The sequence below is a fragment of the Mytilus trossulus genome, chromosome 6 (genome assembly GCF_036588685.1).
Source record: "Mytilus trossulus isolate FHL-02 chromosome 6, PNRI_Mtr1.1.1.hap1, whole genome shotgun sequence".
Classification (NCBI taxonomy): domain Eukaryota; kingdom Metazoa; phylum Mollusca; class Bivalvia; order Mytilida; family Mytilidae; genus Mytilus; species Mytilus trossulus.
In genome coordinates, this window is record NC_086378.1 from 14,257,526 (window position 1) to 14,329,614 (window position 72,089).

At 32.1% G+C, this 72,089-nt stretch overlaps 3 protein-coding genes across 3 annotated transcripts in view; 1 reads left to right on the forward strand and 2 right to left on the reverse strand.

The window, feature by feature from the left end:
* Nucleotides 1-3,177: 3,177 nt before the first annotated feature.
* Nucleotides 3,178-4,389, forward strand: LOC134723210 (uncharacterized). The gene has a single exon (XM_063586837.1). It carries the CDS (start codon nucleotides 3,401-3,403, stop codon nucleotides 4,364-4,366), a length of 966 nt encoding a protein of 321 aa, XP_063442907.1. The 5' UTR covers nucleotides 3,178-3,400; the 3' UTR covers nucleotides 4,367-4,389.
* Nucleotides 4,390-12,960: 8,571 nt separating this feature from the next.
* LOC134722331 (uncharacterized) lies at nucleotides 12,961-35,881 on the reverse strand. Its single transcript, XM_063585944.1, has 5 exons — nucleotides 35,784-35,881; nucleotides 32,997-33,038; nucleotides 31,692-31,836; nucleotides 29,310-29,473; nucleotides 12,961-13,140 (listed from the first exon to the last, which is right to left on the reverse strand). Exons 2-5 carry the CDS (start codon nucleotides 33,036-33,038, stop codon nucleotides 12,961-12,963), a joined length of 531 nt encoding a protein of 176 aa, XP_063442014.1. The 5' UTR covers nucleotides 35,784-35,881.
* Nucleotides 35,882-46,181: 10,300 nt separating this feature from the next.
* Nucleotides 46,182-72,089, reverse strand: part of LOC134722333 (uncharacterized) — a 29,733-nt gene continuing 3,825 nt past the window's right edge. Inside the window, exons 3-9 of the mRNA XM_063585945.1 lie at nucleotides 64,702-64,865; nucleotides 61,534-61,712; nucleotides 55,300-55,466; nucleotides 53,980-54,076; nucleotides 51,615-51,792; nucleotides 50,721-50,838; nucleotides 46,182-46,253 (exon numbers count right to left, since the gene is read on the reverse strand). Coding sequence (XP_063442015.1) covers nucleotides 46,192-46,253; nucleotides 50,721-50,838; nucleotides 51,615-51,792; nucleotides 53,980-54,076; nucleotides 55,300-55,466; nucleotides 61,534-61,712; nucleotides 64,702-64,865 — 965 coding nt within the window. The 3' untranslated portion in view covers nucleotides 46,182-46,191. The remainder of the gene's footprint in view (nucleotides 46,254-50,720; nucleotides 50,839-51,614; nucleotides 51,793-53,979; nucleotides 54,077-55,299; nucleotides 55,467-61,533; nucleotides 61,713-64,701; nucleotides 64,866-72,089) is intronic.

The following is a 72,089-nucleotide window of genomic DNA, read 5'->3' on the forward strand; positions in this document are numbered from 1 at the left end:
CAAGAAACATGTTTTAAACTAAGAAAAAATGCTTTTCACTAGTTCCCGTTAGTTGAAAAAAAAACCCGAAAAGTTCCTAAATTTCAGTTTTGAAAAATAAATAAAAAATTGTTCTATTGCGAAAATTCAATTAACTTTCTTTTAATAAATGTTTAAGTGAAAGAAAAATTGCAGTTGATAAAATTTATAGTTCCACTTGCGTTAGTTATATCATTCAAACATTTTAGGCGCATTGAAATGTCACGACAATTTGCGGATGTTTCAGTGTTGACTGATTCCAGTTTTGTACACCTGAAAGGTGACTCCTTAACTTCCAAATCATTATGGGTAACATAAACTGTGTCAAAACTTGGTGGATTTAACGATCCATTATTGTTTGTTTATATAATCCTGCTTTGTACAAGGCTGTTGCGCACGTCCTCTTCTTAGAATGATTTGTGTAATTTCCAGTTAAACCAACTTTTTGACACAAATCTTTCATTTAACCTTCTAGTTTATTTACAACAAGCGGCTGCTTTCCATACCGGATTGTATTTCCGACCAAAGCCAAAGGTTTTCGATAAAAGCATCCATCATTACCAAGCATGTTAAGATGCTGTAGGTCTCAAAAATGTTGTACATACACCTAGGTCCTAAAAATGTAATTATAAAACTAGAAACAATACAAATATTGTGTATATGGCGACTTTTTAAGAAATAATCATATATGTAGATAAACTTAGTACATGTATAACGGAAGGGTACCACGATTTGCACATTTTCGAAAAGTGATAAAAATATATATCTTCATTAAAAGCAGTTACATGGTCTTTTATTTATGAGTATATTGCAATTTGAGAGTTTAACTATAAAACCACGTTTAATCCACAATTTTCTACATACAAAAAATCCTGTACCAAGTCTTGAAGATGACAGAAGTTTTCGATTTGGTTGATTTTGTCACTTTCTATACGTTAAGGGGCTTTACGCTTTGAATTTCATTTTCACTTAACTTATGGTGGATGGGAGATAACTCTTGTAAAGAATACAGTTTTTCGTCAGTCGTGATAAACTGAGAGTAAACACAAACAAGAGGCTGTCACAACGACAGCAAACTGGATCTATTAACATTTATGTGTGTCCTGGCAATATCACAAGAACCATTACTGATATTTGGTGAAAGTGAAAATCGTCAATATCAAATTTGAACTCTATTTTGTCATTAGTATCTACATATTAAAATATGAAAAGCTTAGATTGAATGGTTCGTTAGTAAATGCAACAACGTGAATGGAAACACCATTTTACGATCTTTCAAGAACCATAACTCCTGAACGGTAATCTTCATTATTGAACTTGACCTCTATTTTGTCATCAGTAACAACATATTAAAATTTAAAAATCTTTGGTTGAATGGTTCATGAGAAAATACACGGACACGACTGGAAACACCATTTTTCAATCTTTCAAGAACCATAACTCCTGAACGGTAAAAGTCAAAATCGTCATTATTAAACTTGACCTCCATTTTGTCACCAGTAACAACATATTAAAATTTGGGAAGCTTTGGTAGAAAAGTTCATGCGTAAATGCACGGACACGACTGAAAACTCCATTTTTCAATCTTTCAAGAACCATAACTCCTGAACAGTAAAAGTCAAAATCGCCATTATTGAACTTGACCTTCATTTAGGTGTCAGTAACAACATATTAAAATTTTAAAAGCTTTGGTTGAACGGTTCATGAGTTAATGCACGGAAAACATTTGATTGCCGTCCGCCCGCCCGCCCGACCACCCGACCGCCCGCCCGCCCGCCGAGCATCTCCAAATCAATAACCGACATTTTTGTCACAAAAATCCGGTTAAAAATCGTAAAAAACATGACTCAGTTAAAGTCCAAATAATAATGATTTCTTAGAAGGCTATTTTAAATTCATCCCTACCCCTCAAGCCAAACATTTTACAGGCATAATAAAAATTGAAGTGTTATTGAATTTGATTGTCCAAACAACCAGATGACCACCAAATTTCCTCATCTTCCTCCGATATTTCGTCGGCCTTTTGTTATTTAGTCCCCAGTCCTTTTGCCAGCAAATATTTCATTGTGGCATCAAGCACTTTGCGAAATTGTGCAAATGTGCCGCCTTTTTCATCAAAGAACTTAACATGAAAAAAATTGTTGTCCTTGCGATTTTAAACCAAAAAAACGATGTAAAACAACGACTTCAGAGGATATTCGTCTCCCGTTTTTTTTCTCTCGCGCCTCCAAAACAAATCTCTGTAGCGAATAATCCACAGTTTTAACATCCATTGTCAACAAATCTGTAATTTCAACGTTTTGTTTTCTAGCTGCCCGCCATTCGTTAAACACTTTTATAGTCCACGTTGTGTTCTTTTGTGTTTTCGGGTTGGTTTGTGAAGTTATTAGTTTATCGATGTCGTCATCAGAAACACATAGAAAAACGATTAATCTCTGGGTTCATGGGGTTTTTCTACTCTGCTGGTATTTGGTTCCCGGACCAAATAACCAAGTTCAAAGCTCCCCAAGTCAAAATTCTATTCGCCCTCAACATCTTATATACGTTCATTGCTTGCAAAAGTGTTAAAATAACTACCATTATATTTGCTGCCTGCAAAATAGTCAGATCGTCAAAATAGTCAGCCTCAATCTCTTGAGATCAGACTGCCAACTTGATATCATCTTCGATTACGGTCGCGACTTGAGATAATTGAATATCTTCCTCTATTTCGGCCGCAATTTGTGATAAATGAACATCGTCTTCCATTTCAGCTGCCATTATAATTAGTTCGCTTTCCTCAAAATGTAATGAATCGGGAAGTTCTGTCATTTTCTTCTCTTTCTGCAAATTATGCGGCAGGCTTTCTTATAGAAATACGCAGATTATACACGAGGCGCAAAAGTGACTTGCGCGAGCTTAAATTTCATTGGATAAAACTATAACGTGATCAATTTCCAATAATAGTTCAAGATCTTCAATTCTTTAAAGTCATAAGAAACCTCAATTAAAAAAAAATAATGCATATGTTTTATATAACTCAATGGATAGTTTTAATTATAAAACTAATGTACATATACTTTTTTCTGAAGAAAATTCTTTAATTTATTCATATTTAGAAGAAGTTTACTTAAGCTTTATTTGAATTGCTTCCTTCCAGCAAGCAATTCCCACAAAAGATGGCGGCAATAGGAGAAGGTTAGTCAAGTCAGAGGCGATCTTTTTCGAAAATATTATGGTGTGTGTTATATCATTCAAAGATCTTTTGTATACAAATGCCGCATAAAAGTGTCTCAATGCAGAAATAAGTGAAATTTGAACATTTGGTGGTCAAATAATTATACATTTAAACATAATGACTATCGTTACTATTAAATGTACTCACAACAAGTAAACATTTATAATGGCGGACCAAAGTAATATCTGTACATTAGAGTCTGAGAAAGTCACACCAGAACCAAAACGATTCTGCAAATATACATCTGACTCTGAATTCGATCAATTACAAAATAACATTGTCATGGAAGAAGTTTTGTCTCATCATGATGACCCACAGTCTGTCACTGACTCAGTAGTACAAAGTAACACATCACCGAGTACTTCACATACTTTGCCATCTCAACCTCCTATTATTTTCACAACAACTGAGGGCCAGTCAGTCAATCTATCAGAAGTTATTAAACATACCATTGCTAGTCCAGATTTTGTTGAATGTATCGGTCCATTAATTGCTAATGTTGTTAAAGCTAGTGTAGACAGTGCTTTGTCAAATTATGTTTCCAATCTCGAAGCCAAAATAGAGAAACAAGAGCAAACAATTTCCGATTTAATGGTTCAAAATTCAGAACTTAAAGAAAGCAATAAGCAAATGAATGGTAGAGTCGACTCAATTGAAATTGATCTAGAGGAACTACAGCAATATGGTAGGCGAAATTCTCTGCGTTTTCATAATGTTCCCTTGAAGAAAACCGAGCTTGGTTCAACAGATGATAAGATAGTTGGTTTATGCAAATCTCTTCTTGATGTTGATATAACAGTTGATGATATTGACAGGTCACACATAATAGGATCTATAAACAAATATGGCAATGCCCAGTTAATCTGTCGATTTAGGAATTGGAAAATTAAGAACTCTATATTTCAAAAGAAGAGAAAGCTTAAGAATAATCCGGATAAAACAGTTATTACTGAAGATCTCACACAATATCGCCAGTACTTGATGAAAAAGTTAAATGATGCTAGGAAAAGACATGAAATCGACTCGTTCTGGACGATGGATGGACGTATATTTGCTAAAAAGACACCCGAAGCTACCAAAAAGTTTATTGGAGGAATGGAGGACTTAAGTGAATTATTTTTTTCTAACTAATAAAGACATAGTATACATTTTCAAAAAACTTATTTTTTGTATTGACTATGTTATAAAATGAATCCAGAATATTAATTATATGCATATGTTAACTTATTTCAGATTATAACATATTAAATACTTGTAACGAACATATAAGAATACTATCAAGTAATAAATATAGACTTACCTTAAATGAGATATTAATATAATACTTAATCCAGTTTAAATAACATATAATACACAGTTTATGTGTTGACCAATAACTAGGTCATTGGGTTAGTGTGCTAGGGTCTACTCGATTGGTGTGATAATTTAATTGTTTTGGTTTCTGGAGTACCACCAATGTTTTCAATTATTTTTATTTTTTGTTTTTGTTTTTTTAAACGACACTACTCTTATGCGATAAGATCAATTTACAATTATTATTTTTTTTTCTTTATTTTTTCGAAAAAGGTACGCCTAATACCAATTTACTCATACATTTCCGCAATGTCTTTATGTAAATACAGTTTTTGCTTATGTTTGTTTGTTTTGTTCATTTTTCTTTCATTGTCGAGTACAAATTTGATTAATTATAGAATCGTGTATTTATGGTGTGTTATTACACATACTTGTTCATCTACATGTCATCATGTGTGGCTATTACCTATTAGAGATCCTACATATAAATCAATAACAGATGTGTGTATCATAGACAATGGGTAATGATTTAATTCAATACAGGATCTCAACAGGCACATTTTATTACAAGTGTTATTCAGTTCTGAAAAAGAAAATGTTGTATTATGTGAAAACATTTTCGCTGTTTTCACAGTTTGTTCAATTTGTTTTATATAGTGTTAAAATAAGCTTAGATTATATCTACAAGTTTGCTTTTTGTAACTTTTGTGTAGATATTAGTTTTACCTTTATCGTGTTACTTTTGATATTGCTTTGTAATGATGTAGCTGAAAACCCCGGCCCCTATGAAAACGAAATTTCGATATTTCATTTGAATGCCAGAAGTGTCCGAACAAAAGTTGAATACATTGAAACTCTAGCCTTAGGCTCTTCTATAGTTTGTATCACAGAAAGTCATCTTGATGAAAATGTTTCTAGTGAAGATATACATATGGATGGGTACCATAAGGAATTATATAGAAATGATCGAAACTGTTTTGGCGGGGGTGTTTTGGTTTATGTATCTGAAATACTAAAAACTAAGAGACGATTCGATTTAGAATTCGAAAACGGTGAACTTATATGGCTAGAGATTGATTTTCCTCAACACAAAATTTTACTTTGTGCTGTTTATCGATCACCAGGTTCAAGTCATCCCTTCTGGCCAAATTTTAAACATTCAATTGAACAAGCATATAATTAAACAACTAAGATTATAATTACAGGTGATTTAAATGTTGACTTATTTACTGAACACAATCATGTTTTAAATGATTTAATGAATATTTTTTGTTTACAAAATATTGTAAAAGAAGCGACCAGATTTGATCACAGATCTGGGAGAGCTACTTTATTAGATCCAATTTTAATTTCTGAAGATTGTTGTGCTACCTTTACTGAAGTTATTGATATAAATAGACAAATGAGTGACCATAATGCTACAAAAGTATATTTAAGAATTCCGAATTTTAGCGAAAAATTTTTTACACGAACTATTTGGTTGTATAAACATGCAGATTTTACTAGATTTAATCATGATATTCAGAATTTTGATTGGCAAACTACTTTGACTGCTTTTGGAGACGACATAGACGGAATGGCAGTTTTTTTCACAGATAAATATTTAGAAATTGCTAGAAATTCTATACCTACTAAAACTGTCACTATTCGATCATCAGATAAACCGTGGTTTAACTCGGAAATTCGAAAAGAGATTAGACTACGTGATAGATTTCATAAAAAATTACGGAAATTTAGAACTGTACAAAATACTAAAAAATTTAAAGTTCAACGTAACAAAGTAAATAACATGATTATTCATGCAAAAGAACAGTTTTACTTAAACGCTAATGGTCTTTTGGACGAAAAGTCAAACAAAAACCCGAAAGCATTCTGGTCTCTCGTTAAAAAAGTTATGGGTCGTTCTACGTCGATTCCTCCGTTGATAAATCCAAATACTAACGAAATTTCTGTTGGTGAAAAAGAAAAAGCAGATTTGCTTAACTCATATTTTTGTAATATTTCTACATCTTCGGATGATGGAGTTACACCTCCAGATTTACCACTTCGCACCCAACATAGCTTAGATATTGATGAAATAACGGAGGATGAGATTAAAGACATACTCAAATCTTTGGAAATTGGTAAAGCATCCGGTGAAGATTGTATTAGTCATCAAATGCTGAAATATACTGCTAATTGTGTGTGTGTACCTTTATCATTTATATTTAATTGTTCAATGAGAACCTCCAAATTTCCAAGTTGCTGGAAAGATGCTAATTTTTTCAAAAAGGGGGATAAATCGATGGTTTCAAACTATCGTCCTATTGCATTGTTAAGTTGTGTGGGTAAAGTTTTTGAAAGAATAGTTTATAAACATATTTTTAATTTCATTTTTGAACACAAGCTATTGTATAAATTCCAGTCAGGTTTCGTTCCTGGTCATTCAACATTTCATCAAATGATTGAGATTTATCACAGAATTTGTTTAGCTATGGAAGATAAAGAAATTATGTGTATGATTTTTTGTGATATATCAAAGGCTTTTGACCGACTTTGGCATAAAGGTCTATTAGAAAAAATCAAAACTTATGGCATAAAAGGCAACTTATTGGGTTGGATTGAAAATTATTTGAGTAATAGGAGACAGAAAGTACTTCTAAAAAATTCAGAATCTGCATTTGGAACATTAAAAGCAGGTGTGCCCCAAGGCTCAGTACTTGGGCCTTTATTATTTCTGATGTTTATAAATGACATAGCAGATGAAATTCAGTGTTTAGTTAGACTTTTTGCCGATGATAGTTCACTCATGTATTCTTCGAATAATGCTTTAGATATAGAAAGGAGATTAAATGAGGATCTACAAACATTAAATGATTGGTCAAAAGAATGGCTTGTAGATTTTAATCCTCAGAAAACAGAATATATGGTTTTTAATTTCCGTAAGGATTCACAGCCTATTTATTTGAAATTTAATGGAGAATTGATTAAAAAGGTCGATGACCATAAACATTTGGGTGTTACTTTTTCTGATAATTGTAAGTGGTCAGTACATATAGATAACATTTGCTGTAGTGCCACTAAACAAATTTTTGTTCTGAGAAAATTGAAATATATTCTTAACAGAAACAATCTTAATAAGATATATCTTGCATACATACTTCCACTTTTAGAATATGCATGTGAGCTATGGGATGGATGTTGTGTTAGAGATTCTGAAAAAATTGAGCGCTTGCAGTTTGAGGCAGCCAGAATTATTACTGGACTTCCGCAATTTGCAAGTATAGAATCCCTACTTTTTGAAACTGGATGGGAAACTTTGAGTTCTAGAAGAAATAGACGTAAATTATGTTTATTTCATAAAATACACAACAATAATGTTCCAGAATATCTTATGGATTGTATCTCGGATTATGCAGATGATAATTATTATAATACTAGAAACCGTTCTCACTATAGAGTACCAAGATGTAGATTGGACATATTTTCGAAATCTTTTTTCCCTTCTTCAATTCGAGCATGGAATTTATTACCATTAGATATTAGATCCATACAATCATTTCAAAATTTCAAAAACACCATCCGGAGAAATGATATTTCTTTTTTGGTACCTAAATATTATTTCTTTGGAAACAGGATAGAAAATATACTACATACAAAATTACGACACAGATGTAGTCCTTTAAAAGCTGATTTATACAGAGTTAATTTAGTAAATGACCCCAGTTGTGAATGTGGGTGTCCATTAGAAGATTCGATTCATTTTTTCTTAGAATGTCCACTCTACATAAACTTTAGAAATCAGCTCTTTAAAAACATTCAACACTTAGCTGGTATATCTATAGAACATATTTTATTTGGAACAGACGAAATTACTGTTGAACAAAACACAATCCTTTTCAGAAATGTACATAGTTATATACGCCATACAAAAAGATTCTTTGATTAATATTGCTGTATCTTAAAATGTACTCGTATCCAACTGTTATACTGTTTAAACATAATATAAAATTGTATATATTTTTCATATTGTACTGAAATATTTAATTGCTGTCATCTTGAAATTTTGTATATTGTACTTATATGGAGAGGATTATCTTAAGTTGTTATAACTTGTATCCAATCCTATTGTATATTTAGACAATAAAATATGTTTAAACTAAGCAATTCCCCCGACATATTTTCCGTATGCAAGGTGACCCATCTCGTAAAAATCCGGTGACCACAATACGCATGGATGTTCTTAAAATAAACTATTATCTGAATTTACATGTTAAACACGTGCTCAATTTCCATGCTTTTCTGTTTATTTTTCGTCAATTGTTGACAAACAGGTGACAATCGTTAAACTTCGGCTTTAAAACACGAACTTTAATTACCTGCCATATTTTCACAACAACACTGACCGATTGAAAACAAAATTGACGATTATACGAAATTTACACGAAAAAAATGATAAATTCGAGCACAGAAGACTAAGTTTATGATGTTTGTATGCATTGGTTCAAGAATTGGAAGAACATTATTTTTCACCGGTCACTCGTTTCTTATGACTTTAATATGGTTAAAAGCGTCCTTGTGGAACCGTGTATATTTTATATTAGATCAGTTTGGAGGCGAGGCTTATTTCATACACGGTTAGTAGTGGAGTTACGTTACCTTATATTTCATATATGGTAATAAAGAGGCGGGGCTTATTTCATACACGGTTAGAAGTGTTACGTCCTTTTAGAAAAGCAAAACAGTCCTGAAAAAAAATCTTAAAGGTTTCGAGAGACAGTGATGCTAAAGTGAAAGAAATTCATAGAACACATTTAAATCTAACAAGTTGTCATTGTTGGTCTCTGTTTTTGTAGGATTAAAGAAATAAGTTTCTAAATTAGGTTAATGCTAACTGTATTGAAGACTTGCTCATTTTGATAGGTTACTAGTCTAAATTTTACACGTTAAGATAGTTGGTAAGATAAATTCGTTACATAGTGTGCTAGTGACGTAATACGGTATATACGGGGTCACTAACACACTATGAAACTAATAATATCTTAATCTACAATGTTTACTTTTATAAATTGTGACTTGGATGGAGAGTTGTCTAATTGGCACTCACACCTCAATTTCTTAACATTTTTAACACAAGTTACATAATATATTAATAATTATATAGAGAATGAAATAAAATATAATACATAATACGAAATACAAAATACGAAATACGAGTGGTAAATGATATATCTAAATAAAGTAAGAAAAAAATACTATATACAGTAATACAATAGGGCCATATTGGTTAGGGGGCAGATTTTCATAATGGAGGTAAAAATGGTGAAAAAAATACAGAAAAACATCAATAAAACAGAGCAGTTGCATGGAAACACACATAGGATATCCCATACCTACATACTTTTCCACCTCTTTCTTAAAAATCTGCCCCTATCCAATATGGCCGAACTAACCGTGAAGAGCCCTATTAAGTTATGATTTGTTTTTGTTGATTTAAAAAATATACCTTATTTAATCAATACTTTAATATTTCTGAAATAAAAAAATTGGATAAGTTTGTTTGTAGATGGATTTCTGCAATATTTTGTTTGGTATATATTTTCTCGGATTTAACTAAATGTTTGACATTTTAATATAAAATGGTATTTAGCTAGTTAGTTTTGGAATTTGTATATAAATGATATAGTCTATTATTTTCTCTACAAAGATAACTTTTCTAGCTTGGAACAGACACACAACCGTTAGGTGGGTTAAATTAACCTTTTCACATCGCATATTTGTTTCAACGAATCAAATCATGGCAACCCTTCCCAGAGTGATCCTTTTAATTTTACAAACAATACGGATGTCACATCATTCATATCACCCACTATATACAAAAGTAAAACAACTAAAATATCGAACTCAGAAGAAAATTTTAAAAGGAAAGTCCCTTAGCAAAATTAATGTAAAATGGAAAATCTAAAGCTCAAGCAATTCAAACAAATGTATTATATCTGTCATTTTCCGGACTTGTTCTTATGTTGAAAAATGATGGATTTTATATCTATTAGTATTGAAGTGTAAAATCTCATATGAAAAGGGAAACTAACACATGAAATGCAGATTAAGAATAATTTGAATATTTTAAGTGTCATGTTCATTGTTCATCTAAATTTAAATTTATTAATATATTGATTAAACTTTTATTGAAAATGCGTTGACTGGGTAACGCTCCTTTAATCACTTATATACAATGCTACCAAACTTACTTACAAGAATTATCATGTGTATAATTAATTTCTCGCAACAGACTTTATAGCATTCTTGATAATATTTTTGTATTATTTGTGTGATAATCATGCTCAAAACTTTTAAACATTATTCAAATTTTACTGAATTGTGACGAACAAAACATCGTTTTGAAATAGGACACAAAACTCTTTATAATGCAAAGTATAACGTGCTTGTAACATGAATCTTCTTTTTTCCTTTGATCTTTTCATGGAATAACACAGAGACGACAAGCACGTACCAAAATGTATGCTCTAAATTGAAGCAACCAAATAATATTGCATGAAAGGTCACATGGGCCTATATAACTCAATGGGAAAACTGCCATGAAATAACCAACAACACTTTAACCAATATTGCACGAGTAAGCTCCGCCTCCTTAGGAAAAGATTACGCCTACAAAAAAAGCACACACAAAAATGTCAATTTTATTAGAATTCTTATAACAAAATACAAATCTTTAAATCTGTGTAGGTTTTCTCCGCCAGACAGACAACCAAAAAAATGAAACGACTACGCATTAATTTTTTCAAAATAGAACCGATTTTTTTTTACAAATTTTCTTTGTACTTTTGAAACATAAACCTAAAATTGATCATTACATATTGAAATGAAATTTTGTTCAAATGCAGAGCTTAGTTAGTGAAAGTTGAAGTTGCAATTTGAAAATTGAACAACCCCTTTAGTATTTGTAACGTCTTTAAGCATTTCTGGTGTGGTCCGTTGACGTTTCATCGGTGGTGTGGCTAACACACTCGTATTTTCAGTAGTCGGTTCATCACTAGAATTTTCCTCGAAAAAGGATACTTCTGCAGTTTCGGTGGCATCTCGAGGAGGATTAAGCACATTTGAAACCTTTTTCTGTATTGTTTCATTTGAAGTTTTGTAGGTTCGGACAGCATTTGATCTGTGTCCCGTTCTACCCATTATCTCCTAGCTCAAATGTTCCCAAGTGGTAGTAATCCACAGCCTGTGATACACTCAAGTTATAAAATGGTTCCATATTTGAATGAATTTGCGACAGTCTAATATTCTCCTCTATTGTTTCCGACGCATTGGCTAACGACATGTCTTCCTCGACTTCTTGAAGAACCTGCAAAATAGTAAAAATCGTTTCAAGAGAATGAAATAATTATATTTCCAAAAAAAAGGTCCAATCTGGGGCATATAAATGACATCACATCACAGTAAAAATTTACCGATTCACGATTAGAAGCACATGCATTTTGAACATTAACTTCCCTTTTTGGGGCCCCAAGGTAAAAACAAATATTTTCGCTTGGGGATCTTGTAGATAGTAGAAAAAGGCATGGTATCGACTGATTATTATTTTTTAGGACTTGGTATCAGTTTAATATTGTAGTAAATTGTACATATGGAAAAATAAAAACATTTTTTTTTAACATTTTGGCAAAAAAAGGGGGGTCCGTGTCTCAATATGACAATAATTAGCGTAAATCATTTTATTTCAATTTAAAAAATAATACACACCTGAGAGAGAACCAAATCATCCGTATCTACATTTTCAATTTCAAGCCAATCTGGTAGAGACTCTAAGGGTAGAGAGATTGTGTCTGCCATCATCGCTTCCTTCAGAATCATGCGCTTTGATAGATTTTCGCGCCAAACGTGTTATTTTTGCACGGACTGTCATGGGCGTGTCATTCATGTCACAAATCATTTATAGCAACGCCTTCCTCGTTAGCCAAATAAACTTCTCACGCTACGCGTTCGAAAGTTTATTTGTCTAACTCGGAATACTATGCTATAAATATAACTTAATTGCTTAATAATACGTTATTACAAAATAAAAATACAATGTTTGAAAAAATCAAACTCTCATTGACAATCGTAGAACCAATGTCGCAATCCAAATAATAAAGGTTATCATTATATTTGAAGAATTCTCTGTTTATTTATCCAGCTCTCTGGTATGGAATTTAAAAAAAAGGATCAATGTGTGATGTACCTCTATTTATCTTCAGTTTAATTATTGAACTGTTTACATGTATATTGTGTCAAATGAAGTCGATCACATTAGAATTTGATTGGATATTAATTTTCCGATTTTCTTAAGACGTGAAAATACATGTGCATGTACTTATCTATATGAATGATGAGAGCGATACTTGTTTTGTTCTATCTACTTATTCATGTTATTTTACTATTATAGAACATACTCACAAACCAACGCCATGTACGACATACACATTCATACCACTCGTGAGTAGAGGTTTACAATTCACCGTAATTCTGTGTAGATTTTGTCCTCCTTTTTTATCATCGACAGGATGTGGAGTTATGATGGATTTCCCATCAAAAGTTGAATCATGAATTGTAAAAGTAACACTTCGTATGTACTGAAAAACGAAATACTTATAAACGAATGTATGATACATCTTTCACAAAACTCTTCGATGCTCAATGGGGCCAAAAATGAGAAGTAGCAGTGTTCTCTAAAACATAACTTACTGGAGGTTATACTTCGACAAGAGTGTTGATAAAGGTTTATGACCAAATCACATTAGTACAAAGTTTTTATTTTTACCGAATTATATTTTTTCTTGAATAAATCAGATCTAAAAATAAGTCTCATCTGTTTTCATACTATATAGTATTGTGATTGATATGTGGCAAATCTTCCCAGAAAGCACATGCTTTTTACAGTGTTTTTTTCTCATCACAAAACGTAAAACATACTTGAATGCAACAGTCGTTGTGTGAAATTTCTGTTACATTTATTATCAGTATGTGGCCGTTTATGATGGTGAATATTCACACTCAGCTAACTCCCATCCTATGGCGAAATCGTTTTATAATCAAGTATAAATATAACATTGGCAAATAGGGATTCTTTCTACACAAAAGAACCAAATTACCCCAAACAATCACTCCACACTATATTTGCACTATGTTTTATTTCCTAATATTATATAGCGCAATTAAGCAAATGATATAAATAAAATGTTAAAGATATATAAAAATAAACCTTTTGTTGAATGTTATCAACTATAAAAGGAATGTTCGTTTGACCAAAACCTTATGTCGCTGAATTCATTTTTAAAGTAAATACAATGTGGAGCGGAATCTGCATACCCTGCCGGAGCACCTGAGATCTCAGCCGGCTTTAGGTTGGGTTCATGTTGCTCAGTACGTTTTTTACTATGCTGTTTCGTAAAAACATGTTTGTCTTTGATCGTTTTTTATTTTTTCACATTGACATTGTTAGTATGTTTTTCGACTGGTCAGTGTAAATGTCCCTTTGGTATTGTTTGACCCTTTTCAAGTATGTTTTTTATCTTTTATTTTTAGGTTTTAGTCAAAATGTATTAGAAAATCACTATATACAGTAGATACATATCGATTAGCAAGAGAACATGGGAACAAGTTACAGACCAAAGCGTAATACAATTCGTCCAGAATGTTAACAAAAAAATAAAAAAAATACTGCACAGCTCCACAATTTTACGTTTCGATATATTAACCAAACCAAGTAATGCATTCATGGAATAAGCATTAATTTTGATCGAGTATTGCAACACAGTCTACTGTTTCTATCTTATTATAGTGTTTTTGAATGAATGGTTTTGATCATAGACCATAGAGCCATTGTAAAATAAAAACACAGACAAAATGGTCAGTTAAATAAGATCTTTTTTTTATCATCATAAAATATTCTTCACTGTTGTCATTTTGTATGACGGGAATAAGATCGTGAAGATGACCAAGTTACATTTATTGAAGGAACACACATGCAACGTCAAAGGATTATGTGAAGGTTTATGGGACCATATTGAAATGATAAAATATTTTCGACAAAATGGTTTTAAACATTTTGATTAGGACTCCTAATTATCTATTTAAAAAAAACCTGTTGTTCAAAACTACAATATTGTAGATTGCTCATCAACATTGATTTGCATATGAGATTTAGACAATGTCGTTATATATCAATATTACAAATGTTAATAAAACTATTTGTTAGAATCTTAAGCTAAATAGCTACAACATCTATGTAAACCCTCATTCAAACCAATACAAACTACAAGCTATAATTTCGGATATTGCTAGTCACAGACTTTTCAAGCCAGTTCGCATTGGAAAAGATGAAAAAGAGAAAAGATCTTTTCTCAATCTTTCCTTTGCCAACAAAGGTCTCGATGGCGTCATATTAGGCAATATCCTTCATCATAAATTAGTTCAATCGAAAATACCGCCTTATTTCAAAGACCAGTCTGTACCAATAATTTCTTATACCTATACCAAACCTATTGCAACTAAAATTTTCAATTACAAACGCGTTTCGCAGGATCTCGATATTGACAACTTCAAGTCTAAACCTCCTGATTGCACTTGTGCTAGTTCCCAATTAACATATAATCCTGCTGGCCACGTTATTACCGGTGACCTTAACATTGTTAATAACACTTCTCCACGAAACGTGTTATCGAAAGGTCCGAAATATCGTGAGCCTAAATCCATCAATTGGAAATACAACTTTAAAATTTTGATGGATTCAGTAGAGGATTATGCCAGGCAATGGGCTAAGCGCGAGAAGGAAGACGTAGACACTCTATCCGAATGGATTAAGGCAGTGAGGTCGTTAATACAAATCAAAATTAAGAAACTGAATGGGTTCATCAATGCCCATGCTACGTCAATCTTCAAAGATCCAAATGTTGCTAAACACCTATCTGACCTCCATGATAAATATGTTGTTGTCCCCGCAGACAAAGCCCCAAATAACATCGTTTTTGTCTGTAAAAGTCATTACATTAATTGCTTGATAAACGAATTCGGTATAGACAATTCACTTGGAAACCCAACATATACCCTCACGCCACTTACCAAAGAGGAAATCCTGGATAATCATAGGTCTGTTCTTTGTTCCTTTGGTATTTCAACCAAAGATGAAGAACTGGATCTTCCATCACTGTATTGGATACCTAAACTACATAAGTGTCCTTACAAACAACGGTATATTGCTGGGTCTTCCAAGTGCTCCACGAAACCCCTTTCTAAATTATTAACATCTATTTTATCAGCAATCAAAGACGGGCTTCAAAGTAATGGTGAAACTGCCTATTCTAGAGGTGGCGTGAATCAGATGTGGATACTTAAAAATTCCAAAGATCTTTTAGAGTACATACAATCTAACTCTCTTTCATCTTGTAACAGTATTAAAACATTTGATTTTTCTACTCTTTACACAAGTATTCCACATTCCAAACTAAAAGACAAATTAAACGAGTTGGTATTACTTTGCTTTATAAAAAAGAATGGCCAACGTAGATACAAGTATCTTGTCTTAGGGAGGGATAAATTCTACTTTGTAAAGAATCATTCTGATTCAAACAAAAAATTCTCTGAAACCGATATTATCAAGATGCTTGATTTTTTGATTGACAACATATTTATTACGTTCGGAGGACGTGTTTTTCAACAGACTGTCGGCATCCCAATGGGAACAAACTGTGCCCCTCTACTTGCTGACTTGCTTCTATATTATTATGAGGCTGACATCATGCAGGAACTTCTTAGGAAGAAAGATAAGAAGTTAGCAATATCCTTTAACTCTACTTTCCGCTATATAGATGACGTTCTTTCACTAAACAATTCAAAATTTGGTGACTATGTGGATCGCACCTATCCCATCGAATTGGAGATAAAGGATACTACAGATACAGTTAAGTCGGCTTCATATCTTGACTTACATCTAGAAATTGACAATGAGGGTCGGTTGAAGACAAAACTTTACGACAAAAGAGATGATTTCAGCTTTCCAATTGTGAACTTTCCATTTCTAAGTAGCAACATTCCAGCAGCACCTGCATACGGGGTAAATATCTCCCAATTGATACGATATTCCCGTGCTTGCATTTCCTATCATGATTTTCTTGATAGAGGGTTACTGCTTACAAGGAAGCTATTAAACCAAGAGTTCCAAATGGTGAATTTGAAATCATCCCTTCGTAAATTTTACGGACGCCATCACGAGTTGGTTGACCGTTATGGAATAACCGTTTCACAAATGATATCGGATATGTTCCTTACGTCGTAACTACAATCCCCTTCCCTTTCATGAATTTAACCTACCGAATTAGACTATTTACAGGATTTGTAATCACATAAGCAACACGACGGGTGCCGCATGTGGAGCAGGAACTGCTTACCCTTCCGGAGCACCTGAGTTCACCCCTAGTTTTTGGTGGGGTTCGTGTTGTTTATTCTTTAGTTTTCTATGTTGTGTCATGTGTACTATTGTATTTCTGTTTGTCTTTTTCATTTTTAGCCATGGCGTTGTCAGTTTGTTTTAGATTTACGAGTTTGACTGTCCCTTTGGTATCTTTCGTCCCTCTTCTATGTAAGGGTTAAATATAAAAAAGAAGATGTGGTATGATTGCCAATGAGACAACTATACACAAAAGACCAAAATGACACAAACATTAACAACTATAGGTCACCGTACGGCCTTTAACAATGCACAAAGCCCATACCGCATAGTCAGCAAAAAAGGCCCCGATAAGGTAATGTTAAACAATTCAAAAAAATGAACGAAAAACAAATAAGTAACACATAAACAAACGACAACCACTGAATTACAGGCTCCTGACTAGGGACAGGCACATATATAAATCATGTGGTGGTTTAAACATGTTAGCGGTATCCCAACCCTCCCCTAACCTGGGACAGTGGTATAACAGTACGACATAAGAACGAACTATAAAAATCAGTTGAAAAAGACTTAACTAATCAGATAGACAAAAAATACAAGTGGAAGTGGTCTGGTAAGTATATATTATGTACTTTTATCGCGCTTGTTGCAACAAAGTAAAAGACGTTCATGACTTTTCTGGTTTATTTCTGTTGACAAATGAAAGTAGTGGGCAATGAATCTGCAATGTCATTTGACTTTGTTTGATTTTAAAGGTAATGCAGTACACATTTTGATTTCATGTAAAAATAACCAATTATGACTTTCAACTGTACGTGCTCGGATTTTAACAACAAAATAATTAGGTAATGTGGATTTCAATCTCAGTCTATGGAAGAAGCGTATCGATAAAAACTTTTCTGATATCACATAGCGATATTGTCTAATATTATTAATTTGTATATTTTAACAAATTTGATTCGTTTAGGGATAGTCACATGTTAAACTATATTTTCGAAGGTAGAGAGAAAACGGCGGATAGCAAAAAGCATATTGACCTGCAAAAAGCATATCGCACGGTTATTTTTAGAATTTCTAAAAACCGATATACTTTGTGACGTCATGTAATGAATTTCAGGATATTGTTTAACGTTTTGAAACACATGATATTTGTTATCGATTATTTGACGAAAAAAATCTTCGAATACATAAGATATAAAAAAAAAAGGAAATGAAATAACAACTAATATGTTGTTATTGTCAAGGAGACAATGTAATATCTATAAAATTCCAACAAACCTAAATGACGATTTTGATACAAATATGATCGAAAATTAATAATATAACAAATATAGCCTTTGTATCAGGTCAATACAGGATATATCGACCCAAAGAAGTATATCGACCTCGGACTTCGTCCTCAGTCAATATACTTCTTTCAGGTCAATATATCCTTGTATCGACCTCATACAAAGGCTATATTTGTATAATATTATTAATTCGTTTATTTTAACAAATTTGATTCGTTTAGGGATAGTCACATGTTAAACTGTATTTTCGAAGGTAAAGAAAAACGGCGGATAGCAAAAAGCATATTGCACAGAAAATATTGCACGGTCATTTTTAAAATATCTAAAACCCGATTTATTTGTGACGTCATGTAATGCATTTCAGGATATCGTTTATAAAACGTTTTGAAACAAATGATATCTGTGATCTATTATTTGACGAAAAAAATCTTCAAATACATAAGATGTCAAACAAACAAAAAAAAAGTAAATTAGATAACAACTAATATGTTGTTATTGTCAAGGAGACAATATGATATCTATAAAATTCAAACAAAATCAAATGACGATTTTGATTCAAATATGCATCATGGTCTGAAATTTATAATATAACAAATATAGCCTTTGTATGAGGTCAATACAGGATATATCGACCCAAAGAAGTATATCGACCTCGGACTTCGTCCTCAGTCAATATACTTCTTTCAGGTCAATATATCCTTGTATCGACCTCATACAAAGGCTGAATTTGTATAATATCAATTGTAAATATGCAGACATTTAATGCAGAAAATGTTGCTTTTGGCAGCGAAAAATTAAGAAAATACAAACGTTAAAACTTATTGTTCAAATATAAACAACAATTTAGTTTAAACATACATTCAGAAATTAGATAAGCTAAAAATTATGTCCGTATAAAATTTAAAGTGCTGTGTTTTTATTATATACATAATTAAACAAATGCTATTATTTCATATATCAGTGCGATACTTTTAATAATGATAGCGGTGTTTTTGTTATATCAATATTAGTACTTATAAGTATTTAAAATATTAGACTGCTGTACCAATATTTTGACAATTTCATCTATTATGTCTGTTTTGATCACTCATCGTTGTAAATATGACAGAATTTGATGAGACTGTCATACACGTGAGAGGTGAAGCGCTATAAAACCAGGTTTAATCCAACATTTTCAAAATTTGAAAATGCCAGTACCGAGTCAGAAATATATCAGTTGTTATCCATTCGTTTGATGTGTTTTATCGTTTGATTTTACCATTTGATAAGGGACTTTCTGCTTTGAATTTTCTTCGGAGTTCGGTATTTTTGTGATTTTACTTTTTAGTAGTATTGTATGTAAATAAGCAGTTTTAAGACCATTGCTCAAATTCAAAGTTTTTGGTAACATCCTACAAATTTCTCAATTGGTTTTGCGAGCAAAGCTAATCGAATAAGGGTTTAATAAATAATGCCGTAATCAAATAGCTAAGTTTCAGAATGATTGTTCACATTTATAACATTTGGCAAAGGAGTAGGTCCGGTAAGGACCGATTTTAAATTTCAGGTTCATCTGACGAAATATTTTTACCACTTTTTAAACACTTAAGTGTCTATTTCATTTGATTCAATTAATTTATGTGAAAGATTTTAACTAATTTAAAAATGATCCGATTCAAGCTCAAATATGAAAATTCTACCAAAATATGCCGAAAAATGTAACTTTTCAGATGGTTTTCGTCTTAAATTTTACTAAAATGCTAGAATTGTGAAGATTTCAGTAATTTAGCATGACGTAATGGTGCTAGTACCCGATATATGAGCATTGTGTTGTCAAAAACAGCACATATTTATGTAGCAGAAGCATTCTACTGTCCAATAAATAGCTAAAAGTTTACATTTTAACAATTTTGTTAAATTGCTATATTTTTAGTCGAGAAGGGGTCCTACTGGACCTTCTACATTTATAATGAACGCAACGAAATAATATATATCCGATATGCTCACAACGCCCGCATGAAAGACTTTCTTTATTGATAACAATGAAACTAACTTATGAAAAAGATGAATCATACTGTCCTCGTTCAGATTGATTCGACAAAATCTGACCTGTACTTTTGATTCTCCTTTTTTATACAAATTAGACTGTTGGTTTTCCTGTTTGAATAGTTTAACACTAGTAATATTTGTGTTACTATATAGCGTGGTGTTCGTTGTGAGCCAAGTCTCCATATTTAAGGCCCTACTTTGATCTATAATGATTTACTTTAAAAAAAAATATTACTTTGATGGAAAGTTGTTTCATTCGAACTCATGCATCATCTTCTTATATCTACAAATCTTTAAAATTTCCCTTAAAAATTATTGCTTTCCAGTCCTCCAACTAAACGATCTTAACTTATAAATAACAAAAAGATATATACACATTTCTAACGTCAAAAGACATTTACATCTCATATGTTTGTGTTCTTAACAATTTTTTTTTAGTACTCATTGAAGAAATGAATTTATAACAAGCGATACATATTGTTATTTTGCACCAAAAATGATCGCGTATTTATACGATCGATTACTAGTCAAAACTAAAGTATAATCTCTGAATCTCTGAGGCAACAATACATCGGATTCCCTCACGGTCATCGCGATGTAAGAGAGCGTCCACGCGGCGAGCTGATTATGTTTATCGAGATATCGATTAACCAACGGGAAAAGTCTTTGATATCCAAAAAGAACTATTTCCTTCTCAATATTTTTTTCTATGATGTTAATAATAAATACATTTTTCTCTTTGACAAGATTTTTGATTTTCGTTGTATCTGAATTTGTCCAAATTAACGTCTGAGGCTACCTCAGTTGGTATTTTCAAAGTTCGGGACATAAGCATTTGTACATTTTAGTGTGTTTGGATTAATTTTTTTACCATTTGAATATTCATTGTAATTTGGAGCTGTTTTGGATTGTTTGAATGAATGTTTCTTTTAAGTAATAGTATTTTTTGTCTCTTTCAATATTACCATGGTGGATAGGCTATAGCAGTGTGACCATTGTATTATAATCTAATAGGTCGGTAGACTATTTGCAACCGCATTTAAATTCCGCCATTGCATCATCAATTCAAATAGAATTAGTCGGTTAAACCATTTGATTGAAAACAATAGACTGAGCAGGTTGTTAACACTTTCAACTATCAATAGGGTCAAGCAACATTTTCGAAATGATAAGTTCATGTAAGCGTTTATTTTGTTACTTACAACTTACAACTCCCGTTAGCGCCATGTGTCTCATAGGTCGCAAATGGAAGCCTTCAATCTGAGTATGTCTGCTGCTGCTTGTTGTGCTTCTCCCCATGTTCTCCATCCAAATTCTGTTCTTTCCTTATCTACCATTCGTCTCCAAGTTTCTTTTGGTCTTCCTACATTTCTCTTTCCTGGTGGTGTCCATGTCAAGGCGATTCTACAATCATTCCAAGGGTCCATCCTTAGGATGTGACCTATCCAACTCCATCTCCTGATCTTAATGGTGTTGGTTATGCTGCACATGTTGGCTTTTTGTAGCAGTTCTGCGTTGGATATCATAGTTGGCCAAAATATCTTTAAGATTCTACGCAAGTTCCTAGTGTTGAAGGTGTTAAGTCTATCCCCTATCTCTTGCTTATCTTCCAACATTCTGCCCCATATAGCAACACTGATAGCACATTGCTTTTATAAATTATCATTTTGGTGTTTCTACTGTATTAGTTTGATGTCCATATTTTTCTTAGCTTATAGTATGCTGCTTTTGCTTTTTAAATTCTATTCCTTATGTCAGATATTGCATTGTCGTTGGTATTCATGACCGATCCAAGGTATGTGAAGCTGTCTACTATCTCTAGTTTTTCGTTGTTCAATGTAATCGGCTGGATGTTGGTTGCCTTTACACACATTATTTTACTCTTTTTCTTGTTTATTTCTAAGCCAGTTGTTTTAGCTATCTTTTGTATATCATCTGTTTTAGCTTGCAGCTGTGTTCTTGTTGCTGATAGGAGAGCAATATCATCTGCAAAATCAAGATCTTCTAATACCTCTAGTCTTCCCCAGTTGATACCTCGCTTTTTCTGTGTTATTTGCTTCATTTTCCAATCTATAACCAGTAAGAAAAGGAATCCAGACATTACACACCCTTGTCTGACTCCTGATTTAATGTGGAACCATTCCGAATGTTTACCCTCATGTTCGACTACACAACTGAAGTGATCATAAAATGCTTGTACCATCCTGATTATTTTACCTGGGATTCCATAGTTTGCCATGATCTTTTTTAAGGTTTGTCGATGGATAGTGTTAAATGCTCTTCTGAAGTCGATGAAGTTGATAAATAGGGGCTGTTCCATTCAATGCATTGTTCTATGATATTTCTAAGGATGAATATTTGGTTGATACAGCCTGGACCTCTTCGGAACCCAGCTTGTTCTTTACGCAGTATGTTGTCAATAGCATCTTTAATTCTGTTGATGATGATTCTGCAGAGGACCTTCCCAGGTACAGATAGTAAGGTTATTCCTCTCCAGTTTTCACACTCTTCTAAATTTCCTTTTTTTGAGATTTTGATTATTATTCCCTTTTGCCAGTCTGTTGGTATTTCTTCCTTGTTCCAAATTTTTGTAAATAAATGGCAAAAGACTTTTGCTATTGTGCCTACATCAGTTTTCAACAGTTCAACTTGTATGTTGTCAATACCTGGAGCCTTACCATTACTGCGTGCCTTTATACTCTTTATTATCTCTTTTATGGTTGGTGGTTCAATATTCATATTGACAGCATCTGAAGACTGAATATCGGCTAGTACTGGTGGATCTTTCGCATTTAAAATCTCTTCAAAGTGTTCTTTCCATCTCTCTAACTGTTCCTTCTCGTTGGTTATTATGTGTTCCTCTTTTGACTTTACAGGTCTGTACCCTCTCATGCTGCTGTTGGAAATTTTCTTACTCAGCATATATAGCTTGTTCTGCTCTCCTCTATTTGCTGCCTCTTCTGCACTTTTTGCAATATTATCAATATATTTTCTCTTATCATCTCTTGTACTAAATTTTACCTCCTTGTTCTTATCCTTATACTCTTTCTCAAGCATTTTTTTCTGTCTTTGTGATCTTGTAGCATTGATTTTTTGTTTTATCCGTCTACGTTCTTGGATTTTATGGATACTGTTGGTAGTAATCCATTCGGGTTGTTTCCTGTCTTTAAATACCAGTGTTTGTTCACCAACCTCACATATTGCTTGTTTGATATCTAGTCACTGTTCTTCTATGCCTTCTGTTTCTCCCAATATCTGAAATCTGTTCCTTAACTCCAGTTTGAACTCTTGTGCAACTTTTGGTATCTTTAGCTTATCTGTGTCATATCTTCTCTTCTGTCCCTGATTTACTCTCTGTCTACAAAGTTTAAGTTTAACTCTGGATATAAGTAGTTCGTGGTCACTACCAACATCAGCGCCTCTATATGACCGTTCATCTTCCATAGATCTTCTAAACCTTTTGTCAATCGTGATGTGATCAATCTGATTCTTGATGTTTCCGTCTGGTGACTTCCATGTATATTTATGAATATCTTTATGTTGTAATATGCTGGAGCAAATTACAATGTTGTTTGTCTGACAATTATCCCGAAATAATTCTCCGTTCTCATTGATAACACCATACCCGTTCTTCCCCATTACATCTTCATATCCAACATTATCTGATCCTATCTTTGCATTCATGTCACCCATTATGCCCGCGTCACACTGTCCCGATTTTTACGCCGATGGCAACACGATTATGGAAATTTTCAAAATCGGGACTGATCATATCCAGATCGGGCTATTCGTAGTACCATCTTTAACCATCTTTGACCATCGGCCACTTTTTCTAGCCTTCGGGGACAACTTCGGGAAGGGTTCTAAATTTTTTAACATGTTAAAAAATCCCCGAAGGTGCGTCCAATGTTGAGGGTTCGCATTTAGATCTTATCACCATTCTCATAATCGTAATGTCAACGGGAATGCATCTTTCAACATCGTATTGCATTCGTGTTTCCATCGTTTGCATCGGGCAGTTTTGACATTACGATGTCTACACGAATGAATCACGAAGCTACCCAAAGGTCTTACGACATCAACACGACTTCGTGAAGACCTCGTAATCCCGTCGTGTTGCCATCGAATAAAAGTACGAAGGCGACAAGATAGAACTACGATGGCAATAAATCCAGCTAAATGTAAGTTAATTTTCGCGCTAAGATACATTTATAGTGCCATGCGCGATATGCACTGGTCAGTCTAATACGACAGTTAAGAAAGACGTTCACCAATCGTTGAGCTCATATCATATGATTCTATGAGAACAAGAAAGGCGACAGCGTTGTTTCTATTAATTCAAATGGAGAAAGAAGAGCAGCTATTACAGGCTCAGGATTTACTTTTACATGTAAAGTATTATTTTTTGTCAATTTTTCATATCAAGTAACATATTGAAAATCATAAACGCGCCTCGTACACCAACACTGCAGGTACACGTATATAGGGAAACCAACTTTTTCTTCATTATTCTAATTTTTATGTATCGTCTGAGTTATTGTCACACGAATGTTTACTCCATAACCATTTTGTTTTCTATTTGTCATATTTTGCCGCATTTGTTGCTTTCCCCACATCCTTCCGTTTGTCTATATTATGATATTCTCCTGGAAAGAGCTCTTTTTAAATAAAAGGGATCAACGAACCCATTACCTTACCTTTAAGATAGATCAGTAAACATGGGCAAAATTATGGGTGATTATTCAGGCTAGTGCACACATTTTACAGTTCAAACAAGGCAATGCCGAACATGGCATCCCCTCGTATGGAACATATTGGGGACAAATGTGAACAATATATTTGTATATGACACATGCAGACAATGGTAAATTGAATATATAAAAAAGAAGATGTGGTATGATTGTCAATGAGACAACTATCCACAACAGACCAAAATGACACAAACATTAACAATTAAAGTTCACCGTACGTCCTTCAACAAATGCATGTTTGATACATAAACTATTTTTTTAGAAATCAACCAAAACATTCAGTAACTGGAAATACTTTTAATATTATCTTTAGAACCAGCAGGTACAAAAATGAGCAACCAATTTCCTGTGTATTATGCTATTTCAAGGAGAAAAAAAACCAAGTCCATCTGGATGACATTGACCTTTGGCTTTGAACGTAAAAAATGTCAGATCATTATAAGGAGGAACAATATACCAAATGTGGTTAAAATCTTTTGAAGCATATAAGTTTTAGAGTGTCCACAATATATTCAATATTGATCAAACAATTTAAAACACGTGATGCCTTCGGCATATAGTCAATGCACCGTTAGCTGTACACGACGTCTTTTAGACATCGTATGGCCATCGCGCCATCATCGTAATCCATCGTGTAGTCTTCGAGATCCATCGTGTAGGCTTCTGCTGAGATATGAAGCTTAAATACCCGTCTTCGGTTAACCTTCGTATGTCCATCTTTTGCTATCGTATATAATTTCGGCACCATCGAATAGACTTCGTTATTCCTCGTACTTGCTTCGGTCACTTTTTGGTATTTTAACGAGATCGGGACCAACTTCGTACGAACTTACAATTTTCGCATTCGGATGTCCATCGTATATAAAAATCGGGACAGTGTGACGCGGGCATTACAATTATCATATCATGTTTATGAACTTTTGCTGTTACATCGTTCAAGGTTTGGTAGAATTCCTCTTTTACTTCATCAGAAGCGTCATTCGTTGGTGCATAACACTGTATTATGGTCAACTTTATATGTCTAGAAAAAAATCGAGCTGTTATTATTCTTTCATTAATAGGTTGCCATTCCATGAGTGTTTTTATTTTTATTTTGTTACAGTTACGAAATTTTAGTGATATTGATTCTAAAACATTAAACCGGTCATGAACAATAATTTTGAATTATGTTTGCGGTTTTCTTGACATGCATTATGACGTGCAATCGTATTCATTATATATTACAAAACTATAGGAGTTATATTAGAAAAGTATAGCATTCATAAATTTTTGATATTAAAAAAACAACGCTATGATATAAGACAAATATCGCATTGATATAATAAAATATAGCAGTATCTTTGACTTATAGGTGATTTTGGCTTAGCAAACAATTTAATTAATCTCAATTGCATTACACTGAATTTGCTACATGATATTTAGAGAATGTGTATATCTACAAATGATAAATCGTTCATTCATGTTTCATCTACTCAACATTTCAATTTTCTTGTTTAAACACACCTTGCTTGTTATTACATAAAATAATTCAGGGAAATTATACACCAGACGTATGTCGTGTTACCTCTTAACCTGTTTAAGAAAAGAGTCATTACTTAATGCCGAGAAATCTGCCTTTCTTCGTACAAATGCTAACATTCGTCTGAAAAAAGTAAAATCACAAAAATACTGAACTTAGAGGAAAATCAATTCGGAAAGTCCATAATCAGATGGCAAAATCAAATAACAAAACGCATAAAAAACGAATGGACAAGAACTGTCATATTACTGACTTGGTACAGGCATTTTCAAATGTAGTTTTCCCACAATGCGCAACTGGTTGATATAAGACTATATCGCTCATTAAAACAAGACAATTTTTTATCGAATCGCTTCTTCCATAGACTGAATCTAGTTTCCAGTATTAAATTTTCAATTAAAGATATTTGATAAATTAATAGTTGTCCTTTTGTTCTAGGATGTTACCGAAATTAAATAAGGTTATTTTAGAATATTTTCAATTAATTCAGGTTTCAAATGAGGGATGCTTATATTCTCCGTATCGTTCCAATTTTAGTTAACGTACTGCCGAAACGAGGATAAACATTGAGCTTTCATATGCAGAACATGCCATGCCATAGATTAGCAGCGGCAGTGAATACAATGATTTGCTCGAAAAGAAAATTGTCTGTGAATATAAGATGGATACGTTAATTATTTTTAATGATTTCTTGAAATAAATTGGTGGTTGCTCTTTTACGGAAATAGATAGTCCGTTTACAATGTATTCGGATATAAGATAAATTTTTAGCTGGTATTGGCTTTGAACTAGTTTTCAACAACTGAGTGTACCTCGAGAAAGTATTACTTGATTTATTTCACTTTACTGGTCGGGGTTTAACCGGTTCGCTTTTCATAAACCAGTCCATCTATAGAAAGGTATTTGAGATGACTCATCAATGGAGTGTCCAGTCTTTTTATTTTTTCAATTCTTTTGATGACATTTATACGTGATTAGCAATTAATGATGATTATAACGACCATCATTGTTATAACACACATTTTCGAGTCCTTAACTAAAACGTAAGCTCGCCCGATCAGTTGAAATATAAATGGTTATATAATATAACCTCCTTGGTTATACGTTGTGCCCTTTGTCTTTAGCTAGTTGCTTTTTGTTAGTGCTGGCTAGGCAAGTTCACTCAGCTAATTTTCACAGTTTGTACTATGTTGTGACCAGTTAGGCAGATAAATGTATCCAAACCACATTTTAAGTTTCATGAATCTGTTAGTTCAATTATTTATCAAAAGTACCAGGATTATAATTTAGTACGCCAGACGCGCGTTTCGTGTAAATAAGACTCATCAGTGACTCTCATATCAAAATATTTATAAAGCCAAACAATTCCAAAATTTAAGAGCATTAAGGATCCAAAATCACAAAACGTTGTGCCAAATACGGCTAAGGTAATCTATGCACTTGGATAGGAAAATCCTTAGTTTTTTTGTAAAATTCAAAGTTTTGTAAACATGAAATTTATAAAAATGACCACATCATTGATATTCATGTCAACACCGAAGTGTTGACTACTGGGCTAGTGATACCCTCGGGACCAAACGTCCAATAGTATTGGCATCGACCCAATGGTTTGAATAGTTATCAAAAGTACCAGGATTATAATTTAGTACGCCAGACGCGCGTTCAGTCATTGATTGCTGTATGTTTTTCGCGATTTGTTTTTATATCTTGCTGGCTTTTTAAAATTGATTTTTTTCTCGTTTTGTCTGGTCATGGCCTCTTACAGCTGACTATACAGGAACGTATGGTTCATTGTTGTAAGTCTTGCAGTGACCATAATAAATTAAATTTTGTTTCATTTGAATTAATACTATATCACCAGATTTATTTGTTTCTGTCTCAAAAGTTTCTAGCGATGTAGTACTTTGTCTCATATTCTAATTAAGAAACAAATCACATCCCTATTTAACTGGGCATTTAAAAAGTCAGAATGCCAGTACATATGTTCAAACTCTTTAGGTCATTTTTGAGTATCAATAAACAAAAGAACTATGTCAATTGAATATTTCTTGATAACATTTTTGTTCGCTTTGGAAATTCCGTATATCGTCAAGTTATTTGAATTCCAATGGAGACTAACTGTGCACCACTTATTGCGGACCTGTTTTTGTATTGTTAGGAGTTACAATTGATGACTTGAATAAGCAAAGACTCATCGAAACAAAACTTGATACAAAACTTTAACAATTCTTTTAGATATTCAGAGGATATATTAGCTCTCAATAATGACGACTTCAGTGTGTATACTAAAGAACTTTATACTGTTGAACATACTTTAAATATAGCTGATACTAACAATGACCACTTTCCCTTCCTCGATCTTGATATCTATATCATAAACGGGAAGCTTAATTCAAAAAATTATGATAAAAGAGATAATTTTTCATTTCCTATCGTTAATTATCCATTTTTAGATGGTGACGTTCCTACATGTATATCTCAATTTGTACGATTCGCTCGTGTATGTTACAACGTATTAGATTTTAGCGTTTTCCTGAGTTGAGTATGACGTTAATTATCACAGTACAAGTATACATATTTTTTAAGGGGCCAGCTGAAGGACGCCTCGTGGTGCGGGAGTTTCTAGCTACATTAAAGAGCCATTGATGGCCTTCAGGTGGTGTCTGCTTTATGGTCGGGTTGTTGTTGCTTTGACACATTCCCCATTTTCTTTCTCAATTTCATCAATATATCAATATTGTAAAAATAAAAACAAATAAACAAATACCGTAAAATTATCAGAGGACAAACATGACGAGTTGATTACAATCTTTCCATGTTTTTCATTAAATGTTCTGCTATTGTTGACACACGTCTTTTCTCCTTCTACAACTGTCACTGAAGTTGATTCAGACACGTCTTTTACCTCAACATTTCCAGATTCTAGACAATCTATAAATCAATTAGAAAGTATGCACGTGAACTGAAAATTAATAGTTTACAAAAAAGTTATTAGTGGTACAATCTTTTATTTATAACAAAATACTTTCTGTTAAAACTTTTACTTCATCCACATTTAAATAGTTAGTGAAAAGGTCAGAAACATATCTAGGTACATCTCTGAAATGACGCCAACACCGGCAAATGTTTTGAATATGTTAATTAAAAAAACTGCATCCATCAAACAAATAAAAGCCGTATTTAAAACTTGGTATTTTCTTCATTCAATTTTTGTGACTTTAAAGTCAGTCAATTGAAAGTTTAACGGGCACAATCATGCGTTTATTAACCACAGGTTTGCGTTCAATATCGTAGCACCTAGTTTGACCGCTATGTCTGATATATCTGTCTTTGTCGAAAGATTTTCTACGAAGCCATAACACATGCTATCCAATTGACGTCATTTATAATAACCTATAAAAAAAGTAAAAACAGAAAAATACTGAACGCCGAGTAAAATTCAAAACAGAAAGTTCCTAATCAAATGGTTTTTGTTTTTATGTTTGTTTTGTAAACGGTCTGACTTATAGCTTATGATATAAAAATACAAAAAGAAACATTTGCCTTTTTTCAACCACTATCACCTCCCTGTAACAGAAGGGTTAACATGTCAACACCAACACAGAAAATGTTATATTTCAAAACACTACTAGACAGATTTTCAGTGTCATGAGAATTCTTACTGTGAATACTGCTTCCTTATTACTATTTTTTTGGTTGCATATACAGGTTTTCGATATAATGGAACTATAAACTGTCCTAAAAAGGGAAGGTATAGTAAGCTTTAAAAGAAGGTTCTACGGAAAATGCTCAAACCAAAGTAGAAATGTGGCAGTTCCATTTCTTCCGTTGGTTGATAAAGTCGAGCGTTTGATTTTGTCATAAATGTGTACAATATTGATAGGGTTAATATTATCCCATATGGTTTATATTTCAATACTAATGAATAAATAAATGATTGAAAACTGTATAGAAAAAAAAATAGAGGACTTTTATGGACTACCCACTTTTTGAATATACCTTGGAGGAATTTTATTATCAATAATTCTTTTCTTGAATAGCACATGTAGCTGAACTCTCAATAAATAAGAGTAATAGGACAATTGGGATTTTGACGAACCTGTGATTTTCCCGATAAAATCATGGGACTTCTTAAAAGAGTGGCGAAAGTTACCAGAGAGATGTTCTAACTGGGATGATCTAATGTGCTCTGGAAGGGTAAACAGATCCTGCTCCCACGTTGCACTCGTCGTGTTGCTCATTAAAGTAAAAAAAGGTAAAACATGGTATTCTTATTGGAACGAAATATGCGCCTCTCCCTCTCGATCTCTTTCATATAAATCGGTGTTCCGTCAGACACTTTTAAAGCAAGAAAATCAAATACGCCAGTCATATAATTTCACATTCAGATATATTAATGATGTTCTGTTCATTAACAATTCACACATTTTCGATTGAGGTCCATTAATATATCCACCAGAACTTACACCACTCACTGTAGTTTTTTAGTTATACCTGTAATTAACTGGACATTGGACTATTACCGTCGAGTTTGTTATGTAATAGATGGCATCACCATCCTCAATCCGATATGAAATCTACTGACACCATAGGGAGTAACGGGACGCCATTTAATCAATGATATTGTCATAATTCAGAAAGAAATACTTTACGAAAGAATAATTCTTAGATAGATCTATCTATAATCGAAAAAAAAGGAAATCATCGTTTTAATCATTTTTTGTGATAAAGATAGCAATACATATATGAATATGCTTTTATAACTCGCCGTTTAAAAAAAAATCGAACGTTGCATTTACCGAACAGAGTATTGAAATGACATTTTGTTCTATTGATTGTTGATTTTTCTAGTGACTCCAGTTCAAGATTCTACATCGGCGTTATAAAACCTTTGAACAAAAAAAACAAACAAACAAACAGTGTCAACAGGCTAATGGCTTGGAACAAGCAGATTTTGTGTGAGCGTTCAACCATTCCGAACCATTGAGAATGAAATAACAGAATAACATAAAAAAACTGTAAACACCAATAGCAAATTGGTTAACTTATGAAACTAAAATATAAATAACACAAAATATAGATTAAAGAGCACAAAAAGCTTGTTGAAAGCATCTCTGAGTAATAATAACCCATGTTTGTTGTCACTTACTTATTGTATACTGTTGTCCCTGATGAAACGAAGGTGGATCTGGTGTTGTTGCTTCTGTGGTTTGTTCTGTTGTCGTTGCCTCTTCTGATGGTTCTGTGTCTGTCGCTGTGTTTGTTTTTGGATTTATTGCTACTCCAAATACTAACTGTTTAAATGGCAAACAGTTAAAAAAAAACAAATAAAGTTATTCATTTTACTCATGTGTGTAAAAATATGTCATTAGCTATAGCTTTTGCGTTTAAGCTAGTACGCTTTCCTCACTTTTTTCATTTTCGTGGCTACAAAAAGGTAACAGCGTTTTCTTACAATAAACGTATGTCGTACAGTTTGTTGATAAATTTCAATCTTTGCTTTTTTTTTAACAAAAACTTTGTATGTTTAAAACAGACCTCGAAGAGATTTGTGACGTTGTGAACAGTTAGAACATCAACGTTTGGTAATGGTAGATAGAGTTGATAATTTTCCGTCAAGAAGAAAGTGTCGATATACCTGTATTACACGATGTTTGTCTCAGTATAAATACATATCAGTATGTGAAAGTGAAAAAGCCGATTACATAATAAATATCATGCGGCCTTCTATGCTTTCTGATTTCTTGTTTTATCTCTTTATCTTCTCAAAATTAAATAGTGATTTCCTATCAAAGAGAAACCTATAACAATAACATGAAACAAATGACTTAAAAAAATCTCTTTTCTCAGTGGTTACCAGCATAGGGAATCTTATTTGACAAAACACTATATTCAAAGCGGAAAATACAACGAGAGGTTAATATAACATTTGAAATACCTGACTTATATCTAAATAGTTATTTTTCTACGCAACGTCAGTGACGGTAGTTTTAGAACATAATGGAAATTCTATCATTATTTTTTTCGGTGTATAATGTACAAATTATGTAATATTTTTAATTTTTTTATGTTTTGTTTACTAGTATTTACACATTAAAAAATCCATAAACAATGTGAGTAGATAATAGAAAGTATATAAACAAGGAGAGGTAAGATATCTTTCATAAGGATCAGATACTAAAGAAATCGAGATAAAACATTGTATGAACCGCTGGAAAAATCGTGAGAGGTCATTATAAGATCTTGAACAACTAACGTGTTTCTAAATAGTTATTTTACTTCGTAACGTTAATATGTTCAAAATTCAATCAACAAGCAATTAACATATATAGGTCCATAATTTTTCATAACAATAAACAAATAAGCTAAATGAGTGTTAGCTTCTTTTCGACAATGATTAAATGTGTTTTGGACACACCAAGTCACCAAGACTTTAAAAAAACGTTTTACTTACTAAAAGAGTAAATAGCACCACATTGACTTGTTTTGTAGTCATCTTCAAAAGAAAGAAAAAAACACAATGCGTCAAGGCTGTTTTTATCATATTTTCATTTGGTAACTTTCATTACTTTTTTTAAAATAAATAAGGCCGTTAGTTTTCTCGCTTGAATTGTTTTACATTGTCTTATCGGGGCCTTTTATAGCTGACTATATGCGGTATGGGCTTTGCTCATTGTTGAAGGCCGTACGGTGACCTATTATTGTTAATGTTAATGTCATGTTGGTTTTTTGTGGATAGTTGTCTCTTTGGCAATCATACCACATCTACTTTTTTTTTTTATATTAGATCGTCTATGAATCGTGGACAATGGAGATGAATTATTAGGACCGGAGCACCTGAGAGCACTTCCAGTTGTTGTTGATGGTGGTGTTGCCTAGTCTTTAGTATTCTATGGTTCGTCTTATGTACTATTATTTATCAGTTTGTCTTTTTATTTTTAGCCATGGCGGTGTCAGTTTATTTCCAATTTATGTGAGTTTCAATGTCCCTCTGGTATCCTTTATCCCTCTTTTATGAAAATATATAATTGTGTAAAGCTCACTCAATTGAAAAGAAACACATAGTTATATTGAACCATTTTATTCTTATGGATGAAATAATTCTAGATAGATTCATCTTATGATGTACCAACCTTTCAGTATGATCGCATTACAAATGATTTTTTTTTAGAAAGTTTATTAAGCGCAATATATTTTGTCAAAAAGAATCTAAATATAACATAAAGAACTCATACAATGCTAAGGAACCACTGTAGTATGAATCGCTCATCAGATGTATTTTGGTAACATAGCAGAAACAGAATTTCAGTTCTGAACCAAAGTAATAAACGTCACAGTACATAGAATGCAACAAGTAAAAAAAAAATATATAAAAAGGATGACAAAGATGATCTGTGAAATGTTTGTAGAACAAACCTTAGCTTATTAATAACATGTTTAAACGTAATATTTTAGAGCTGACCCACTTTTAATATGATTAAATAAATATTCAAAATTACAGGACAAAAGTAATAGTTCTTGTACCTCCTACTTTCAATGAAACTAGAACACGCGGATCCGGAACCTACAGTATGCCTTTTTATAGTCTGGATTTTAATTCACTTGCACACATAGATGTAAATAGTATTCAATTACGATTTGTCCATTTCTGTATATTTTTGGGACAATAATATTTTATGAAAAACGCATTTACCCTTTTTGTTTTAGTATTTAAGTTCTTAATGTTTAATTTTTAAATGAGTAGTATAAAATTAATAAAAGGTTTTAAAATACTCGTGTGACAGAGATACTCTGACAATGGAATTAACGAAGAGAAGACATAGCTATTGGTAGCTTTTAGAAATTTGACCAGACACTTGTTAACTATTGGTAATAAAAATTATGTGGAAATCAAAAGACTCTTGAAAGGTGTAAATTTCGACAAACACTATTGTATGTAATCAATGTTGAATTCTTTTATTCACTGTATTAACATCATGAGGTCTAACAAACTGATCTTTGTAAATTTAGTATAAAAGATTTCGTTGTCAGCTACCCTGACATCAAGACTTTATATAATACGTTCTTGTCCGTCGAGCAGTGGGCCAGGATTCATGGCTAGCAGCAAATAAGACGACTGAGAATGCGCTAAAGTGTATAAGACACAGATCGATAACGATATTCGAATTTGAATATTTTTAAAAAAAATGGCGTTATCTGTGGAAAAAAAAGAGTTTCAAAAACAATTTTAGGAAGAACAGAAGGTGGGCAAAAGTAAGTTTTCACTTTAAAACAAGGTCCTATCATTTCAATTAAAATCAATATTTTTCAACAAAAATAATTCAAATAACTACAAGACTGTTTTATATGATATCAATACAAAAAGATGTAGAAATGTTTCAAGTTTAATATTGTTGAGGCTTATTTTTGTTTTCTGACGAAATGAAAACAGAGAAAAATAATTCTGGTAAAGTTTAATATATTTTGTAACCAAAAAAAAATCGTAAAAAATTGCATTTCTGTTTAACCCATCAGATTACGAAAACATTCCTCACAAAAGTTATGAAAATATAAACAATACCATTTCAGATCTTTCTACATCTTTTGGTATCTATATTAAATAAATTACTCAAAAAGTCACTTTATTCTAAAAAAAATTTGAATATTGATTTTAGTTGAAATGAAAGGACATTTTTTGAGTGGGAACTCACTTTTGTTCAATGACTGTACAAATCACTTCATTCAAAAGTCATAACACAAATATTTCCGACTTATCAGAGAAGTCGCAACTTAATGGAATCGGCCTCTTTCTTTAGAAGTATGAAAACAGTAAACCTTTTCATAATGTTTTGTTCTTTACTGATTTCGTTAAAGAATTATTCTATATCAATTTTCAATGAACTTCATACAAAGATTAATATATTCCTTGACACACATTTATCGATATCTGAACCTTCAAGCAACATTTGTTTTATGCGAATTAGTAAAATGCGCCTCGATTATTGCTGATTAAATTGTGAGGCAATGTTTTGGGTCTGCAAAGCATACATTGATAATTTTGGACCCAAAAATCATTGTTTTCATATTGAATTATCTTTACTTTAGCTAAACCTGTCAAAATTAAAAGATTAAAACTTACAAGAAAAAAAGAAAAACCCTTGACATAAAAATAATATATATTTTTTTCTTATGATGAGGTTTGGTATTATTTGATAATTGATAATTATATCATTACATTTGAAAAAGAAAAAAATATACTCACAATGCACAATGCGTGGACAACTGTCTGTTCTATCCTAATGTGTACAAATCAAGTATAATACTTGATATCTCTTCAATTTATGAAACAGAGGTGTGTTGACTTATTAAATATAACAAAATGCGATTAAAATGAATTGATGTATTCCATGACCTATCATTATCGCGAAAGACTTAAAACAATATCGCAATATCGTTTTTCTTTTATTGAGAAGTCATTTAGACAGGTTAAAAATCCCTAAATGAAAGGCTTTTGAAAGAAACGTGATGGGTTAGTCGGGTCTTTCAATTTTATATTTGTTACTTTTTTAGCATGTTTTCTCTTTTCTTTATAAATTGTGCTCATTATTCTGTATAATTAAATTTAGCAACAAACTATTTTTAATACTAATTTTTCTGTATTTTCTATTTAAATGGTTCAGTATTCCTTCTTCTGAAAACGCTATCTAGACCTTCTTTTATGAATATGTACTGATCTCGTATCTGACTTTCTTGAAACAAAAAATATGTACGACTGATCAATGTCCAAATATTTTTAGTAGATGGATTGAATGGAGTCTTCAGAAACACTAAACAATCAAACCAGACGAGTTTTAATGATGACCACAGCAACTTCATTTAGGCATCACAAACAATCGGGATATTTATGATGAACTTATTCTTATTTCTACCATAGTACATGATTCTTTTCAACATAACAGGGACATGCAAAACAAATTTGGAGATGAAGCTTGAGAACATAGTTGAAAATGACCGTTTGATTCATACAATTGGCCTGGTTGAAGGAATGTAGCGATCTCAACACGAGCCGCAGGGTTTAGTGTTCGACTGATAAATATTTAATAATGGTTCACTTCATATTCGTTTAGACATTTCAGAATATTAGAAAACGAGAAAAGGTTGCGCTGGTCAACAACTTAAAGCGAGTCTTTGGATTTTGCTTCAATCCATGTAAGACAAAGACAGACGTGCCATCTTCAAAAAAAAAGAAGAGCTTTAACAAACTGATTTACTGGGATTTCAAGTGTCTCTACTCACCCTAATATTGATACTGTTCATTCCAACTAAGTTCGAAAGCCCTTGGCGTGAAAAAGATAAAAAGTAAGATCACAAAAATGCTGATTTCAGAGGGAATTTCAAAACGGAAAGTCCTTTATCAAATGCCAAATGAAAAGCTCAAACATATTAAACGAATGAACGATTATCGTATCAGCAGTAACAGATTTTTAACACCTCCTAGGGTTGCTGCACAACCAAGGTTAGATTATAATCGAAGTTGAATCAGAAAAAGGTGTAAATATAAGGTATGTAATGAAACATGATACAAAAAGTCATAAAAATGCGTTACACAGCCTAGGTGATCTATTGGTTAAGGGCACCAAACACGGTGCATGCGTTCCAGAATAAAGGGTTAAATCGGAGGGAAGAATCAAAATTTGCGAGCACAAATTTGAAGATTTAACATTGATGGGCCCAATTTGAGACAAAATATATTTATATATTTTTTGGGGTCACCTTGAATGCAATTTATTATGTTGTGTTATTACGACGATAATATGCTTTTATCTGACATTGAACTTCTATCCAACAGTTCCTAAGTCATGCTTTGATAACCTATCTATTTGTAAGTGACTTCACTTCTTTACGTTATCAGTAAAAAGTTTTTTTTTTTTTGATAAACTTTAGAAGATAACTCAAATTATGTCTGTCTATAATGATAGCCAGTTTTGCATTTGTCTATCATGAACATATAAAACTGATTGCACAATTTGAAGTACAAAAACAATTGCGATTAGAAATGATATAACCTTGAATCAGTATTTTAGAACTAAATTTAATTTTTGCTTTGGGAAAACAGTTTTCATGGGATAATGTAAATTAACAATACCTGTGGTGTTTGATTCTGAATACGCATACAGAATAAATCACTGAACTATTTTCATCAAATTTTAGAAATGTATTTTGCAATCTTAAAAATCAGAGAGTGTCTTCAAAGTCAACAATAAGGGTCTGCATGATAGATTCGTGCTGTGTAACAAGGTTCTACTCACATTATAGAAAGAAAAAAATGTATCATGTATGTTATAAAAATTGTATTTGCTTACACCAGTCGAGAGGCATTACAATATCATATGTTATTCCATATTGGTATTATTTTAGTAGGTTTCTCTAAATGAATTGGATTTTGAATAAAAAAGCATAGTCACCTGAGAAAGTGTTATTCACCGCGCTAAACAAAACGTGCTTTTACATGCAACGTTATGGTAAAATGTTTCATGTAAAATTTGTTTAGGTATATGTCTGTCATTAGATACATTTTCTTCTCTCAGTACATTAAAAAATAAATAAAAAGACCTATTTCATGGATGGTAGAATAAAAATAATGGAGTAAGAATAAAATGCTTCTTTAAATAAATGTAGCATGTTTATATGTTGCAAAATAATTGATTGTGGGTTGTCATTATTTTAGCATAACTATTCTATGGAAGAAGCGGATCTATAAAAACGTTTCTTATATGAAAATATTGTGTAAAATCAACAAGTTGCATTTTGGGAAATTTCAGACAAATATGTTTCCATTTGTATGAAGAAAAGCTATTCCTGATAATTTTCATGAATTGTGTAATATTATAACAAGCAAGTTGTATTAAAAAAAAAAGAAAATTGATATAATGATTAAATGAAGCATGAATGTAGATGAACACATTCAATAAATACCATGCAGCAAAATTAGTGGAAAGCAATCTCAATGAATTCAGTTGTTTCTAAGCCAAAATCACATATAATTCAAGGATACTGCTATATTTTATCATATCAATGCGATATCTTTCGAATATAAAAGCGATGTATTTTTTTTAATATATGAAAAATTTATGAATGCTATATTTTTCTTATATAACTGCAATAGTTTTCTCATAAAAAATAAATACAACAAAAAGTCACATTGTATATCCTATCGATATTTGACTGTGTTAACATCCTGATAAGTCAATTGCTTTCGATCATATGGTTATACCGATTACTTCTATTTTCAGTTAAGATACAATGGCGGAATTTAAATGTGGCTAATGTAAATGTACTACCGACCTATATGATTCCATCATAGGTAATGCTGGTAATATCCAAATATACAAAGAAAAATCATTTCTGTGAAAGATAAAAAAAAAAAGTACTACAAACAATTCAATCCAACACACCATTCTCAATTGCCCTAACAAATAAATATTCAAATGGAAAAAACTTATTCCAAACAAAGAAAAAGTACAATAGTCATCCAAATAAAAACATTTAAACAAGTCATGTCATACATTATTAACATAGAAACACTTATTGAAAAGGACTTTTTTTCCCGTTGGTAATTCGATATCTCTATGAACATAACCAGCTCGCCTCTTGGACGCGTCTTTTTAGATGCTTTGCCAAGAAATTTCTATCGAATAAGACTATTTACCGGATTTGTTATCCTACAAACAACACGACGGGTGCCACCTGTGGCGCAGGGTCTGCGTACCCTTCAAAAGCACCTGAGATAAACCCTAGTTTTTGGTAGGGTTTGTGTTGCTTATTCTTTAGTTTTTTATGTTGTGTAATGTGTACTATAATTGTTTGTCTATTTGTCTTTTTCCTTTTTAGCCATGGCGTTGTCAGTGTATTTTCGATTTATGAGTTTGACTGTACCTCTGATATCTTTCGTCTATCTTGCTATCTTTGCACAACATATCGTATCAGTTTTTGTTTCGTTTTATTACCAATTCACTTCTGAAAATGTATATGCATTGCGAAACAATGAAAAAGTCAGACGGTTTTGGAGGACAGGAAAGCATTTATTTAAGAGAAAATATTAAAGATTTATAGATATAAGAAGATGTGGTATCAATGCTAATGAGACAACCTCCCATCTATGTAACAATTTGTTAAAAGTATAGGTCAAAATAAGGCCTTCAACACAGATCATTGGCCCTCACCGAACAATATTCTATATAGGACCCAAAACTAAAAGTGTTAAACTATTCAAACAGAAAAACCAACGGTCTAATTTGTATAAAAAAACGAGAAAAATTAATAGATGTTCTTATCCTAGTCATGAATTTCCCTGAGCCGTATTCATCGAAACTTTTTGGAGTTTTGGGTCTTCAAAGCTCATTAAATTTATACTTGTTTAGATGTCTGACTATTTTGATCTGAGCGTCACTGATGAATCCAATGAAGAGGAATCGAGATTCCAAAATATTAAAGGATAAACCCCGTTACCTGTGACAACTATTTACATACGTGAACAATAATTGTTATTTTTGGCTATTAAAGTACGACGATGTTTATAAAACCTGTATTTAATTGGAATTCCAAAACCAAAATTTATTTTTTTTCATACAAAAACGGCCGTTTGTTTTCTCGTTTGAATTGTTTTACATTGTCATTTCAAGGCATTTTATAGCTGACTTTGCGGTATGAGCTTTGCTCATTGATGAAGGCCGTACAATGACCTATAGTTGTTAATGTCTGGGTCATATTGGTCTCTTGTGGACAGTTGTCTCATTGGCAATCATGCCAAATCTTCTTTTTTTATTATAGAAACCACAAAGGTGCTACTAAACACATTTTGAGTTTGAGCGATGGCCTTAAAACTACTTAATATTATACAACGCTACTTACATTAAAAAAAAATTTACTGCTTTCATATGTTCAAAGTATGGCATTCATATAAGAATTTACTTGTATTTATTTGTGTACATAAGGAAAACACGGCACTTCAAATTTTTCACTGACATAGACTTTCGCTCTTAACAAACTGCTGAATATATTTAAGATTAAATAATTGTTTGTATTTAAATACATGTTTTAATGTTGGTATTTCTTAATTTTTCGTAGCCATTTTTTATATATAAAAGACAATATCGCTGTTTAATGTAAGAAACTTTTTTTTCGATTCGCCTCTTCTATATAGACTGATTATGGACAAGACATTTTGATAGTCAACAAATAATTGATACTCCTGATTGAATATACGTCATCTCAATTATTCTAAATGTTGTCTTTTAGTGTAAAATGACAGTAGGCACATATGGAAGATATTTAGTCGAACATGTATCCATCTTACTTTTTAACGATTTATTTTTTAAACTTGAGGTATTCAGAATAGACGGAAGATATTCATTGTTCTTTCGTATGGGGATGATAAAGGAGATAGACGGCTATGTGATTTTATTAAATCAACTCTTTAGAAATGATCCAGGGATATAATGAGGATTCCAAGATTTGCTATAAGTTGCAAGTCCTTTTGTTGAGACTTTCTTAAAAAAAAATTTTGCAGAGAAAACTATATTGCTAGAAGCTTTGTCGGCGTTAAGAGATTAACAGATTCGAAAGCTCGTGCTTCTTTAAAGGATAAGAATCCCGTATTCTCATAGAAAAACATAGTTCTTAAATGCGTTACTAAATGCCTGACCGATCATAATTAGTGCATTCATATAACGTGTGTTATTGTGGTGCATTGGAATTGGCTTAAATGATTGTATATTAAACATAGTCCTCAACTATATCAATGAGTAATATGAAGTTTTTCTTTCCCGTTGGTTGTCTTGAAATTTCAACATTCCAGGATATTGGTCAAAATCTCTCATTGATAACAATATCAAGAATTTGTAAGGGGACGATGAAAAAGAGGTTTGGATTTGGCATCGTGCATGGTAAAGGTCAATGAAACTTTTATATTGTTGAAAATTTTGGAATCATTAAGTTTTCTCTAGGTATAATAAGTTACACGGTGTGACCTAATTCGAAATATTTAAGGAGTCAGTAAATTTAATATTGAGAGAGAGTAAACAAATCATGGAATTTACTGGCCACATATATAACTTATAACGTCAATATCCCATAGTGTGACAAATTTATATTACAGCCTACCTTAATGTGGATTTTACACTAGTGATTTGTTTCAATTATCAAGTATTCAATATGAACATGATGAAGAACTACATCCATAAGTCAATACAAAAACAAATGCGAACAAAACAATGTGTTAACTTTCTTTTTTTTTAATCTTTCATCATCAATTTCTTCGTTTGTTGCGACAGTTCAGGATGTCTTCAAAGCCATGCGGTTTTTATAATGTACGTAACATTTCTACTAACTGTTTATTAAATATATAAATTGAAGCCAAGAAACGGTTTTAACATGATCAATAAGTCAGAATGATATAAAAGGAATTCAGTAAACAGCAGTATACCGATGTTCAAATAAATTCCCCCCATGTGAATCCACATTCAGCCGAAATGTCCCAATCAATCAGGAATATAAGACAATCATTGAAAGGACACAATCAGTAAAAACAAGCAGATTAGAGGCTGTTTAAGTGTCTTACGTTTAAAAATGTGATGTGACAATTTCGTTCGTTCCTCTTTGCAATCGTGTATTTTTTTTATTTATTAAAATGGTAAAGGAAGTTTTCAATCTCAACTAGCTGAAGGATATGTTCCTTGTCAACGAGTGGATATAGAAACATTGAGGATTAAGCATTGCATAGGAACTTACAACGCAGCTAAAAAAATCCAGAACCAACTGGCGGTCTGTAGCGGGTCCCTCAACAAAAATGTAAACTAGGTCATTGAAATAGACTACTTCTAAACATGCAAATAACAAAAATTTAGCACAACACAACAGACTGACAATGGCTCAGTGTTCTTGCCTTGGAACAGGCGCAAAACATGCGATGGTTTTAATTTTAAACCAGTTTTGTTAGATCTCAACCCTCTACCTGTATCTCTTACCTATGTATAATAAAGAAATACTCATCAATAGCACTTAAAAACTCAGCTAAACGGAGGTCAGATTCCGATATAACAGTTAAATATTTTGAGGTAAATGTATTATCTTTAATAAATTTGCTTGCTAGCTGAGCCGTGAAGTCTATTGTAAGGTATACTACCCTTCTATAAGAGTATACTAGTCCGATAGATAATTAAACAACTTGTAAGCTGAATCGTGAAGTTTAACTTTATAAACCCCCATTTGGAGTACATGCACCTGCTGTAGTTAGTCCTACTTAGTCTTATATTGTTTGACTACAGCCGGTACATGTACTTCGAAAGGAAGTTTATATAGTTAAACTTCACGATTCAGTTTACAAGCAAGTTAACAAAAGATGTAACATTTACCTTCACATTCAACGCATTTTGCTGTAGAATATATAGGTAACAGACGAAACTAACAAAACACTACTGGCAGTAATTGACAATTCAGCTGCAAACGTCAATTAATAAAGTTAACGGTACCAATTTTCTTGCACCAGATGCGCATTTCGACAATATACATGTCTCTTCAGTGATGCTCGTGGCCAAAATAATTGGAATCCAAAGCTTTTATAAAAGATGAAGAGCTATAATCTAAAAGGTCCGAAAAGTATAACAAAATCCGTGAAAGGAATCAGAGCTTTGCATGAGGGATATACATTCCTAAACTGATTGATAATGTCTGCATCTTAAAATTACGCACAGTCTCTCCCTTTAGGATTTAAATACCATACTATTGAATGTTCCTTTGGTATCGTTCCTCTCTTTTCAATGACCGTTTTAATGATACGTGATAGATGTCAAGAGAATGCATGCAAATTGTCAATTTGATACTTATAAGTTATATTCCAAGTATCACTCTTTGTATTGCAAGTACACTACTCATTGCAGTAATTAAGTATGAAAAAGTCATACCACTTTTTACTTTTTTATTACTATCGAGTCGATATAAACGGTCCTGTTATATAATATTATATATCATAGAAAACATTGAATGAAGCAATGCCATATTTATCAATCATATCTTATTTTGCTAGTGGGCTATCACTCGCTGAGAGTACCAACAGGTCAGTGATCAGTAATTATGCAGTGACCCAATTTACTACAAACCTCCTTAAAATTGGTTGTTTAAAAATTTAGAAAGTATGCCTTTTTGACCATATACACGTCACTTGTTTCGGTTCTTGTACATCCTAGGTTTTTTTAAATATTGTTTTAAAAGCCTTCCTGATGAAGTAATCAGTAAATGCCGTAGTGCTTCGGACGCATCAACGGACAATTTATTTCTGTTATAAAATAAGAGATAGGTGTAGGCTTCATCTTGGGTCCTTTCTGTCATTTTCATTGGTGTATATCTCTTTCTTTTGTATCTATTAATGCCAAAGTAATTAGTGTCATGTTCAAAGCAGAACTTTTATAACACGAAAACACTAACGGTTTGACATGTCTGGTCTGACATATGTGCTTTGAATTAAAACCTAGATACAGTACCATACCGTGATTTGATGTCAAACGTTACTCTTTTAAAACAGGAATTCATTATAAAAAAAACCGACGCTTATTAACAGAACAAGCATCCTATGCATAACTTAAGTGAATGTGGTTTTTGTGGCAGAATCCAAGTTAAACAAAGTTGATTCAAAGTTCATTTAATTGAATTATGTATATCTTCAAATCTGGTCATATTTTGATCTATTCCTGTTCAGAAAAACAATCATTACACTGCTATTATTCAAATTATTGAGCTTGTTACAACATGTCTTAAAAAAACCAGCAGATGAGTTAAAAACATTTGCCTTCAAAGCTTTGTGTTTGTTCGTTTAACAAAGGGGATAGGAATGTATAGCTACGTTCAATGCATTTCCCTGTGATATCAAGAACTACCTTATCAAAGATATCGAACATGTATCAACCGAATGCTTACAACCCCACACTTAAGAGGGACAAACTTTCCTTCCTTTTTTTTCATTCGAGTGAGTCTGGAATTTATGACTACTTCAGCTTATCATCTGCAAATGCTTTTTTTGCGTAGACAATAAATAAACCACCAATTAACTACAATTTAGTTTGATTAAAAGTAATATCAAAGTATACAAAATTGTGCGTACATACAAATTCTGTTTATAAAAAAATAAAATATAGATATATTAAGTGTTAATGATGATTTAACCACGATTTCCAATTGATATGCCGAGTTAAAGTGAACGAGGAAACATACAATTATACGATATAGAATTTTGTTTAAAATCGCTATTATCTCGACTTCAAACTATGACTTATGTGGGGAAAATACAGTTTTTGACTGATTTTTATCATTCAAACTTATTTGACTTAAAAACGAGTTCATGGACCCCTATTTTTTAAAATGCCATTTGATTTGATTTCGCGAGAAGATTATGTGTGCCAATTTTCAAGAAAACGTAAATAGTGCAATTTTTTTTAATTTGATAAATATACTGCCAAAAAAGATGTTTTCTTCTACATTCATGAACATTTGATAAATATGTGTTATTTCTGAATAAAAAACGTATATATTTTTGAGTTACTTATAAAGTAGTGAAATTACAAATTATTTAACAAAAAAACATTTGTGTTTATCTTTTTAAACACAAAAGTTATGCCTTCTTTCGAAAAAGAAAATACGGCTACAAATCCGAATTTTGAGCAAATATACCAAATTTCGACCTTATTCTACTCAAAAAGTAGCACATATAGGTATATTTTGTATGGCATATTTGATTAAATCAGGTAAAAAATAGCATATATGTAAATTTTCATCAACTTGTAAATACAGGATCATAACTGTATCGCATGCCCTAAAGAAGATTAAACAAAGGGAAGTCTCTCTAACATTCAAAATTCATTGCTTTCCACATAAAGGTGGCCAAAGGGGAAGGTATGATATAAAACGATTTGTCCACGTATAATTAGTTTTTAAACAATTTCTCTGTATGATATAGTTTACTATAAAATGAAGAAATATAAGAAAAATATTATTGTAGTATTGACGAAATTGTCAGAAGACACGAATATTCCAAAGTTCGTGTATCACATTTAATTAATGACGTCTCAAGCTATGCTTTAGGCAAATATACTGGTCAATTAAAAATGTGTCGATCAATGGAATACAATTCATATTGAAAACAATGAAAAATACAAGTTTTTTGACAATTTCCTGGCAATATCAATTGTTCGGCATTTTAGCCGATAAGAGTGCATTCCCTTAAATGATAGGCAAATTCCTCATGTATGAAAATATTCTCAATGTTAAATTCTGTAAAAAAAAAAAAGACAGAAACACTGATTTAAAAAAAGAAGAAAAAAGAAGGCAAAACCTTCTATAGCACATTGTATCATGATACAATCAAAACAATTGTTCATTCTGTCAATCTTTCTATAATACAAATATCAATCAGTTAACATTCTGAATAATGGATTGTAAAATATTGTATATCATTAATTAACTATCAGCAAAAAGTAAAATCACAAAAATACTGAACTTAGAGGATAATTATATCGTAAAGTCTATTATCACATGGCAAAATCAAATGACAACACACAAATTATGCAATTAAATTTAGAAAAAAACATTATCAATTTCTTTTTGACTTTTTGTCTCCGCAATTACCCCATTTGAATGAATAGTTGTAGCAAGATGATGCAAAAGCAACTATATTCTGTAAATCCTGCAAAGAAAAAATAGTATCAAATACATTAACCATAAAAAAAATGTTGATAACATTAAAATAATGTTGATGTTATATTTGTTATTGTCATAGGATTTTGTCTAATGTTTAGTCCGTTTCTGTGTGTGTTATATTTCAATGTTGTGTCGTTGTTCTCCTCTTATGTTTAAGTATGTTACCACGATTGTGTTTTTGTCCATGGATTTACGAGTTTTGAACAGCAGTATAGTTCTGTAATTAAACATTAAGTTATCATTACTAATTTCTCTGTCGATCAAAGTCTTGTTTTTTCCTTTGTCCTGGAAAATACGTTTCTATTTTCAAATTTCACATTTAATCAAGTATAAGGTTAACACTTTTACCTTGCCTTGGTATACGAATTTGGTGATGTCTAAGGGTTAGATAAGAGTCAGTTGCCTATACACCATTTCTGAAGCCTAATGACTTGATACAACAATATGGTATAGAAGAATCACACCGTGTATTACACACGCAGAAGTATTTACCCCCCCCCCCCCAAGGAGCATCTAATAAAATCCCTGGTTGTTGTCAGGTTTTTTATGCTCAGTTATGAATTTTGTGTTGATTTTTTTGTGTTTATGTCGGTTTCGGTTGTTATTTCATGATATTGTCGATCTTTCGTTGACTTTCGATATTCGATTTTTGCATTTCAAATTCTTTTTAAATAACTTATTTAATGAACTGAAATGGGTTTCACCTTATAAAAGTAACACAATTCAAATTGTTCATGGATATCCATGTTTCAGTTCCATAGTGAAAACATTACAATTATTTTGCTCAATAACAACGCCAACCAAGTGTAGTTTTGATAGTCTCGATGAACACGTGTATATATAAAATATTTTGGCAAGGTTGATCAATATTCTTAAATTAAAATGTATAACATGAAACAAACAGCTTTTTAGTTCTCCTTCAAACCATTAACACGTCTGAATAAAGCATAAAACTCTACGAACAAAATAGTAAAATTTTCACTATTATGGAGTGGTGTAATTGACCTGTTTATTACTCTCATTTTCTTCTTAAAGTGGTTCCCACTCTCACTGCGGAACAAGCAAGACAAGGAGCCATCGATTTAGATCATGACGAGGATATACCTGGTTTCTATAAAGTTTAACTTAAGGTTAAAAATTTAAAACGCTTTAAACAAAAAAAGAGAGCAATTTGGTTGAATAGAAAGGGATTTTGAGTAAGTGGTCTAACAGTGGTACTTTAAAGCTAAAAACGGTGAAGCCAATAAATCAGAAAACAATTGATTTTTTTAATTTAAGCTTATCCTTTGTTTGTCTGTTTGTTCTTTTCATTTTTTTAGTCATGGCGTTGTCAGTTTATTGTCGATTTATGAGTTTGACTGTCCCTCTTGTATCTTTCGTCCCTCTTTTTGAATTGCATGTAACCATATTTCAACAACAGAAGTCATAAATTGTAAAATGAAAGCTTTAAACCGGAATGTGTGCTATTTTTAGCTTTTCCCAACCTGACAATATGTATTTATATAAACATATCTGTAGTAGTTTCTATGGTATCAAACACTATAATATAGATTGTTTACTACAAAAAAAATGTTCTCATGAAGTTTTAATGAAATTATTTGATCTGTACTCGTAGGTTATATCATTGCGTTATTCCATATGTTAGGTAGAAATCATGTGATATCTCACCACAATTCTATGTTTTGCATTGTCTCGAATGAAAGTGTTCTACCTTAAATTATATTGACTGATATTGAATTAAAATAGTAATATGGTCATATTACCTGCACTGTTGGTCAACCAATAGTTATTTACTGACACTTGGTTAAATAATGGGTGAAAATAGTACCTTGACATTTCGATATCTTAGTTTATTAAACTCATTCTTAAAAGAATGTAAAGTCTTTTAAACAGAAGGACAAACAAGAAAAAAAAATGATCTTGATATTGAAAGTTCATGTTCCTTTAGTCCGAAATAGTTTTTTATTAGTATTTTCTGTTTAAATAATACATTACAGTCGGTTTAAATTGAGCTATATCTTCAAGTAAGTATGCATTATAGCATTGTATAGTTTCTTGTCTTCGTGTACTGTTTACATGGAATAATTTATTAGGTTGATTGATGGTTCTTTGCTTTATATATAGAAGCAAACAAAGTGAGTTTGGGATACTTTGAATGACATTAGAATTTAGAGTATATTGGATAAGGACAGACGTTTAGCCTTGAAACAGCTTCAGAAATCCGAACCCCTTAAATAACTGATACAGTAGTTTTAACTATCAGTCAGCATTGATGCGTGAAGTCTACTCTAAAGTCGGTCGTCGATATTTACGTGTTGTTTTCAATGTTATTGCTTGAAGTATCTTATTTAGTTAACTGTGATTGCAGAAACTATAGATTGTTTTTATTTTTTGTGGGCCAGTATGCTACATTTATAATGGAGACTTAAGGGCATACGATACAGTTTTGATCCTATATTTACAAGTTCATGAAAATTTGCATATAGGCTATTTTTTACCTGATTAAATCAAATATGTAATAAAAAATATACCTTCATGTGCTACTTTTTGAGTAAAATGAGGTCGAAATTTTATATATTTGCTCAAAATTTAGATTTGTGACCGAATTTTTTTTTTCGAAAGAAAGACATAACTTTTTTGTTATAAAAGATAAACACAAATTGTTTTTTGTTAAATAATCGGTAATTTCTGTATTTTATAAATATCCTAAAAATGTGCAATTTTTTTATTCAGAAATAACTCATATTTATCAAATGTTCATGAATTGGGGAAAAACGTCATTTTTTACTGCATGTTTATCTGAATTTTAAAAAAATCCTCTATTTACAGTGACATAAAATTTGGGTCACATAATCTCCCTGCAAAATGAAACAAAATGCCGTTTTGAAAAATAGGGGTCCATGAACTCGTTTTCAAATTAAATCAGTTTGAAGGATAAAATCCAGTCGAAAAATGCATCTTTTCCCGATATGTCACAGTTTGACGTCGCGAAAATAACAAATTACGTTAGCAACGTCATTACCTTCCCTGTAACTGTATCGTATGCCCTTAAGGCAAATCTGCACACAGTCATTCGTATCATTAATTATAATGCGAGGTTTTTGTGATACGATAATCACCCAGGTTTTTATTAATGAAATTCATGAGTACCTCGCAATACTTTATGAATGTACAGTAGATACCTTTAACTTGCGTTCATAACTGTTTATATTCGATCAAACAGTTTTGCAAATGTTCTTGTTAAATAAAATTGAGAAAGGAAATTGTGAATATGTCAAAGCGACAACCACCCGACCATAGAGCAAACAACAGCCGAAGGCAACCAACAGGTCTTCAATGTAGCGAGAATTCTCGCACCCGTAGGTGTCCTTCAGCTGGCCCCTAAAATATGCAAAATAGTACAGTGATAATGGACGTCATACTAAACTCCAAATTATACACAAGAAACTAAAATTTAAAATCATACAAGACTAACAAAGGCAAAAGGCTCCTGACTTGGTACAGGCGCAAAATTGCGGCGGGGTTAAACATGTTTATGAGATCTCAACCCTCCCCCTATACCTCTAGCCAATGTAGAAAAGTAAAAGAATAACAATACGCACATTAAAATTCAGTTCAAGAGAAGTCCAAGTCCGATGTCAAAAGATGTAACAAAAGAAAATAAATAAAATGACAATAATACATAAATAACAACAGACTACTAGCAGTTAACTGACATGCCAGCTCCAGACCTCAATTAAACTGATTGAAAGATTATGTCTTCATCATATGAATATCAGGTACAATTCCTCCCGTTAGGGGTTTAGTATCATACTATCATAAAATATATGAAAAGAACATAACCCGTGTCATGCCAACAACTGTTGTGCTTGCTGGAATTTCTTTAACATCAAATAATTATATTTAATTAACTCGGTTCCGTATTTTTTTTCATAGGTCGCTTTTTGGCTCATTATTCTGTAGGGATCATTCTGTAACAAAGACTAAACGTTTTAATTAATCCGAGTCGTTGGGTTGCTGTCACATTAATGTATACCATTATCTAGTTTATTCAAAAGGATTGAATTTGGTATTCAAATATTGATATCGCTAGACTTCGACAGTGACCTTTTCTAAAAAGTTGCGTCCGTTTGGCTGTCCGGATGTATACATTATACATCCGCAGATACGTCCGGTCGAATAAGAAATGTCTAAATACCAGCTAAATATTCAAATAATTCTCACGTCGCATACATACATGTAAAAGTAACAAATTGGAAGAAATACACGAAAGAAAATAATTTAAGATACGTCAATTGCAGTTCTGGTGAATATCTACTAGTAGTTGAACCAAATTAGAAAATATTGTATTGTTAATGGAAAGAAAAACATCAAGATAATGTAAAATAAATTCAAAATAACGGACGACTGTATGCAACCGACTTTTAATCAGGAGCGAGCAATTGGATCATACCTGCTGAACTTTGAACTGTTTTCATCTGAACACGTAACCGTTTCGTAATGGTTAACTCTTTATCCTCTGGTGCACGCCTTCTCTTTCTGCTTGATGACCAGTCTGTACCATTACAAGCCTGCAGACAAAACAGAGACGTTTAAATCAAAAAGATTGATAAATATCAATGTTAGAATAGGGAATAGACATGGGCGGATTTAAAATTTTGAAACGGTTCTGAGGACGTGCGCCTTTCTTGAATTCGTACATACATCACTTTTGACAGTTATATCGGTTTTTTTTCAATTACGACACCTTTCAACATCATGAAGAACCATAATTCAACTTTGTGGGAAATGCATATACAAGAAACACACAGTTTACCAAATGAAACCTGGAGTTCCTCTTCTATTCTAGAGTGATTTGTGCTTCAAAGAACGTTGACTAGACTGTTAAAAAAGTTATAGAACCATGCAGTATCTGAAATGAATACTTTCAGAACCTGTCTAGAACCTTTAAACACAATCTTGAATAAATAACACATTGATGATTTTAATTTGGAGGTTTTGGTGACAATTTGAAATCCAAGAGGTCTGTCACCGTTAAACCCAGATTAACTTTGACCTGAACATTGCTTACTAGACATCCAAAAAGATTTGGATAAAACATTTTAATTAAATAATGAACGCTGATACTGGGGATGTGGTTGGATGGAGGGGGTTTTGGATGATTGGTGTTGAACATAATTCTGAACCTTCATCGCGGTTTGTTGTACTATCATAATTTTACTTCCATAGCATGGCAAATACAGTATGAAATTCTCAAATTATCACGCCTTAAACACATAAACACAAATCCAACATTTCTGTCTATAATAATCTATGTCCACATTTAAATAAAATAATTATACTCAACCGCTGAAACGCAGGGGGTACTTGTTTTGCATATCTTGATTGTGCATACAAATGTAATTTCGTTATCTGTATTAAACATAAATCCGTATATTTCAGCAGACAATATGCGTGTGTCATTTTTCATTGCAAGACTGAAAGGGTGCATCACTCTGTAATCCTTTGCGTTCTGTGTTAAACAACTGAAATTAAATCGTTCAAAAATTATAAACATATCTTCTAGTATAAATTTCTTTAAAACAGTTGATAATTATTTATCAACACCAAGGTAAATCTAAATTTTCAAACTATAGATATAATTTCATGCAAAACTGTAATTTAGATGTTTCTCGTTTTCTTTTAAAAAAAATGAATTCATTAAATGACATCGACTCCAATATTGGTCTTCTTTGAATCCAAGTATATTTAAAGGGTCAAATGAAATTTTGTTTTAGTCAGTAAAAACCATGTAGCATAATCCTTCTCCAGATGGTCGATAAGAAGCAATATTTTTCTTGTTCATGAACGTGATATATCTGTCACAATTAACAATTGTAAAAAAAAACCACATCACCCATAAGCATCTTTTTTAGAAGGCATACATTTTTTTTCATGACATACAATAGAGATCTAGGAAAAGAGAATTGAAATATCTAATATAACATGTTGTTTTCGTTTTATGCAAAGTCTAGAAGTTTTGTATTGTATGATATTCGGTGTTTGAATATTTTTATCCGTTTGATCAAAAGACGATCTGCAGAAAAAATTCGTCAAAATTCCAAAAAAGCTTGCGTAAATGTTTTCTATCTTGATATATGCAGCTGCTAGGCTAGCTATATGTTTAGTAGTCAACATCTGCATAGCCCTAGGTAGGAGCTCCGATATTAAACACTCGCCTGTAAACTGTAAAAACAGATTCTTATTTCATCTAGAATATAAAAATATTGATTTCGAGTGTCGTTAAGTATCTTATTGCTGGCTTGTTTTTCTAATGATGAAATGACAATGTGGCGGCAAGGCTTTTGTTTTATTTTCGCAGAGATTTAAAAAAATAAAAATCGTAGAAAAAAATTGATGTCATTATTGAATATTGTCTAATATTGCGCAACGGCTTATAATTGAAGAGCGTAGCGATCTTTGACCTTGTCACTTTTTACAAAAGGTTAAAGTTCAATGTGTTGATAGAATAATCATTAATTTTGATATAATCATAATATAAATAAACTGTTTACAAAACTTTGATTTTTTTCTACCTCAGGAATATATTATCGTAGCTGTAGTTGTCAAATCTTTTAGGAATGTTTGGTCCTATGCTCTGCAACTTCGTAGTTTATTTGTCTTCATAATTTTATTTATTCGAGCATCACTACACTAAACACGCGTCTGGTGAAAATACAAAATGTCAATCCCGGTATTTATAATGAGGTTTATTTTTACAACGACTTGGTCGATGCCACTGCTGGTTGGGTTTTTATTTCCCGAGGGTATCGGAAGCCTAGTAATCAACACTTCGGTGATGACATTAATTATTATTGATATTGTAATAATTATAACTAACTCATTACAAGAACGAATTTTAGAAATGCAATGGCTTTCCTACCTCAGCTTATTTTAGTCCTATGCTATTCAACTACGTAGTAAATTTAGCCTTTTTAACGTTTTATGTTTTATCTGAGCGTCAATGCTGAGTATTTGGCTTCAATACGCGCGTCTGTCGCAAAAACAAAGTTTCAAGCCGGGTATGTATGATGAGTTTTTTCTATTTAAAGTGTAATTTTAAACCACTTAATGAAAATAATTACCTTGTAAATTTCTAAAGTTTACATGAACATTTGAGTATTAATGTTCTTACAATTTGATGTTTGTTTAACCTCATTGTATTATATTTACATTTAATTCTAGATTTAATCGGAATAAATTGAACATGGATTTTCAAAAGATAGTATTTTACCGGACTAAGTATGTTGTCGAACAGAAGGTCACATGAAAATGACACCAGATGCCTGTTAACGCGCTAGGACTGAGAGTCAAATAATGCAAGCCTTGTTTGAGAACACATCTCATCATTTTTTTACAACAAAAATGTGAAATGAAAAAAAAATGTGACGTCATTAGAAAAATTTAAGGCAAAGGGCCAACAACAAACTAAAGTAATTTAAATATAGATTGTTATTTAAATAAAAGTATATGTTCCCGTTTAAAAGATCACTGTTGTTCAATAAGTGAAACAACTGTTTCTACATAAGGTACACATAAGAATGGTAGAGTAAAGCAAATCCTTTCTTGCCTGAATTTGGTTTTTTATTAAAAGATGATATTCCTTATTCTTTTTAAAACTAAATGCAAACTGATAAACATGGTTTGAAATGTCATATTTAATTTTTAGATACCTTTTGGTATATAAATTCAATTTCTTGACAGACGCTGAAGGTTCAGATGCATATGCTCCGTCGAATGCTTTACAATCTGTTGGGATTACACTGTATTCTAAAAGAAAAATATGTATACGCATACAATTTTGTCTGGTCTTATATCAGTTTGTTACTGAAAAAAGAGAGAAGATATAACGTCAAATTCCATTTAGATTAATACACAATAGAGAAATTACAAATATTGCGATGGTTTGTGTTTAAGTGGTGGAGACAGGAGATAAGGTTATAGTTACCTTAACAGTTGAAGAAAATAAGAGAAGCAGATAACACCTACATTCCGCCTCCCCTTGCATGAAATTTTTACATTGATGAGTTTTTTCTAAATTTTGATTCATTTATACGATTGGTGTTCGGTTTGGCACCATTTTTGCTGATCCAGGTGAGGGTTTTTCTCGTTGTGATAAAGATTCATTGGTTATCTTTGGCTTTTTTTTGGCTCTTGGTCGGATTGTTTTCTCTTTGACACATTTTCGGTTTCCATTCTCAATTTTATATGACTTCAAAGTAATATATGACATCGCTTTCATTATTAATCGGAAATGTTTATTATTTTTGAGAAAAAAACAGGGTTGTACTTTTTCAACTGGTATTTGGTCGGGTTCCTCCCGCTTTTCCTCATCATTATCCAAAAATAGAATACTAATATTCCTCCCTATTGGATTACTTGTACAAAAAATCCGATAGTGAAATTAATTTATCAACCAGAAAGAATAAGGATTTGTTTGGGACAACTGATAAATCAGTTACTTACATTACAGGTAGTGTTTTGATCAATGGTCAAAGCATGTCTGTGACCCGTTATTCATAATATCTTAACCTTAAGTCCTTGGTTGGACAAAAATTAGTATGACAAACATGACTTGGGTTAATTGAGAAAAAGTACATTTTGCTCTTTTGTGCTGTAGATTTGACGAATATTTATTATGGTTACCGAAAAATCAAATTATGGCGTTAGAACATCCACAGTATTATATGTATTTGTTACATAAGGATTATAGAATTGTGACAGATAATTTTCTAAGAAAAGTTCTTTTTTTCGGTAAATGTCAGATAAGAAAATAACCTTTGTAAATCTGATCACATGGCTAAGCAATATCAGATGTTCAGATATATTTAAACAACTTTACGTATACAAATACCTTTAAGCCTTGCTCTATGTTCTATCTTTGTCCGAGCGTTGTTAAAATTACAGTTGACGTTCCAGTTTTAATTATGAGCCCAATCATGTGCTTTTTTTAAAAAGCGAAAGAAGAGCATCATATAAGAATAGATACTTACGGTCTTTCCCTAGGTAGACGAGATACATGTAGAATTTGTCTCCAATATAAACTGTAGAGACATCTGGTAACTTGGTAACATCATCGTACGAGTCATATTTTTCAGATTTTAGTCTCATTTCAACTTTCTCAATCTCAGTGGGAATGTTCTTTGGCTTTAGTGTTGCCCTGAAAATATTGTAAGCGTGTGATCTTTGATAAAATTGATGTTGTTATAGGTCGCGGAGAAGTTTCTGTCTAAGTATCATATCTATGACAGTTATACAAATGTACAGTTAAACTACCTATGGACGTCCGCAAAGCTTCAAATACAATACAGCTATCTCTATTCTAATGCAAAACAAATTCACAATTAAATTTCAATCATTATTTCAGTGTAAATTCTTCATTAAAGAAAATTCTGCAAAAGCTGTTATCTTCTTTGGTCCCTACACTGGGTGACGTCATACGTATGCTTCCGGCGGCAAACATAAACACCTGGCGTTTTCTGGCTTCTGTGCCGCTTTAGAATGTAATAAAATTTGATAAAAAGAAGATTTTTAGATGCAACATGTGAGTTTTTTAGCTATACATTCAACAATTCAAAATGACGGCTTCCTTTGTTACAGACAAGGTGATAGAGAATTTTACGCTAATTGTCATCCAATCAGAACCATTGATACAAAATAGTTGCATTAGAATACATTGTGACGCCAGAAAGAATACCTATTGTTTACGCTTTTTGACTCCGTAAAGTGAGACAAAAGACTAAACATCAATGTTGACGAATTCGAAAACAAGGGAATGTATGGTCGCTAAATGTCTCGTTTCTGCGAGGAGGCTATGTGACTGGGAAAAAACATTTGACTGTAAATGTTAACTGCAACAACTTTTTGTTTTAGTGAAGAAGGTAAAAAAAAAATATATAAATTTGCTTTGAAAACTGTTTTTTTTTAATCAAAATCATCAAAAAGCATCTGTCTAAGTTTCGAAACGAGTGAGACTTGGTTCGATATCAACTCAATTTGCTAGTATGGTCAACACTCTAATTAAAAATTCCTTCAATCGAAGATCTACTAGTAGTCTGTTTCATAAACAAGTTTGACGTCTTATGTCCTTTCTAGCTTAAAACACAAACACAAGAGAAACACAAGACATCAAAGGAACAATCAAACTCAAAGGTCTCAAACAAGCTCAAACAGCAATGACAAAAAACAAAAACCTACAAGAACACAAACAGCACTCCACTTACACAACATAGAAAACTAATAATGTGGCGACACGAAACCCAGCAAAAAATGGGTTGATCTCAAGTGCTCCGGAAGAAAGGTAGAAACTGCATTTTGGCATTGGAGGAATCCTCAAATATGAAAGTAATTGTGCAATAAAATTATAAATTTTTAGAAAGTAATTTTTAAGAACTTTAACATTATTTTTTACTTGTTGTATGAACTGGATAAAAAACATTTTATAATAATATTTCTTCAACAGTATAAACTCAAAATTGTTGTCTGTCAGATTGTTTTCGTGTGGAAAGAGGCTGTTGACAAGATGATCCTTTGTATCCTTACATTTTCTTTGTATGTGCAGAAATACTTGGCATTTTAGTCAGAAATAGTAATGATATTAAAGGTATTACGATAGATGATACAGACTTTATATTGTCTCAATATGCTGATGATACATCACTTATTTTAGATGGATCACCTTCCTTTTTAGATGCATCCCTCCGTATCTTACAAGACTGAAAATTTACTTAGATAAAACAAATGTTTTATGGATAGGAAGTAAAACACATAGTCAAGATAAAATATGCGTATAGTGGGGATTGAAATAGGGTTCCAGTACCTTCAAATTATTGGGTTTCATTTTTTGTATTGATTTGAATAGAATCAAAATTATGCTCCTCGAATTGAAAAAAAAAGAAAGTATTATACAAAAATGGTTAAAACAGTCGCTTACTCCGTTTGGTAAAATAACTATTATAAAATCTTTAATTATATCAAAATTGAATCATTTGTTCTTATCAATCCCAAGTCCAGATGAAAATGTACTACGTCAACTCAATCGTAAAATTTATGTTTTATTATGGATGGTAAACCCGAAAAACTCAATCAGGAGCTATTGTGTCAGGAATACCGCAGAGGTGGTTTAAAAATGATAAATTTGAAAAGTTTTATACAAGGGCTAAAATTGACCTAGATCAAAAGATTATTTATTTCAAATTCAAAGTGGATCAAATTATTTATAGCTACACAAAATATAAATTTTACAGAGTTGGCTTATTTTGGAACAACTAAAAAATTACATAACGTTTTTTGGAAAGAAGTTATTTGTGCCTCGAAAAACATGTCGAGATTTCGACATCCTCGCTATTTTTAGGAAGTCATATCTTCATCTATATGGAATAATGAAAATACTAAAATTGATAACGTCAGTGATTATTATAGAAGTTGGGCACACAACGGGGTATGGACTGTGAATGACCTTCTAGATGAACAAAGAAAAATATTGTCTTATCAAGATTTGAACGGCTATATACTTTTAAACCCACATTTTACAATTTTATGGTATTAAAGTAGCATTTAAAAAAATTGTTACAATCTATGGGAATCAACACTGAAAGAGAAAAACAAAAACAACAAGCTTTGTTACCTTTTGAAATTAACATATTTTTCACGTCCAACAAAGGTTCAAAATACATGTATAATATATTAAATCAATGTGCGATACCAGTTGTAATAGCAGCTGAGCCAAAATGGGAGATTATATTGAATAACGTTGTAGGGGATTTGAAAAAATCCATAACTTTGTCACTAAAATTATAAAAAATACCAAGCTCTGTTGGTTTCAATACCGAATTATTCACCGTATTTTAGGTACATTTGTACTTATACTATCCTTTTAAAGATGAACCGTGTACAGTGTAATTTATGTACATTTTGCAAGGAAGAACCAGAAAGCATACAATAGTTATTATGGGGCTGTCATATTGTAGCAGACGTTTGGCACCATCTAAATATCTGGATTTTTGAAACAACACATATTGGAATTTCACTAAATGTAGATATAGGCATGTGTGGTCTTTGTGATAAATATAAACTAAATTTAATACAATTTAAAGCCATTTTACTAGTTAAGTATTTTATATACAGATCAAAGATGCCAGAGGAAGAAAACTCATATAGAGGGACTTAAAAACTATATCAAAGAAAATTGAATTTTAGAAAAATTCAATTTCCTCAAAAAATATGAGTGTGAAAGATTATAACATGTACTATAACCCCTGGGATAAAGTCATTAATCAATTTAATAGTGAATTATTATGTGTAGATGTGCTTGAAATGTAATTTCTATTATCGCTATATATAATTCGATGAAAATGTTGTACTTCATCCATATTCCGTTATATCATACCGTATTATTAGTATTATTTTTGTTCACTCTTATTTGCTTGATTATGCTCATTTTTCTTGCTTTCTTTATTATGTACCACTATAGATAATTTACGTAAATGCCTATTAATCTATGATGAATATATTTTTTTTCATATACTTGCTATTCAAAAAGAGGGGTACAGATGTCAAATATTTCCCAACAATTTGACCCAAAGTAGAATTTCAATCCCTTTGAGTGATACTTTTCAGAACTGTTTACATATATCTATAAAGAGATCAAATAAAAATCATTCTTTCGTCTATTTGTTTTTCACATTCGTCAAAAATTTTGTGTGAAAAAAGGTGTTTGTAAATTTTTGACCTATATTTGTTAATTTCTGTATCATTTGGTGTCTTGTGGAGAGTTTTCTCTTTGACATTTATACCATTTCTTCATATATGAAAAATATCTAGACATACGGAAAATAGGAATAGTTAAACAAAAAATAATCAATACAACGGATAAAAAATAATTTTAATGATTTTATAAGTGAACCTTGAAGGCAATATTATTTTAAGAATCCTCCTTGGCTTAAATGTAGGATCTACTTCCCTTCTAAAGGACCTGAGATCGTCCATGTTTTTTTGGTAGGTTCCGTGTTGCTATTTCTTTACTTTTCTATGTTGTGTTAGTAGAGTGCTGTTCGCGTCGGTTCTTATGTTTCGTCATGGCTGTGTCGGTTTGTGTTTTACCTTTGAATTTAATTGCTTCTTTTGTGTCTGTTTGAAATTTTAACTCTCTTTGTGGAAGTACATAAAAGTTGTACAGGGAGGAATTTTTGCGCAGTAAATCTTGTGTACAGTTTAAAATTAACATTGACAATCTTTTTTGTTGGAAGGCAAAGTTATGAGAGTTAATCAGATCTGCACACCGTTTTAGAGAATCGTGTAGCATTGATGTGTTCTCGTGTATTGCAGTGGAGAGATCGAAAAGTGGACGAATGTGGTCACGCAAAAAAATCGAGTATATTGTCGAGTAGGTCTTGGATGAAGTCGAAGTGATCTGGATGCGATTGTGTATTGGTCGAGTTAATCTGGACCACAAATCAAACAAGTTGGCGTTGATCGTGAAATGATCAATTTATTTCTTAATTTGGCGTATAAATATTCGCATACGCTTAAATCAGTAATTCGGTTTTCACACATATATATCTAGATTTCGCGCTTTTTCTCTTGTCGAGAAAAAATTACTGATCAGATCCACACATATATTTTGCATTCATGATATGTAATTGCAGATATATCTTTTTCTGATTGAACATTTTTATATTTGTAGAATTCCTTCCATTGTTCGGAGATCAAGAGACCACGATTTACATGATTTACATGACCAGAATTGTCACAATTTATTTCTATTATTTATTAAACTGATCAGTACAATTTCTCATCCCACATTGCTTTTTGTTTTATTTACGTAATATTGAGACAATTTTTATGTTCGTATGAGTATAGCGAAGAAGAACATAAGAAATAAGCCGAGCAAAGTTTGAGATAATCAAGTAAAATATTTGTTTTCCATCCAAACTCGAACTTATATACATCTATACTCGATTTTTCCGATCAATTCGACCGCTACTCGACGAATTTCCGATCTCTTCTCGGGTAACTGGCTTCTCACTTCCCTACGAAAAGCGGATTTCGTCATGATTGTTTTGAACATTTTCAAAGTTGTTCAACGGTCATCTCGATCATGAAGACATCATCATTATCCTACCATGACATTTCGCGATCTACACAATCGCACTAAGATCGTCAAAATTTGCATTTTTTCAAAGATCTTAGTGTGATCGTGGACAAGTGTGACGGGTGTATTATTAAAACGATTCTAATTATGTTTATTGTTTTTATTTTTTAGCAAAATTCTAGTAATCAAGTATTAATGAAATTGATGCAAGAGAAAAAGTCTTTGAACTTATTTAAAGCTATGATCTAATTAGTCCCTTTCAAGAATATAACCGAAACAAGAAACAACAGTTATTCATCTGAAGCAAGCTAGGCTTGATTGTTTTCTTGTATCTCGAAGTTTCTATCAAAATATAAAAGAGGTAGAAAACCAAAACAAGTATAGATCTGATTATTTACAAATAGTTTTACACTTTAATATAAGTGATTTCAATATCGGGAAGGGTTTATGGATATTTGATAATAGTTTATTCGTGCCATCGACTCTGTGGGGATTACCCCATTACCTCTATCAATTAAAGACGATCCCACTTTTATAAAACAACCTCGAGATGTTGACATTATTTTGATCAAATTATGTGTAATACCGAAATACTTGGTTTCTAAAAAATAAAAATTAAAAAAAAATAATTTATACGATATAAATAGATACTAAAGAGATAATACCATCTAATAAGCTGAAGGGAGATAGTTAATAAAAGAAATACAGGTTATCCTTAAAATATGAATATATTATGTTAATAATATATTGTGTTCCCATCGTGCATTGTATTCGTGATATTTATACCAGCCGAATCCTTTGTATTTCCTTTTCATCAATTGTGTGAAAAAAAAGTTCAAACAACCACAATTATTTTGAAATTCTGATCATATCTATGCAAGACATTTTCTTAATAAAAGATAAAAAATATGAAGACTTTATCTGAACATATATTTCAATAAATAACACTTTTAACTCCAAAATGATGAACGATGAAATACGAAATATTTTGTATCGTCTTAAAGCATCTCGGTTTGAGGACCATATATGTAAAACAACAATAGCCTCGTATTAAAATGTAACTTGTATTTTTGATGTGTTTGTCTCAAAATAAAAAGGATCTTTGCATGTTATTTCTGTGAAACCTAATACTCACAAACCAACACCATGTACCACGTAGACTTGAATGCCTCTCCCAGGTAAGGGTGTACAATGAACTGTAATTGTATGCTGACTTTGTCCCCCATTTAGACCAACTACAGTAGTAAGTGGGTTTGGTCTGATTTTACCGTCAAACGTTTCATCGTGAATTGTAAAAGTAACGCTTCGTGTTGCCTAAAATACGTCAAATAATATATATTAAACAAATATATAGGTAGGTCATTGATAACAAAATAGGTGAATTGATGGATTTCTGTTAAAAAACAAATGTAGAATAACTAATTTAAATATAGAAAATATAGTAAACGAGAGATCGAACAACATTAAGGCAAGAATGATGGAAGTGTATGCGTTAATTATCAGGGATGTTCGGTTGCAAGTTGGATATTTTTCGACATTTTAAGTATTCTTTTGTTTTCACATTGAAAAAGGGCTTATAGGAATTTAAAAAGAAAATGAATGGAACTGTATCTTTTTCTACGCATTCACAATTTGCTTTGACGCGACGTCATCGACATATATTGTTGTATTGTAAAACAAAGTATTGTTCTATGCAATGTTGCCCTCAAGACAATATTGTCATTATCTATGTACGATGAAAATAGTACCCATCTTTGGAAAAAATTACAGAGAAAGATTTGCATTGTGGTATTTGACTGTTTATAGACAATATTTTACAGATAAATACTATGAGCTGTTGTCTTGTCAAAAGACGATGATATGTTTGTGTATCGAGTCAATATTTTTTCTAGACAGATTGTCATAAAATTCTGTCTCATCAAGCAGAGGTTATCAACCACTATCATGTATGATAATGATTATCATTAAAGAATTACTTTTTTTATGATAAATAACATGAATAAGGAATTTCTGTAATCAATTGTAACATCCAAAATTAAATCCTCAACAAATAATCACAAATCCATATTCCGGTTATTGCTGTACATGTAGCTCCATAACCCTGTCGCAAAAAGATTTCTAGAAATAGTATTTACTCATACTGTAAATACATTAAATTTTGAACATAAATACACGATTGTCAGTGAATAACTGATATGTATGCAGTATAATGCAGTACAAGGAAAGATACGTTAGTCAATTCTAACATCTATTACTAGTAATCATTCATAAGGTAGCTATACAAATTTGAAACTAACTTATGTTAGAATAAACAGTCATCTAAAATTGAAAATACTTCTTTTTTATTTCTCTGGGAAATCACGGTAATTGATTGCAACCAATGTAATAGCTACTGTTAATGGAACGAAATATGCAATCATCTGAACAAGTGACATAGGGATACATTTTATTATCTACCTCAACGTGATTTTATTTATTTTTTATAAAATTAAATTCAATCGACATTCACATTCTGTTCACCACTACCAAAATAACTTTGATATACATTCAATTAATTCAATTAATAGTGGTATAACATCTCACGTTCAGTGTTTTTAGATGTTTATACCTGCTTGGTTTTCAAATCTTGGCCTTATAAGTTAATAATGAAAGTCAAGCCACAATAGTGCTTCGGACACACCAAGTTTGATAATGGAATTTCATGTTAAAAAGTCCACCTATCATGAACCAGCACAACAACAAAAATTATCGAAGAAACTTCTTATTTTTCTGAGCATCTGCATAGTTCCTGTTTGTTTTGGGTTTTGTTTTGTGTGTGTTTTGGGAGGAAAAGTGGGGGAAGAGGGTATTGGTTACGATTCATAAAACAAAAAGGTCTTATACTAAGTTCACATACAACTTACAGAGAGACATTTTCTGGGTTAAAGTTAAGAAATGGTTGGTTTCCTATGAATACAACAACAATATTCATAAAGATATCCCTCCTTATATGGTGAATAGATGGGTTGAATTAATCTAGCTTATTGATATCACTATGTTCCAGACCATATGAGTATTTGGACCGTACGTGTACGGTCCGGACCGTATACGTATACCCGTACGGTCCGACCATACGCGTACGGTCCGACCATACGCGTACGGTCGGACCGTATGAGTATACGCATACGGTCCAGCTGGCAATACATGTCATTGAATCAAATGGGTTAAATTTAAACAAACATATATCGAAATCTTTATTTTTAGTTTTACAAATAGTTATTACAATTATAGATGGATAAAGTGAACAAGCGAACAATTGAAATTAATTTTTTGTTGAACTGTACCTCTGAATCCTATTTTTGTACTCCCGCATAAGGTGACACTAGCTACCACAAGTAACGTAATACTTACTTTTACATGTTTGCAGTTCGTGCATGTTCCTAAGCTTTGCATATTTTGTTTGTAATATTCTAAAACAATTGTCCTCCCACAATATGCTTACTTCCGATATCTTCAATTTCAGTGAGCAAAGTTTAATACAAAAAAAATGTAATGTATTACATCGACATGCTAATTATAAAAGATTAACAGATTTGATAAGCGTGCTTTTTTAAGTAATTAAAATCTAAAGTTTGTATTTCAATTACAATTGAACTTTTTATATTAATTTTAGAGTTAAGTTGTGTTGATCTATTATATGCATTTGTATCTAATAAACTTGACTAACTTCTTAATATTAGTCAGACCGTACGCGTACGGTCCGACCGTATGAGTATTTTGAAAAAGTACGCATACGGTCCAAATACTCATACGGTCTGGAACATAGTGATATCAATAAGCTAGATTAATTCAACCCATTTTTTCACCACATAAGGAGCTAATGTCATCAGAAATATACATCAACCTTGATTCATACCGTGTCATTGGTTTGCTATGTAACTCTATTTTAAATCCTTTCCAAGTCTGGCAAACCATAAAATCGTAAAAATATTAAGCGAGAAAAACATTTGTAGCTCTGGTATTTACGATGAGTTTACTAATGATGCGTTTACTTTATTATGAACAAAATGCAGAGACATAGATTTTGTTAATTCAACACTTATTAGAACACACCGGCGAAATCGCAGGCATTCAGAGCGTGGTTGAAAGTATGTAAAGTGTTGTAGGAAGATTTAATGACTTGAGAATTCCTGGAATAGGTACTTGAGGACAGGAAAATGGATTTTTTATCCCTTCTTTATTTCTACAATTCCCATTTTTTTTCCTGTTAATTACAGTGTGAACATTTATTTAGTATATTATGAACATGCAAGCTTCAAAATACCGTTAAATTTGTAACGGTCAAACATGACTTATGGATTGTAATCTTCCCACTTGAAGAAGCTGTATATTTGGTCTTGTTTTCAGCACAGGTTTGATTATGGTTAACAATCAGAGTAGATGTTGTCGATACTCCTTTAACCTCAACATTGCCAGTTTCTAGACAATCTATAAATAAAAGGTGCTTATTAGAACTGATGAGTAACAATAATCCTTTTAATGTGTGTTGCCGTAAAAGCTTAATACAGGTTTTCTTTAAATCTATTATATTACTCAAAATGTATTTGAATTTGAAACGGTGAATTGAAGGTGTTTTCCACATCAATTTTCGAATTACATAACTGATATGAATTTACTTCCGGTATACAAAAACGTCCAATGATAAATTTGTTTATACTGATTTAAAATAATATATGGTTTCTTATTTGCTACCTCCAGTTAGTCACTTCTGGTATCAGATGATAGCTTTATTCACAGAGATTCCAAAAAAAATGTCGTGAATAAACTTTTGCATACAAAAGGGAGACAATTTTTAACATGCAATTTAGAAAATGATATTCAGGCCTCACATGACACAAGTTTTTACACTGATACCAAAATTATACGGTTTTTAGATGCTTTTGTCTTCACCAAATGAGAATAATTAGCTTATTCCGGTCTATTGGAGGTATTTTAGTATGCATTTTTTCAAAATATATTGTATCTATGTACTTTTTCATGAAAAAAAAACTTTTTGGCGTTATTATAAACCAAGTTTCAATAATAACCAATTTCCCTTAAAATGAAAGACCACACGGGCAATTACTTCTATTCAATGTCCTTAGACTGTTACCAAATGTATCATATCTGCTTTAAAATGAAACAAATTTTTTGCACTGAATTTGTTCTAAACATCAGCCCAATAATGTTAGATCTGTAAATTTGCATTTGCAAATTGTTTGTTCTTCCCTTGCCGGGATTCGAACACGTGGTACTGAGATATCGTGACACCAAATCGTCTGCATTGTATCCGGCGCGCTAGACCACTCCAACACCTTGGCTTCACAAATAATAAAGCTTTCGGTGGCCGGGTGCTACCTTTCCTCGTCAGTTTTAATTTAGCGTCGTAATATAGTACATGATATATAAGGCATGATGGTATTGTTACAGATCAGCTGAATTATCTACATTAAGGATCCTACAAATTAATGCAAGATACAGTTACAGAAATAATTATATTTATAAGTACATCTGAACCAGTGACAACTATACAACATATTGATCCATCGGATCACCAGCAGTGATGTTGATACATGGCTGTGTACATTTCTGTATATACAAATCGTCTAAACATCAGCCCAGCAATGTTAGATCTGTAAATAAGATTCCCTAAATAGATCCTTAAAAGTGTCAGAGAAAATGCAAAATCTAGCAAACGCGAAATTAATAACATGACCTTGATCTTTGACCCTAACTTCAATATCACTTTTTGGGCTGACATGAATTATCATTGATATGGTTATACAATGTATTTATAAATTAACTGTTTACTAAACTTTGAATTTTTTGAAATACAAAGGCTTTGCTACCTCAGACATATATTACCTTAGCTGTATTTGGCAAAACGTTCCGAAATTTTGGTCCTCAATGCTCTTCAACTTCGTAAATGTTTTGGCCTTTTAAACTATTTTGGATTCGAGCGTCACTGATGAGTCTTTTGTAGCCGCAACGCGCGTTTGGCGTATCTACAAATTTAGTCCTGGTATCTATGATGAGTTTATTTACAACCACTAGATCGATGCCACTTCTGGTGGAAATTTATTTCCCCGAGGGTATCACAAGCCCAGTAGTCAGCACTTTTTGGGATGACATGAATTATCATTGATATGGTTATATTTATAAATTAAATGTTCACAAAATTTAGAATTTTTTGAAATACTAAAGCTTTTCTACCTCTGGTATAGATTACCTTTAGCTGTATTTAGCAAAACATTTAGAAATTTTAGTCCTCAAGTTCTTCAACTTCATACATTTTTTGGCCTTTAAATCTTTTTTGGATTCGAGCGTAACTGATGAGTCTTTTGTAGACGAAACGATTAACTGTTAACAAAATTTAGATTTGTTTTTTGTTTCTGTTACAGAGGAGATACAGTAACAAAGTGTTTGGGAATGAACTCTTACCATACAAAAGTCTTCGACTTAACTAAATTAGTTTGACAAGCGTAATAACTGTTCGATATGATATTCAAAATATCTAAGCGACATCTTGGAAAACATTTTTAAAACCACAAAAAAATGGTTTGGCGAAAGAAGAAAACAATAATGATAATTATAAATATTAAGAGATAACAATCAGAGAACAATTTAATGTCTTTCTACTTCAACTTTCAATAATAAAGGATTAGATTCAAAAATGGAAGAAGATGCCAGTTTGGGGAACACCCTACGAGATATATGAAAAATCTAAAGCATTATGTTTTTTGTTCAATCATTAATGAAAATGAAATAGTGAAATAATTTTCCGCTTTTAGTAGCCCATATAGTTCATTATTGGTCAAAATAAGCTAAGAAACGGTGACACTTCATTTTCAACTAAATAAGAAATTAATAAAACCGCCAAATACCCATTTTCAGGGCAATTCAGACTATGAACAATAAGAAAATAGCAGAGTGAAAAACAACCGAATCTGAATTAAATTTCTTATCATCGCATAAATTTCTTATTTTACGGTTTTTAAAAAGCTTTAAGGGTATTTTAACAAACAAAGGGCATGACAATTTTCATAAACCTGACACTATTCATCGTTTTGTCGTCATCTTCATCGAATATTGCTCGGTGAGTTAAATAATTTTTACAACTATACCATAAAAACATGTTTGTACACTCCAAATCATGTTGTCCGCATACACAGTTTGTATTTGACTTTTCTACTCTTTACACAAGTATTTAACATTCCAAACTAAAATACAAATTGAAAGAGTTGGTATTGCTTTGCTTTATAAAAAAAGAATGGCAAACGTAGATACAAGTAAATGTATCTCGTCTTAGGGAGGAATAAATCCTACTTTGTAAACGATCCCTCTGCTTCAAACAAAAAATTCTCTGAAACTGATATTATCAAGATAATTGATTTCTTAATTGACAACATATTTGTAAAGTTCGGAGAACGTGTTTTTCAACGGACTGTTGGCATTCCAATGGAAACAAACTGTGCCCCTCGACTTTTTTCTTTATTATTATGAGGCTGACTTCATGCAGTAACATCTTAGGAAGAAAGATAAGAAGTTAGCAATATCCTTTAACTCTACTTTTCGCTATTTAGATGATTTTCTTTCACTAAAAAAATCAAAATTTGGTGACTAGGTGGAATGCATATATCCCATTGAACTAGAGATAAAGGATATTACATATACAGTTAAGTCGGCTTCATATCTTGACTTACATCTAGAAGTTGACAATGAGAGTCGGCTGAAAACAAAACTTTACGACAAAAAAGGTGATTTCAGCTTTCCAATTGTGAACTTTCCATTTCTAAGTAGCAATATTCCAGCAGCACCTACATACGGGGTATATATCTCCCAATTGATACGATATTTCCGTGCTTGCTTTTCCTATCATGATTTTCTTGATAGAGGGTTGCTGCTCACAAGGAAGCTATTAAACCAAGAGTTCCAAATGGTGAAGTTAAAATCATTCCTTCGTAAATTTTACGGACGCCATCACGAGTTGGTTGATCGTTATGGAATAACCGTTTCACAAATGATATCGGATATGTTCCTAAATTCGTAACTACAATCCCCTTCCCTTTCATGAATGTGACCTACCGAATTTAACTATTTACCGGATTAGTTATCACATAAGCAACACGACGGGTGCCACATGTGGAGCAGGATCTGCTTACCCTTCCGGAGCACCTGAGATCACCCTTAGTTTTTGGTGGGATTCGTGTTGTTTATTCATTAGTTTACTATGTTGTGTCATGTGTACTATTGTTTGTCTTTTTAATTTTTAGCCATGGCGTTGTCAGTTTGTTTTAGATTTATGAGTTTGACTGTCCCTTTGGTATCTTTCGTCCCTCTTTTGTATTGAAAGCTGTTTTTCTATAGATAGTTCAAATAGTGTCTTGAAGGAAATCTGCTGACATGATTCCCTTAAAGAAAACCGGGGGCAAACGTGTTAACCTCTTGTCAACCATCTTCTTTGGGAAGTATGATCACTGGTTTACCAATTTGAGAGTCCATCAATGTATGTGCTGTAAAAACGATTTTCTCACAAGATGGGCATTCTCTTTTAGCAAAGGTCGAAATTTATAACGTCAATAGCCCTTTGACCTTGAGATCTAATTCAAGGTAATAGGTCAGTGATCAAATATCGTAAAATCACAGGTCATTCACTTGTATTGTTGAGGGGATTTACTGATTTCAATAAATAAGGGAAGAAAAGAACTATACGCATTCCCCGTATTATTTTGACTTCATTGCGTTAAAGTTGCTCCATGTCGGAAACAATTATTTTGCTTACGCATCTTATCTTTAACTCTTGGAGTTTCTATGAAATAATAATAACAATTCAAAATGAAGAACATGACCTCAAAATGGACAAAGGATTATATATATATATATATATATATAAGACTTCAAGGTCTCTGTGAGTAAAAGTGTATGAACTATTTGAATATACATGTATCCTCTTTATCAAATTATCAATGGAAATAACTCGCATCATATGTCATTGGATTACATCGATTAAACTGAACAAAAACATTCATAAGAGAAGACGAATAATTTGGAGAAACAAGAAAAAGTTTTCAGTTATAGAGGGTGAATGGGAAAACCCAGATCACTGTACAACATCATTGGCCAAAATGTCCTTTCAATATGTCTTGAAACAAAAGCAAAAACATCTCAGACGGCCATCAGAAGTACAGTTCATAATGATGTTAGGACAATGCTGGGATGAGAATTGTTAAGTATATATTACATTTTTTTGACTTATTTATATTTAAGACTAAGAGATCTTAAAACTGTTCTATGGAAAGAACTGACTAAATCAATTCTAGCCGTAGAACTGACCAAATCAGTTCTTGTCATAGAACTATTCGAGTCGTAGAACTGTTCTAGCCGTAGAAATGTCTAAAACTGTTATAGGGTAGACCTTACTAAATCAGTATAATAGAACTGACCACATCAGTTCTATGAAAGAACTGTTCTAGATAGAACTGTATAAAAGGTGTTAGGATGACAGTTCTATATACTGTTCTAGAACAGTTCCCCTGAAAAATTCTGACAGATTTGATGAGAGGTTAGAAGTGATCTCCACAAGATTTTACTTGGAGATATATATACATGAGAAGACAATCAAAATCACTATTTGCTTTGTCCATCATACACTTCAAACAGGATCTTACTTCTTGATAAACTGTCTGCGTATGTAGTTGATATTGACATGAAGTTATTACTATTTGGTGATCAATCTACATGTATGAGACAATATTCAGATAAATCGAGCTGTTCATGAATACATAAAAAATTCAATGAGATTAAAATAGAAAAATAAATTTCATATTCTGAAACTAATTAACATGTTGCTTTGTATGTATGTATTTTCGGTGTGAGCCAAGGCTCCGTGTTGAAGGTCGTACTTTAACCTATAATGGTTTACTTTTTAAATTGTTATTTGGACGGAGAGTTGTCTCATTGGCACTCACACCACATTTTCCTATATCTATGTATTTTTATTCTTTTTTTTTTTTATATTCAAGTTCTTAGTCCGTAACCGGCAGAAATATAGGTGAAATAGAAATAAAAATGAAAAAAAAAAAAACTCGTAAAATTTGATATCCAAAAGCTAACAATAAAATAAGAAATGGAAATCCATGTTCTATATCATTCAAACCATCTTTGGTTTATTTTATGTTTTGCTATTGAAAGACCTATTATTTTGTTCTGTTTATAATTTTTTTCATCTTCCGCCACATGTTTGTCTTGTGGCGTATAGTGATTCCCCAATATGTCGCTTAGAGGGTTTGTCTATGATATCGACAGCACTATCTGACGTAACACTAATTATTGGAATGTGACTGTTTAAAGAATCCCATATACTAGTAATTTTATCTTACCATATCGGGAAATAGGTATTTAGTCGGATATTAACACGTATTTGTGATTTGGTTAAAGCCGGTTTTGTTATAAATATACGGAGAAATGTCGAAATGTTCAGGACTTAATTAAATCCGTATTTCGGTAGGATGGTGCCAGCATACGATTTTTATTGCGTCGTACACTTTTAGAATAATCTAATTAGATTAATCTAATGGTAATCACAGAAAGTGACCGGCGAGCAATTTTTAATTGTAGCTTATTCAACCTTAAAACAATTTTCCACTACAAACGAATGTTGCTTTATACAAATATAAGGACTTAGTTCGCTAAATCTACAAATTTTATTAGATATTATGATTTTTTATTGCAATAGATTAATATGCTACATATACTTGTTATTTAAATTTACGTATATTCCAACTAATTTGATTCGTTCAGGGACAGTTACATGTTAAAATTTTCGATGTGAGATAGAAAATGGAGGAAAGCAAATATCATATTGCACGGTTATTTTTAGATTATCTTAAAACTAGTGATGGCAATCGTTCGTAAGGCCGAGTACTCGAGTACAGTTTTAGTACTCGGATACTCGTTTGCCTGTTATACATCTTGAGATATGTCTCTTCACTTTTCCACTCACTTTTCCGTTAAAATATCCCCTTCGAAAGACTAAATAAAATCAATTAACACCATAAATATGTTTATTCTGATGATACTATGTCTTATACTAGTAGTAGTATCAGCATTGTCCTTTCCTTCCAAGGAGATTTGTCTTATAAATATAGATAGAAAGTCAAACAGTCTTTCGTCTGAAATTGTTGACCATCATATGTTTATTCAAAAACAAAATCAAAGTGACCTGCGGTGAACCCTACACAACTGATAAGAGACATGTTTAACAGTATTGTACAGAGATCCACACTATCATGGAATAATAATTAACAGTTACTCCTCACAAATGTAAACACTTATCTTTATTTGTTAACCAAGACGGCTACATAAACGTAAGTGGTATGATATATAAAGGCAACAGTAGTATAACGCTGTTCAAAACTCATAAATCCATGGACAAAAAACTAAATCGGGGTAACAAACCAAAACCGAGCGAAACGCATTAAATATAAGAGGAGAACAACGACACAACACCGAAACGCAACACACACAGAAACAGACCAATCATCAGACAAAACACCACGAGAATAACAAATGTAACATGAAAAACAAATACATGAATTTGGGATAGACAAGTACCGTGCCACGTCTTATCTCAATATCTCAAAAATAAGAGACAACACAAACGACTCAACGTTA

Coding starts and splice junctions, on each gene's coding strand:
- LOC134722331 (XM_063585944.1), bottom strand. CDS start 33,038: ATGACTACAAAACAAGTCAATGTGGTGCTATTTACTCTTTTA. Junction 31,837..32,996: donor TGGTGCTATTTACTCTTTTA/GTAAGTAAAACG, acceptor CCATTTAAACAG/TTAGTATTTGGAGTAGCAAT. Junction 29,474..31,691: donor GGGACAACAGTATACAATAA/GTAAGTGACAAC, acceptor ATTGATTTATAG/ATTGTCTAGAATCTGGAAAT.
- LOC134723210 (XM_063586837.1), top strand. CDS start 3,401: ATGGCGGACCAAAGTAATATCTGTACATTAGAGTCTGAGAAAGTCACA.